Below are 70,781 nucleotides of genomic sequence, written 5' to 3' on the forward strand. Positions count from 1 at the left end.
GCAAGGCTGCAAAAAAAAAAAAAATCCTCTTTCAGAAAAAAACTGCTTCATTTCCCCTCCTAATCCTCAGCTCTCCTACAAATATCTACTGAAATACTTCTATAGAATCCTTGAAAGATAAAAGTGCAATTGGTAAGATAAGATACTTCTGCATTAATCAAAAAGTTAATCGCCTTATCCGCAGACAGAGAGCTTGATTTTTTTTTTGTAGATTTTAAGTCAGGAAGGAGCAGGAGAAAGAGGAGGATGTGGCGGAGGAGATGGCCAGCTGTCATCCATACAGAATCCATCCCTGGGAGTTTCTGACCTCAGGTCAGTGTTACAGAGCTGGTCTAGTCCTCAATGCAGATGACATCACTAGGTTTGCCTGACTTGAGGTCAGGCGTAGCCACATCTCTCAGGGAGTCGAGTGACTTCTTGTCCAGATGGCTTGTAGGGAGTGGGGGGCCATTAGAAGACACTAAAGGGGGAGGAAACCAAACAAATACCCAAGTCATACTTTTCTTTTTCTGTAATTATTGCAAATAAAAACGATGAAAATAATACACCCGAATTATCTTTTATTTCATCGTTCTTTACATCAATTTAATTTAGTAACCATCCAAAGCGAGCATGGATGGGCAGACACTGAAATGCATGTCAATTCAAATTTGGCAACTGCGTGCAATTAATGGAAAATGTCTTTTTAATAGTACAAAAAATATCTAATGTCTGGTCGGTCAAAACGATTGCTGGCAGCAAAAAAAAAACCCAATGTGGCTGCTAATGAAATATCTTTAGATCATCGCTTGTGAAATACCAAAATGATGTCCTCCACAGTAAATTTGATTTATGTCTGTCTGTCAGCCGGCTACACTTCAGTTAGGAAGTAGTATATTTCAAGTTTTATGTCCCCTATGATCCGGCATCCTACAGTAAATGTCGATCCTTACCGCTGACGTAGGGTCCCAGAGGCATCTGACTGTAGTTGACCATGGGCTGTCCACCTGGTCCTCTGAATCCTCCACCGAAGCTGCCGCTGTACAGCTGAGAGCAGCCAAACCCGCCCTGGCTAAAAGGCTGCTGACACACAAACACAGGAGATCAGTTTTCCTGCTGCATGCTACAAATTTACACGACTCACTTACAGGATCATTACTGTGACACAGCAGGTATTAACACTTCTAGACAGCATTTAGCGCTCATGTCTATAGAGTGTTTGGGTTTTTTTTGTCTGGAGTGAGCTGGGATGAAACTCGCTGAAAAAACAAACGCTGCGTGTGGGTTTTGTTTCTAAGTCACCAGATCACCGCTCTGACCACCGCCGTTGTGTGATAGACCAGCATCGCCCCTCTGATCTTTAGGAACTATTTCTTTCTGTTTGTTGGATATCGTTTTGTCACTACGAGCACCAACCAGAGGATGCTTGCCCTCATACTTTGTACGGATGAGCTCAATGCCCCCGCTGTCACCGCTCAGTCCGACAGCCATGGAGCGAGGAGGAGGATGTGGGTGCGTGACACGAGGCGTCAGAGACAACAATGCGGCGAACATCAGTGGATATCCCTCAGATGGGCTTTTCTGTCTCTGTTGTGGCATATCATAATTAAAGCTTCAGAACAAGCTTCTCGTCCGTTTTTCATGGTTACCAGGGTGACGATTGCCTTCATCTAAACATATGATTGGATGCCCTTTCTGAAAAGTTCAGAGATTTTGAACTGCAAGCGCTCGGAGCAGCCACACAAAAAAGGCAAAAGCGCAGGCAGACTCACGGTGCCACATACACTCCCTCCTTATTGGCAACGGCTGGAGAAAAAAAAGGAGGAAAAAAAACGCTACATGGACACGGCCCTTAGCAAGTTTGAGTAGCTCTGTCAGAAGAGTTTCCTCCTAGGGATGGAAAGTCAACAAATAAAAAAAACAAAGAAGAGCGAGTAGCTGGCACAGCAATCAAAAAAGCACAGTCAGAGGGCACGGCTAATCACACAGTTTGGCTGAAATGATCTCTTGTATAACAGAATAAAACACACACATTCAACTCTGGTGAACAGATGCAGGAGAGATGAAAGCAACGAGACAATAAAGCCTTTGTTAAACCCTTTGGGACTGAAATGTGGAGCTCAGTGGTGAAAGTAAACAACTTAGGGGATTTTTTTTTTTTTTTTTTTTCATTACACCTGGGGAAACTTCCATGGGGGATAGAGAGCCTCCACAGGCTTTTGAAGGAATAATGCGGTTGCTGAGTCGTGACTACAGAATACTTTCAAAGTTTTTGGGCCATAGCCTTTTATTCTTTAAATTTACTCAGCCCTGCTGCACATTTTAGTGTGCTTTATGTTTTTGGCCCTCACGAGCCACCAGCCTCCACAGCCACATAAAAATAACCAGCCAAGTCCAAACCATTAAGGAAAGAGACTAATAATTCTTAGCAAGACAACAGAGAAAAACATTTTCCATCTTATAGTGCTGGAATTAGATAAACACATGAGTGCCTATAACTTTATTTATTAGTATTTCATTAAGGACATCAAACAGAAGATTGCCTTGTATTGGACTTGATTTTCCTACAAAAACGACTCTTTGAGAGAGTTTTCTGGAGCCTTGACGGAAATTCTGGCTCCTTTTAGTGAGCCAGATCAGAGTCGGCTCTTTGTGCTCCCAAACAGCTCTTTATTTCGTACCACTTCTGGTTTTTACATTTTTAGCCAAATTTAGCCAAATTATTCAGTGCAATTACACTAAACCTTACATTTCCAGAATACTATAATCTTATTATTATCTTTATTATCTTATTATTGGTGTAAAAATCTTAAATAATGTAAAAACATCAAATGCCATCACACGTGTATTGAATGTTTCATCTGTATTAAACTAGGTTTAGTGTGTTGGCAACCGGTGCAGCATGTCTCATCATGCTCGGGTCTTAATGCTAGTACCTTACCCACATGTGTTATATGATCATCCTGTTAATCTCTCTTTTATTTATCTATCAAAAAAAAGGGAAAGGAAGGCAGCTCTCAGACGGGAGCCGGTTCCCACCGTCCACCCCATGAGGCCGATGCCGATGACCCATCTCTATTCTGAAGCCACGCGGCCATCGTCCCATCTCACCTGCTGAGGCGGAGGCTCGCTCCCTCGGCTGGTGAGGCGGCTCAGGATGCTCCTCTCTGACATCTGCAGACGGGCCGACACCGGCGGGATCCTGGACAGCATGTTGGGCAGTCGTGTCACGTCTGCTTTCATGTCACTCAGAAGTTCCTCCAGCTGGTTCAGCACTGTAAGAGCACGAGAACACACACACACACACACACACACAAATGTTTCTCTGACAAATACATCAAAAAAGGTCATTTTAAAACGCTAATATTCTCACATCCCATACAGTCTTTGGTCTTGGCCTCTTCCCAAACTTTCATCCTCCTAATCACTGTAAGCATGTTTTGACTGTGAATCACATTAACACAAAATGAAGCCACTGTGTCAAACAGGATCTTTACTGGCTGCCTGTTAGATGCTCCACACATGGCGGTGCTGTGGAAACATCTGTAGGTGCAACCTTTTGCGCTCGGCTTACTGTCTGGATAGAACGATAAACCGGTCGCCATTTGATATGCGTCAAGGAATTTCTACAAATATTTGTCTGTGTTTTGAAACGAGAAAGAGTGAAGCAGGTTAACTTATTCAGGATGAAACAAAGGTTTAGAAAACACTTTAAACAAGTTAGTTTGCAGTAGAAATGATTTGAAATAGTCTTATTATTCTAGCAGATGTTTCACTTATTTTAATAAAGACTTAAATGATTCAGTAACAAAAAGACTCGATAAGAAGGACATTTTTTGCAGTGTAGCTATAGCAATTACAGTATTGCACCGATTACTTGGTGAAAATCTTATTCCAACAGAGCAGAATATAAAAGGACTGTTCAAGAAAAACTATGGCCAAGTATTTAATAGAATATGTTCTCTGAATACGAGAATAGTGAAATTTTGATAACTCTAGGGGGATTTTAAGGGATTTAAAGTTAAAATTTCTATTGGTAATTATTCCCTGTAAAAGCCATTTGCGCAGGATTATTCTACTTCACCAGCTTTTGGCAGGTGCAGCAGAAATTATGACAATTCACGACAACTACGCGGCTATTTGTGAAACCGGACCACGGACCTTTGTGCAGCACGGCGTTGGCAGGCTTGTTCCCGGCCAGAGACTCTTTGGACAGGTGCTGGTGGGACTCCGCCAGACATTCCACCTCAGTGAAGCGAGTGTTGAGAGCCATGGCCGGGTGACTGGGGTCCTGGGTCATATTCAGGTAAGCTGCCCGCCTCAGCTGCTCCTCGATCACCAGAGCCTGCTCCAACAACTACAGGGAGAGAGGGAGGGGGAGCGCATGAAAAACTGACGTGACAGGCAGAGGGAGATAGAATTTGAGAGACAGTTTGTTTCATTTTGGACTTTGACATAACAAAGCCTTTAATCCTTGAATTATTTCAGCCTTGAGTGGTTATTTTTAATATAAAGACTTGGATTGCCTTAAAGCGGCGAGCCAGGAACTTGTTTTTCATCTCTAGGTAGTTGCCCTTATGCATCTCAGTCTTGAAGGGCTCATTCAGAATAGCGTAACGTGGGTCATTCTGAATGTCTTGCCAGCGCGCATAGCCATGTCTGAAATACATTCCTAGTCAAGGAAAAACAAATGGGAGCATAGACCCTTGTAAAATTCTTCCAACAAAAAAGGACGATAGGTTGCAGAAAGCGGAGTTTCATATCGCTGCTCACAGTTCGTAAATATCAGCCCTTCGACTGCGGCTCACCCTGGTCATAAGTAATTATATTACTTTTCCAGATGCTGAGCTGCTGGGTCCTACATCTGGGAAAGGATACGTTACGATGCCAGCCAACAGCCAGTAGTCATGGCGACGGTGCCAGATGTCATGCATCTTTCCAGAAGACAGCGCCGCTCGCTCTTCGGTTTGCCAGAGGGTGTGCAACTCTGTCAGCGAAAGTATGAAGACAGACACTAAGATGTCAGAGATATTTTCCGGCATACAAAAAAAGAAGTAAGAGCACATTAACAGCACAAACAAGTTTTCTGACAAAACAAAGCAATTTCAATGCGGCAATGAGACACTGGAGCACAAAGTTGAAATGCATTAAAGAAGGAGAGGTGGTAAATGCCGCCACACAGCATGCACACAACTTCTCTATTTCAATACATTTGACTGCAAGTATGGCATTATAACTGAGACTTTTTTGTACTACATTACGCTCAACTTCTCACTTTGAAACCAGTTTTAAATGACACATACTGTAGCCGTCTAGTGTCTGTTTACTGGGTTCATCATTATATGATGTGCATTCAGAATTGGGCTGCACATTAAAGCTATGAAACTTCCCCGCTCTCCTATGAGGGACTTAAAATGTTGCTTTTGAGTTCAGATTACACAGCTATGTGTCATTCTCCCCTCACACATACAGTATGTTGACTGGTTCATTTAGGATAAAAAAAAAAAAGTCTAATTAAAAGTCAGATTCATTCTTACCTGTAAAACCTCCATCAGCGATATTAAACATAAACTTGGCTTTGAATCCATTTTTGTCCTCCTTCCTGCTCTCATCCATCTCATCTAAAGTGTCTTTGTCTCCGTTCAATCGACCCTCTAATGCATCGTCACTCTTCACGTCATCTGCAACCGCAGCATACATGTTTCTTTAGAGCAACACCAATATAACTGACATCCACTTCAGGTTTCTTTGCTTTCCAAAAAAAAACCAGTTAGCACCTGTTGGATGAATCATAGTGTTCGTACCTGGCTTGTTTTCCTTGTCTTCGGTTTTCGCCAGAGGAGAATCACTATCTCCTTTTTCTGAGGACTTCTCTGTGTCTTTGCAGGGCTCCACTGTGGATAACAAATAAATAAATAATTTAAATTACAGCCTTTTAAGTACAACCTCGCAGAGAGGTAACATTTCATGCACCACTCACTTTTTGGTGAGGTTTGACTGGATGACAGCTCTGTCTGTTTCAAAGCGGACTCTTTTGGGTTGGCAGATGGCTCCGTCTTTGTGGAGGGCGACTCGGTTCGGTCCCTCTCGTCTCCTGTTTTCTCCTCTGAGCTGGCCTTGCTCTCTCCGCTGTCAGCTGCCTTCTCAGGTGCAGATGCTGGGTCTGCACTGGAAGTCTGCCGAGGGAAAAACAGACAGGGCAACGGGGGGAGAAAGACAAAAGTTGGTAGAGGGCGGAGAGACGAGTTAAAAGGTGTCTAAGTTTGACAGAAGCGTCTTCTGCAGATGATGAGTGAGGTTAAAGTGTGATGATGCAGATGGACAACGCAGTAAAGGAGAAGAGAATGAAAGTGATGGATAGTAGAAGGAAAATAAGACTCACTTCCTGCTCTGACAGTCTCTTGCCATCTTGCTCTGTTGCCTCCTTGTCCTCAGCGGTACCCATGAGAGATTCACTCTTCTCTGCAATCCAGAAAACAACAACTTCTCAGGCTTTTTTTTTTTTTGTATCGAAAACTTTTTCTCAGCATGAACTTTACCTTACAGTTGGAGAAAAATAAAACAAGATCAGCTCAGAAACTTTGTGCCAACCTGGTGGGACGGGAGTGCCGGGCTGCGTAGCGATGGGACTGGCTGGCACAGGGGTGTTGGGATCAGAAGATAAACTCTCAGTCAGTTTCTTCAGCTCCATGCCGATGGGAATCAGATCTGGAGAGCTCAGCTTTCCATTCACATGCTCAAACTCTTGCACCTAACAAAGGAGAGATCCACTTAACTGTAACAAAATGGAAATCCTGGCTGCTTTTACTTAAATAAGGGATTAGGAGGAGCTCCATTCATTGTAAAGGACATGTGGCACACTGAACCAGTAGTTTAATTTGTCCGTATCTGGTTGCAGCAACTCTTCTTCAGTTCAAACTAACTTTGGTTAGGTTGGCATAATCGAATATACACTCCTCGTTGTAAATAAATACCATAAAGCCATTTCACATAAAGCCAAGTCGTGCACACATTTACAAATGATTGGTTGCTTTTGACTGGACAGAGCTTCAGATATGTCCTAGCAGTACATTTTCACATTAGTCTTTGCCTGCTAAGATATTTCCGTTGAAGTTTTAATGGTGCAAACAGATTTATTGAATCACTTGTTTGTTAAGTTAACGCAAATTTAAGACTTTACGCACAAACTGTAGAAAGCTCAAACTCCAGAAACCTCTTAGTTGGTCTTTGTTCTTCACCCAGGTGTGTATATATGGCAAAGAAAGTTAACAAAACATCTAAATGTGTGCTTTGTGTATTTTGTGTGAAATAGGAAGGTACCCAAAGGGTGCTTTTTTTTCCCTCTTGCTTGCCTCAATAGTTTGACCTACTTTTTCTAATCTCACGCTGCTCCGACAGAGGACTCTGTATTCTGTGTTAAAGATGTCCTCAGTTGAATAGCTAGTACCTTTTTCCTGACAAGCGACATGACTCCGATCCTAGTAAGAACATGCTGACGGGACAGACCCTCGCGAGGGACTCCGTCAGCAAACGTCTCCGCTCCGTCTGCCCCCGGCTCACATAGATGCCTCATGAACAGGGACACATAGGCCCTGAGGAGAAAAAGCACTTTACAGTATCTGTGACAAGTGCATAGAGGTAACCAGCGCTAACACAACCTTTCAACACCATATTCTAAATGGCATTACTACTAGAGAAGCAAGGGTTGTTTTTTTTGTTTTAAATATATATAATGTTTTAACTGATGTTTTCTGTCTGTTGATTTGGTGCATGTGTTACAGGGAGACTTCTTGTTGCATTATATTTTTGATGCTTGTTATATGATGGTGTCTCGTAGTCCCCATGTTACCAAGTGTTACAATGAAAGCAAACCAGTAGCACATGCAGTAATAAGAGCAGTACCAGTAGTATCAGTAGCAGTAATAGTAGCAGATGTCATTGCAGTAGGGATGGCATGAGAGGTGCTAAGTAATATGTAAAAATAAGTATTTAGTATGCAGTTGAGAGCTATAAATCCAGTTAGTAGTAGAAATGGCAGCAGCAGCAGTGGTAATTCCTTTTGTAATATTAGTCGTTAACAGGAGTAATAGAAGCAGCGATAGTAGTAATGGAGTGCAGGTGCTTTTCTTTACTTAGAAATAACAAACACGGCTCAGGGCTACTTGCTCTCTGAATATCTGTTTATGTGATGTTTGGCTCTGGTGCATTCAAAAGTGAAGTAACCCTGAAATTGGCGAGACCAACCTTTGCAAACTTGATACGAGCATTTGGGAGCTTCGCCCTGGGCTAACCAATTAAATGTGAGGAGTAAAAGAGAATAGTCCAGAGCTACCTCTTAACTTGATAGCACGAAGCCCTTGGCTAAACATTTCACTGTGTGAACTGTGAATTATAGATCAATCAGGTAACACCACTTATCACATTTTAGGTTAAAAAAAAAAACAATATTAGGGCTTTACCTGAACTCACGCTCGCTCTTCCCTCTCAGGTCTCTAACGAGCCAGTGGGAGTTGAAAGCATCCTGGGGAGGCATGCCCCAACGCATGATCGCATTGAGGAAAGCTTTCCTCTGGCGGGCGTTGAACCCCAGCACCTTGTAATAACCGGACAGAGAGACAGAAAATGGTGTAAACAGAGCTGAAAGAGAAGATGTCGGGCCAGAAAGTCAGAACTGAGAAACAGAAAAACAGCACAAACCAAGCAGCTTGACAAAAACACCACCACATTCTGGTGGTGTTCTTGCTTCCCTTATTCCACCGAGTTGTGAGTCAGGGCATAGGTTCATCATTTATGCTTGCTGATATATTGGGCTTAAAGATACACTCTCTGAGTTTGTTGTGGTGTCCAATAGTGGCCCCTGACCCCAAAGTGTCTCGTATTGACTACAGTTTTTTTTTTTTTTTTTTTTACAGAATGAGGAGTCATCCGCTTGCTATCTAAGTCATGCTTCCAAACATGTTACTACTTGCTCAGAACAGAGAATATATCTTCACTTTAAGGTGCACAGGATATTCTGAGCAGGACCAAGAAGCTGTGATTCATACCTCAATGCTGCCCCCAACTCGTGCCAGTAAGGGAGGCAGAGGCTTGTCTTTCTCGTTCTTCATCTGCCGACGAGAATGTCTGCGTCCGCCTATGTAAAATACAACCAAAATGCGCATTGTGAGGACTTTCCATGGACACAGCTAGTGTGCTGTAGTGTCATACCTAGACAGCATGATAACAGTTGTATGAGGGTAATGGCTGCCTACCCTCAGGCCTCTCCTCGAAATCTTCATCCTCGTCCTCGGACCCCACAGAGTACTCCGACTGATTGTCTGAAAGATCATCCTGCCACTCTGAGCCACACATCAAAGAGAAACAGTACATTGCATTCGCTTCTGTTGGTGGCCACCTGGGGGCGCCATGGCACTGCAGATTACTACAGACCACTACAGCTGGGCATGCACATACTGTACCACTTCTGTCCTCTGGAAGTGAGGTGAGAGGTGACTACTCTGCCAGACAGACACTTTAAACTCAGAGTGTACTCTAAGCCGCGACGGGCTTTGAAATCTTTACACTTTCATAGTCAACTGCTGTTGAACTGTGACAATCAGGACCTTGAAGCCCACTCTTAAAAGTACAACTACAGGATTTACTGTATTTCACTGCAATAGATACAGAAACTGGTTAACTATTAAACAGAAGTGCTTTAAAACCCGCTGGGAAGACCTTATAAATGTGCGACAAGAGAGCTCTGGGCCAGTAAAATACACACTGTGGCAAATTTAATGGAGGTCAACGGCTCTTGTTGAGACTTACAGCATAAGAGGATTTAATGCATTATTATGAATCTTGCCTGAACTGATACGCCCAAATTATTCTGCGTTGAGATAAGTTCACCTTGTTTCACTCATTAATGAAGTCAAGCATGTGAAGCTAAACCAGGCAACAGCTTCAGTAGCGCCGTCCTGTTATTGAATTAGCCGACTGGCTCGTTAGCCAGACATCGAAGTCGATCACAGTGTTTATGTTACAAGAGCTGCTGACCTGCGCTAAAGCCAGCAGAGGGTCTGACTCTGGCCTGTGTGATATCACCGCAAAGCAAATACAGGAAACGTATCTGCCACCAGTTTTCTCGTAATCATGAACCATGATCACATCAACAAAGTGGCCTGTTCATTACATATTTAGAAACACTGCGGTTTGGACACAGTGCAGTAAACACGCCCTCTCTATGGCAACGGCAGATTGATGCCACAGATATGAGTGACGTCTTCAAAGCCTCAATACAAACGTCTCACTTTAAAACCCTTGAATAAACTTCTATCGGGGAGCAATGACTAAAAATATGCCCAGAACTTTCATGCGTAGCTCAGAGAAATGTCTTAAGCAGAAGTGTTAATCTTTAAGATGATCTGTTGAGGCAAAACACACCGTTTAGCGTTGACTGTTGCAAATTGCTGGAAATCATTTGGAGAATGCAATTCAGTAAACCCCAAACGGGGCTCCCCTGAGTGGCTGATTTACAAAAATAATGTCTCTTCATTCTTAGAAATGTGCATTTGGCTCGCCTGCCACCTGTCCGCACGCCAGCTGGTAATCTGATGGCTAACAAGCCAAAAAAGCTCATCTCTCCTGCGTTCTGCAGCTCGCCTGCTTTTGTGTATTGCTGATTATACTTAGATATGGGGATGCCAAATCCTGGCACCAGCATGTAAACTTGAAACTGACAATGACAGAACATGGCTGTTGCCTCAGAGATCCAGCCAAGAAGCATTCATTTTACATGAGGATATTAAAGGTTAACACTTCGGGAAATGAGTACTGCTTAAGGCATCAGACCCAGGCATGTGAGTCCTGCCAGACAAGCCTACCTTGGTCCTCCTGGGTTGTGTCGTTGTAGTTGACCTGCTTTCGGATGCGTTTGCCTTTGCCAAGGTTGCGGGCGAGATCCTCCTGCTGCTGCTCGTAGTGGTGGCGAAGGAGTTTTTCCCAGTAGTCTGGATCCACGTTCTCCTCCTGCTTGATGATCTCCCGCTCCACCTCCTCCTGCACATGGGAGCACACACAAAAGCAAAAATTGTAAAAGACAGTACAAGGTAAACCACTGGGCCTCACACTACACTCCCTACATTTCATAAAAGCCTAAAAGTTATGGTCTTGGAAATCAAGTATTTTACACTGAGAATGTATCAAACAATTTATTGGTCAATTTAATTTGTAACACCAAGTAGCAATGCATGAAGTTACAAGGCTGAGGTTCCTGGAGGACCAATTGCGAATTAAAAGTACCCTGTGAGGTTTTTTTTATTATACACCAACACAGTTATTTCATCTTCAAATTCATAAACAATTTGTAAAACTTCAAGGCCAGATAAACATTTCCATTTTCTACATTTTTTTAGTGTAGAAATCCTCTTTTTAAACTTATTCTTAAGCCCTGTAAAGTCACCAAAAATGTGCCTCCTTGCGGTCTACATGTGCGTCCTAACGCACGTGTTGGGCGAAACAATCACCAAACTGCCACACCCTCCCCTCTTTAAAGCCTCACCTCTCCGTCCTCTTCTTTCACCACATACTGAGCCACCTTGAAGGAGCTCAAATACTCGTTCATGTTCTGAATCTCTGTGTCTTCGGTGGCATCCTGGCTGCGGTCCAGCAGCTTGGAGATCGCATCGTCATCATAGTGGATGACGTTGCCCTCCTCGCCATCTTTGTTGTCACCTGTTGGTGAGAAGATCTTAGTTGATGACTAATAGGGGCTGTTTTCAAGCAGACAAAATAGATTTTTGCCTGAAGCTCTGACTTGTAAAAAAAATAATGGATTTGACCTTTGGAATAACTAGACAACCCACAATTAGATATTCAAAACCAATGAGGAACAGACTTTCTGGATTTGAAAGTGAGAGGGAAAGTTGAGAAACACAAGAAATAATAAAACCTCCATCTGTCTCGACCAAATTCTCATTTGTTTAAAATCAAACAAACAGTGATGTTTAATAATGTTGAACCTTTACAAGACTGAGTGTGGAGTTATAAAAGCAGAAACATTAAGGGGTGCACCGTACCCATGGCTCGTGCTGCCTCCATTTCATCTTTGAAAAGCTCCTCAGTGCCAAACTTGAGGATGTCGTCCAGCTCTTGTTTGGACATGGAGCCAGTTTTGGAGCCCAGGCCGGGCCGCACCACCAGATGGGTCAGCATCATCTTCCTCTTCGCCACCTGAGTGATTCGCTCCTCCACTGAGCCCCGCGTCACGAAGCGATAGATCATCACCTTCCTGTTTTGGCCAATACGGTGGGCTCTGCTGAAAGCCTGGGTGAAAGGGAAGACGGGGCGGGGTGAGGAGGTTATCAAAGCGAGACAGACAACATCCGAGATCTGCTGGTTAAAAGCGTGCAAGTGCCCATGTGGGAGTCTTCGAAAAAAAATCAGTACTTGGATGTCATTGTGAGGATTCCAGTCAGAGTCGTAGATGATGACAGTGTCTGCGCTCGCAAGGTTGATGCCAAGACCTCCAGCTCGGGTTGAAAGCAAGAAGCAGAACTGCTGAGCGCCTGGTGCTGTGGCACAAACCAAAGCAGACGGTCAGTCGGCTTGTGCGTGAGAGCGAGCGGAAGCTGTGTGTAAGAAACATGCGTGCGCGCAAACTTACGCAGATAGATTCTGGATCGACAAAACTCACCATTGAAGCGGTCAATAGCCTCCTGCCTCAGGCCTCCGGTAATCCCTCCATCAATACGTTCATATTTATAACCCTCGAACTCCAGAAAGTCCTCAAGCAGATCCAACATCTTTGTCATCTGTAAAAAAATAAAACAACAAAAAAAAAACATGGTGAGTTTATCTAGCTGGGCTCAAGCTAAATGGACGCAGTAAAACTAAGAAAAGTTGGCACTTTCACTTAAAATTATCTCTGATTGGACGCCTGGAATATCAAATGACGAACCACCTACAACTGGTACTGGAATGGCCATAATGTGGATGGCTGGATTTCCAGTGTTTCCTGGCCACTGATCAATAAAAGCTATATGGCTCCCAGCCCAAACGCAGCCGCATTTATTCAGCTATTACCTGAGAGAAAATGAGAACTCTGTGTCCTTCATCTTTGAGCTTCTTCAGCATTTTCTGAAGCAGCGTCAGTTTTCCTGAGGATTTCACCAGTAGGTTGCCATCATACGAACCATTGGGTAAAACAGGAGCCTCCTGTAAGACAAACATCAAATCCAGGCATCAAATATAAGAATAAAGTAGTGGAATCTAAGCCACTGCACTTCTGAATTTCCAATCAGCAGACAAGAGCTACAATTTTTTGGCACGCAGGTCGGTATCTTGTGTTGAACAGCCGTGGTTTTATCTCTCCCTCTGTGCCATCAGTCTTCAGTTTCATCGTTTGAAGATTTTGTTGTGTTGAAATGAAACAATCATCTATTGCTTGCAACTGCTGCCTTACCACAGCAGCCACGGGGAACAGGTAGGGATGGTTGCAGCACTTCTTCAGGTCCATCATAATGTTGAGCAGGGACACCTGGTTCCCTCCGCCTTTGGAGTTCAGGGCCTCAAAATTCCGCGTCAAAATAAACTTGTAATACTTCCTGCGGGTCAGAAAAACAGATCGATTCAGGAGACGAGATGAGAGAGAATATCGCAACCGATTGCTTCCGCTCTTTAAAAAATAATAGCCCGGTCTTTGTGATTTAAAGCGCGCTGTAATTACTTCACACCATCAGTTATCATATCAGTACATGCAATCGACAAGTTGTTGCAAGCAACATCCCCTGTAAAATCTACTAATATGAGTTTGTCATGAGATGGCCTATATTAAGGTAATTTTTCCAGGGAAACATTCACAGGTAAATCTACAACCAGCAATATGTTTTATAATGCTATTTATTATTGAGCACTTTGCTCTGCAGTGTTAAGAAAGTTACATGATAGTTTGGGCCCGTTTTTATCTCCACTGCATGATTTTCAAAATCTACTGTACGAGGGAGTAAATGAGTAAACAGTCTTTATTTTTCACTATCTCATGTTTAATCAGATAGAACAGACAGCTAGTCTAAGATTACTGCTTCTTCCTTTTATCCCAGTGCTTACTTCTGCATGGGGCTGAGCTCCACTCTGACAATCAACTCCGTCTTTGCAGGCATGTTCTTGAAGACGTCAGCCTTCAGCCTTCTGAGCATATGAGGGCCGAGCAGGTCGTGGAGCTTCTTGATCTGGTCCTCCTTGGAGATATCAGCAAATTCCTCCAGGAAGCCTTCCAGGTTGCTGCACAGATCACAGGTCATATTAGGAAGTAATGGAACAATGGAATCGAGCTGCGGCAAAGACAAGGCGCTCTAAGGATGGGGCTTCTTGATGCACCGGCTATTGGATGCTGGGAAGGTGGAGACGGACAGAAAGATGGGTAAAGTTAAACAGAAGAAAGAGACGGGCTTACTTGAAGCGCTCTGGGGTGAGGAAGTTAAGCAGGTGGAACAGCTCTTCCAGGTTGTTCTGGAGAGGAGTCCCAGTGAGCAGCAGCTTGTAGTAAATCTTATACCCGTTGAGAATTCTGAAAAACTGGACAGGACACATCGCAGGAGATGTGACACACATGAGTCCAAAAATAATGCAATGACGCATGTGAAACTTCCTGAATGAAAAACTCCAGTCAGACCAAGCCTTTTATTACATGGATACGTTTCCCTCTCGTATCTCTCTGTGTTCCTGCTCCTTTTCCTGTTTTTCCATGATAATATCCACGCTGTTTAAAGGCTGCTATCAGGGCCAGAAATGCTGTTTTACCTTTGATTGGTTGTTCTTCAGTCTGTGGGCCTCGTCTACCACCAGGCAGGCCCACGTGATGGAGCCCAGAATGGCTTGATCTATGGTGATCAGCTCATAGGATGTCAGCAGCACGTGGAACTTGATAGGAGTGTCTTTCTGCAACGGGGCAAAGGGAGAAAAATGGAAATATTATAACTAAGGCAGATTTAGATTTGGGATCTGCTACAATATTCCTTCAAATCATTATATAATTTGTACTCATTTAAAGCTGCACGAGGTGGTAAAGAGTCAAATGCTTTGGCATGTGTATGGAGTACCTTCATGCGAAACACCTTGCGTCCTGACTTTACTGCGTTGTCTTCAAAGGTGAACTCGTTCTCCCTGATGATTGCCCGGCTGTCTTTGTCCCCAGTGTAAGTCACCACGTAGAAATCCGGAGCCCACATCTCAAACTCCCTCTCCCAGTTGATGATAGTGGAGAGGGGCGCGCTCACCAAGAAGGGCCCCTTAGAGTGACCCTAAGAAAGAGAGAGGAAAGAAACGATTAAGCAGCTCTCACCTCACAGGAACCATTACCATTATGATTATAAGAATTGGTGTTAACAGTGAATACCTTATATATTGCATTCAGAGAACTAAATACATGCATAATATACCTCCTTATAGAGCGAGTAGAGGAACACTATTGTCTGTACTGTCTTTCCGAGGCCCATCTCATCAGCCAGGATGGTGTCTGTGCCCTGTGCCCAGGAGAACCTCAACCAGTTCAGGCCTTCCAGCTGGTACGGGTGCAGTGTTCCCCCAGTGGCGTTTATATACCACGGCTGGTGCTCAAACTTGATGGTTGGCTGGTGACATGAGAAATACATTATTCACCTGCTTTTATTGCAATAAATCATAATAATTGCAGCGGGCAGCAACACAGCTTTTTATTTCCTAGAACAAAAACGGACCAAAGTGCATCTAAATTGCCAAACTTACATCTATGATGGGAGCATCAGGAGGGACCTCCCTCTTTGGGTGGTCCTCTTTGAGTTTCTTTCCTTTCCTCACCACCAGGGGGCGTTGGTCCTCCCCTAGTATTTGCTCCCTGGCAAATAATTGCAGCAACATGATGAGCCAAACAGCTCGAACGGGGGCATCACAGATAGAGGGCAGGGCAGAGGGGAAACAGCAGCATATGCCTTGTTTATTTGTGAGTGCCGGGGACTCTTTTCTAGTCATCCTCACCCTCAGCACCCCATGCTATTAAACACTGGTACATGCTGTTTACCAACCTGTGGTCCCAGTAAAAAGCTTTATGGCTGTCATAGTCTGGGATGTCAAAATCATCCACCTCCCAGGTGCACTGGTCGTAGGGCAGGTCTCTCCACTTGATCAGGTAATGCACATCGCCGTCCTTATCATAACTGCAGGGAATAATATATTAAACAGAGGTCTCGGGGCATTTAAAGGGATTGTCAGGCCATTAATAACTCAACTCTTTCTAAAGACATATTCAAAATGAATCTGCTGGCATTTGTTAATGGGATATGGTACATATCACATGCTGGTCTCTTATTATCCTGCAATTGTTGCTGCAAAGAGATGGGGGGGGGGGCTGAAACTTAAGAGCAACTTTTTAAATATATGATTCAATTCTCATAAAGTAAAACTTACAATGGGGAATGATCTACTGGACACAAACCTTCTGTTGTGCCTTACTATGACTTTTCTTTTTCGCCCAGCATCTCCCTTACATGATATACAAAACGAAATATGCTGTGCTGAGAAGAATAATCTCCCTGCATGAAGGGATGTTACACAGCAGGTAAAATCAAGATGACAGCAACCAATCTGAGCACCAGCTCAAGAATCTTAAGTCTGTAGAACGTCTGCTAAACTGTGCCTGAGTCCTGATGTATGATCTAAGAATTTGTGTAACTTTGAGCAGCCACCTGTGGTTGAGTATCCGGTGGATAATCATCCACTCTGGTTTAATGCCATAGCGGTAGAAGCGCTCCTCCATCACAGCATACTGGGGGTCTTTGCTCTTCCTCTTCTCACTGTTGAGCTCCTCCTCTCCGGAGCCGTAGTCATACGGTGGAGGTTCGTCCATGTCGTTCTTGCGCTGGTAGTTCCGATACATGACCGTGTGATACAGCTCCAACTGTGCGAGCAAAGACGAAGCCGAACAATCAATTCTGCAGAGTTTCGTGCGGCACCACCTCTGGCTTTTCTTACAAGACTGCGACGTATAATCCATCCACGGGATTGAGACTAATTTGATGAACTACTTCAATATCCAGAATAGATTTAATGAAGGGAAGACGGATACAAAATAAATCAAGCAAGCAGTTGTTCAGACATCACTAAATTAAATGTCAGCTAGGTTTGAGTGCTCTGAACTTCTTACTAATTGTGATTGCAATTTGGATGGTTTGACTCACTAAACAATGTGCACTCATGTACACGTACGTCCTAAAGACTGAAATCGACACGGCTAAAGGCACATGCATTACCATTTCCTATTAAACTATAAAAGACGGTCCAGTGAAAACTCTCTGGGCGCGTTGCCTGCGTTCCACTTTTAGCAAAGAGGACACATCCTGTGGCCAAAGAGAGCAGAAATGTTAATTTGAGATTGGACCTACTTCTGGTATCTCACCTGCAGCTCGCTGACCCAGGAACAGTGCCAGTACGAAAGGCCAGCCCACTTTACGAAGAATTCCCTCTCTGGGTGGCCCTTGAGTGGAGGCTTGGTCAGTGGATCAGTTGGCTTGCCATCAGGGCCTGCAGGCAGCTCAGCTGGCAGCGGGGGCTCTCCCCATGTCCAGTGTAGAATCTTTTGGACCTTGCCTTTGAGGGGAGGGCACTAAGAGAAAAAAAAAAAAAAGGAGAGGTGCTATGATAAATGCAGTTATATATAACGCTCGTCAAAGCGGCAATGCAATTAGGAGGGTTTCAGAACAGGTAAAGTACATAAATAGGGTTGTAGAAGCCTCCATGCCCTAAACATTCATCACTTCACAAACCAGCTAACAATCATATTTTACTTCAGCTATTTAGCAGGGACAACACACATAAATTAGCATCAATATGATTTGATTTCTCTCCCTCATTTAGCCAAAAGGCTAACTTTCATCTGCAATCAAACAAGAAACAAACAAGACACACAAAAAGCAGTCATCAAGGCACAAAGAGTATCATTACCTACGTGTGTCACCATAGGTACCAATTTAAAACACATACTGTACTCTAACTATTGTCTCTGTTTACAATTTCATCTTTACATGGAGTTTTTAGCCATCAGGAGCTGAACCACATGTATAACTGCTGATATGAGATAGTTCACGACTCCTCAGTAACCGTGAATCTTTGAGGAGAGCTCCTCTTAATCAGGGTCGGAGTTAATAATCTGAGCTTTGTGGAGTCTCTGAAATGGCTAACACTGGGGAGGAGGTAAATAAATAATCAACAGATGTGCTTTCCACGAGTGAGAGAGAGAGAGAGAGAGAGAGAGAGAGAGTGAGACGTCAGTGGTCATTAACACTTTCACGCCCATGCCCCAGCTGCCCACTACTTGCAATAGTTGTACGATCGGCGGTGAAGTGCAGCGACAGTGTGATTCACCGCAGAATACGGTGCACAGTTCTTTTGGAAGACATCTTTCTTTCAGCCCATTTATCTTGTTTACATAAATGATATGTTGGAAAAATGCATTATCTGTGTTTAAAATAGTGGTTCATGGTAATTTACTGACAACACAACAGCTGCATGATTTTACTCATTTCATGGGAGCTCAGGCGCTTCCTTATGGGGGCTCAGCTCCCGCCCGGCTCCCATGTGACTTGAATCTTGCTGTTGATGTGCTGCGCATGGAGTTCAGTTGAAATATTAAAACAGTAACGCGTGTCAAATAAATCCATATTTTCCGCTGGAGTGCGCCTAAGTTTACTCTAAATGTTAGAAAAGCATTACTTGGGAGGAAGTGCGGGTGACTCCGGCGAATGAAGCTAAACTTTCATCCATTTGGACTGAAAGGTGAGCTCACCATGCAGCGTGGACACAACCACTCCCCGTTGGGTATCTCTGGGAGAGGCGGGTTGAGGCAGTGGATGTGGTAGGACGACGGGCAGGTGTCGCAGCACAGCAGCTCTCCACCGTCTTTACACACTCTGCAAAACTCCATGTGGTCGTCCTCTTCCTCGCCTGCTGGCTCTTCCTCCTCCTCGTCCTCGTCTTTGGCCTCCCACTGGATGCCCTCTTTCTCCTGGGGTTGTAGCAGAGGGTTAAATGCCGTGCAATCATATTCACCCACCTTGTTGTTTGTGAAATAAAGCACCGTTACCGCAGGGACACACGCGAGTAAAAGGCGGCGTGATCAAAGCCTTTGCCGTGCGCTGCCCTGACTTATCAACTTTGCAGAATGTATTTGCTAAAAGTTATTACATTTCATTCTTCAGGAATGTTTTCGCCTTTAATCTTCAAAGTAAAATTGCTCTCTCACAACTAGTGGGTGCATGCATCCTGTCGTGTGGTTGTACGCAGACGACGCTTCATTTTAAGAGGCTACGAGCCAAAAAGGTTGAGAGCCACTGTTGACATGGGACCCACAGATATCCCAGAACAAAATACTCAGAGTATTATCAGGAAATTCAAACATAGACAGATCAGAAGAAAATGACGTACGGCATTAAATCATTTGACGTGTTATAAACCTTAAATCAGGGCCGGTTCACACACAGATTCTGTCCGCTTTGTTTACCCGAAGCATTTAGCCTACACAAATATATAAACCTTAATAAATACATTCATTCGTCAAACTAATCTACTCACACAGTGTGGACAGCTCCATTTGCCCTCGGGGGCCTTCTCCAGCTCCGGGTCCAGGCAGACCAGGTGGTACGCCCTGGGACAGGTGTCACACAGGATGATCTCTCCGCCCTGCTGGCAAACCTCACAGTAGTCCTGGTGGTCCGTCTCATAGCCATCGCCATCTTCCTCTGGAGAAGGTAAAGCAAAAGGCAAACACGGCTAATTCCCACGTACATAAACTGACCTGACCGCAGCTGTTATCAACAATATAAGATACGAACTATTTACACATTACTATGAGCAGCTCGAAATGTGAATGAGACTCGTGAGCATCTGCCTCCGGAACACATTCCCAAAACAAATAAAGCTTTAAAAAAAAAAAAAAAATTAATTTCCTCGTTACCCATAATCAAACATTCTGGTTCTGTGGGATTTCAACGGGATTTTGGAGGGAGAAAACACACCGCAGAGCGTGGCGAGCGAACACAGTAAACATACTTTTCCTTTTTTTCCGCCCACGTCGGGCCTTTTTCTTGGTGGCGGCCCCCGAGGTATCAGAAAGCACAGAGGCACTGTGGATGCTGATGTCATCAAAGTCTGACTCCTCCAGGAAGTCCTCCTCACTCTGGAAAAGCACACACACACACACACACACACACGCTAAAGAGCTCAGAGCCACACATAGAATTAAAACAAACCAACTTTCAAAGTAAGCGCAGTAAACAGTCTGGTCACTTTGATGCCACTGAAAATATAGAGTAGTGGAGAAGCTCAGGGGATGAATGAGCTGAAGAAAATGGTTCTGGAAAAACACAAGACACACCGAGGACGCTTTCTTCTTCTTCCCACTTTGGCCCGACTTTGATTTGGTCTTCTTCGGCTTGGGTTTCTTCTTCACCTCCTTCACACTCTTGCTTCTCTTTCTAACTCCTGGTCCTGAGACACACGGACACGGAGGCGTCACACATTTGAACTGATTCTCGCTATTATTTCTAAAAATACGTGTCCTGCCACGGTTCACCGGGCCTTACCCTTTCCCTCTTTGGTTTTGGCTTTTTTGATTGGCCCCAGCTGAGAGCCCGGCTGGCTGCTGCTGACAGACGTCGGCTGTGCCACGGTTACGGTTTCCACGGCGGCAGCCACGGCGGCGGCCACGGCGGTGGCAGATGCGCCTTTGAACGGGTTGTTGGCGCTGAACTCTCGCCACTTGGCCCCCAACACTGTCATCATCTTCGACATGGGAATCTTCGGGTTCTTCTTGGCGATGAGAGGCCTGAGTGAAACCGGGGGGGGGAGAGGAGACAACAGCGGCAGCTTTATTATGTCACACTTCATTCCTGTTGATGTAATTTCTACTTCCCTCAGCACTGGAGGGAACTGAGTCTTGATTTGCTGACACCCCAGTGCCCCTTAAGTTTTGTTCTCCCTGCTTTGCTGTGTGTATGTCATGTTTGTGATTTGTCAGGCAACAGCTTGGGGTTTGGCATGCTGGCCTGTGAAAGATAGTGGGTCAAAGCACCGAGTCCCAGAGCCTCCCGGCTGTCACAGGCATCCAGTAAGCAGCTGACTACTCACAGGGGGCACTGCAGGAGCTCATGCTCCACTTTGTCAGAGCAGAGGCTTAGCCGAGCCAGACAGCCCCAGGTGAGACAGACTCTTTATACCAACAGCCGAGCTTTCTACCTCAAACAAAAAAAAGCAGTGTTTGCTCGTCACACCACATTCTGGTCTCACTGTGGAGTTTCTGTTGAAGTGTCAGTGAGGGTCTCCGACAGTCCACAGAAACAGATACAGAAACGCAGCAGTTAACATTAGGAAGATAATCCACACACACAGAAAATGAGACGCTTGCCTGAGGAACTGGCTGAAAGCCTTGTAGTTAGTGATGGTTTTGTAGTCGTCCTCTGTGAAGCCGTACTGAACGTCTTCGAGACCCCACTCCTGCATCAACTGGCTGGATGATTTAGGTTCCTTGGGAAATACAGACACATGTGTTAAATACTGTTTGATGAATAAAAATGAATGTCAGTTGTTTGCATCTTCCACCTTAAATACTAAAATGAATTGGATCATTGCAAATTAATTTGGACGTAAAGTTTTCAAGGATTTATTACATTTTTGGACTGAAAGTCTGCATAAAAAGGTAAAAGGTACAGGGACCCCCTCCATTCAAAAACCTGTTTTTAGAGTTTGAGTTTGACTCCGGGAGGCTGTTTTCACATTTGTTAACTGAAGAGGAAAAGTTCCTTTGTTCTCACCTTAAAGCTCAGTTTTACATGTGGGTGTGACATCGTACAAAGGTTGGTATTACTGACACGGGCCTTGTGGATAAATGTAACACCTTAAATGATGTTGCAGCAAGGAACTGAATGGGGACCACACTGCAGACTGAAAAGACTGTGACCGCAGCCGTTGAAAATGGGGTTTTTAAATGAAGTAAGAGGAATCTTGAGTGGATAAACCTTCAAAATGTTCAAAGATTCTGGATTTTTCAATGAGGCAGAAGGAGCAGATGTCAACTTAACAAACAAATTACGGGACACTTTCCAACCAGGAAACCATCCACCCTCTTATTCTTTTTCTATGCTTGACGTGCTTCTGTTAAACGTCCCTGCGGTCTGTGAAACGCACTTCAAGTCCAACATTTCATTATCACATCACAAGATTATACATTTAACTCTAAAATGGAGATATTATGGCGCTGTACTAAAAAGGCCCTCTATCGAAATCAGCCTCATTTAAAGGGCAGAATCCAGTAAAATGCAAAGTGTGATCTCTGTCAGCCTCATGGACCTCATCTACCTTCATCTATGGATTATTTTCTCGTCGATCAGTCGATCAGTATTTCCTAAAGCCCGAGATGACCTGATCCTCAAATATCTTGTTTTGTCCACAACCCAAACATATTCAATCAGAGAACTTTGAACATTTTTCCTCAAAAACCAGTAAAAAAAAGACAAAATAAATTGATTAATTACAAAAAATGTCATTATTGACAGCTCATGGACTGATCGATTAATCGCAGCAGCTCTACTAGACATACTTTCATGTTCCCATCATCGTCGTCATCGTCGTCGTCTTCATCATCTCTCTTCTTCTTCCTGGGCTTCTTCTCTTTCTTCTCTTTCGGTTTCTTCTTCTTCTTTTTGGTCGGGCCGTACGTGCTGCTCTCGCTCTCGGAGCCTATTTCCGGGCGCTCCCGCTCCTCCTCCACCTCTGAGGCCTCCTCCAGGTCGCTGTCGACCCTCGTCTGGATGCCCCCCTGAGCCGGTGGACAAGGACACACGAGCGCCACGTGGAAACGAAAGCACAATAAAGGTTATTTGGTGGTCAGTAGCAGGACGTGAGCATGTGTCACTCTCCAGCTGATGAAGATGTGTATAACTTCCATCTTCACAACACTAGAGCTATATTTGCGCTGAGTGAAATTTCAGCCAAGCCTTCCTCACACTTCTTCGATATAGTCAAGAGCTCCTGCCAAACAAGCTATTTTTACAAATGTAAATAAACAGGTAGATTCTGCTCTGAATCTGGCGTTAGCTGTGACTGTATCTGACTAAAGCTAGCATCAAAGCCACATTCCTGGGTCACAGCTGAACTCGAGGTCTGAATTTTGCCATCGAAACCGCAAAGGAAATCTGTCCCCAGTTCAGAGTTATCTCCTGAGACAGAATTTCAAATCTAGTGATAAAAAAAAGGGGGGGAAATAATTAAAATATGAAAGTCAATGAATGATGGGGCAAATAAGCATGGCATTCATTTTGCCAGGGTTAGGGATTAGAGCTCCCACGGAGGCCACCCACGCGATAGAAAATGTGCTGTCAGTGTACTATAAAGCACTCCGGATAAAAGCTTCTTCTTGAAGGTATTTGCATAAATTAAATTACATCATTCCGAAGTGTCACTACTCTGCTAATATCATAATTCTTCTGCCTGTGATGAAATTTATAAATGATCGCATTACAAGTCAACAGTTAGCGGTGAGCTGATGAGGAGTCACGCCGGGAGCAAATTCACCTGCTAAAAAGGCTTCAACAACAAACTAAACCAAGTAACAGCAGCCAATCACTGCTCTGAGCCCAATCCTGCCTGTTTAATATGAGACATCTGGAAGGCTATGTGGATTTAACAGTTAACAGGTGTTGTTTGTGTGATCAAGAGTGTTGCATATGAACAAATTCACTGGTGCATGCTCGTGATATGTTTGTGTACGTGTGTGCTTGTGTGTGTGTGTGTGTGTGTGTGCGGGAGGAAGAAAGAGGGAAAGAGAAAAGTATGTGGTATTTCTCTCAGTATGCACCTCTCACCCAATCATTTGTGCGCTTGTATGAGTGTAGTGTGTGTGTGTGTGTGTGTGTGTGTGCGCGCACATACAGTATATTTCTGTCCCTCATTCTTTGAGGTACAGAGTCATCTTTCTATGGGGGGGGGGGGGTTGAATGCATGTGTGGATTTCTCTTTGTGTTTGGTATCTTGTTTAATTTCTCCTTTTCATTCGTGTTTCTTTCACTTTAGTCCAAGGACACTTGCGCGTGCACTCTTTTGTGTGTGTACATGTACGGTACGTAGGCTTGTGTGTGTGCAAACACGCGTGTGCACATGCTACGGAGTGAATTAGTGCACAGCAGCTTTGTGCTCTCCTCGCTGCCTGTTGCTCAGCAGGCCTGTGTGGATCCATGGAGAGACTTACAGGCGTTTTGCTCTGTAGCGCAGTGGAAAGGCTCACGTTGCCGCAGCGCCCGCCAACCCTACCAGCAGCCTGGCTGTGTTGCCATGGTGACCAAATTTGAGCAGTGTCTGGCTCTAGCTCTCTCTAGCTCTCTTTCTCCTCCTAGTTTTCTCTCTCTCTCTCTCGCGCGCTCTCTCTCTCTTTCATAGCTCACCCCCCCGCACGCCTCCCTTTTCTCTCACTTTCTCTCTTTCACATCTCGAAGCCCCCCACATTATTTTCTCTCTCTCTCTCTCTCTCAACATCTCCCCCTTTCTTTTTCTCTCTCACTCTTTCTTTCTATCCTGGCCCCCCCAAACCCCCCCAAATGCACACACACACACACACACACACACAAACACACAGACACACAAACACACACACACACTCTATCAAAGTGGCAGCCAATGGAACAGCGCCATCCAATCAGACACGTTTGCATAACGAGCTTGTTATGCAGAGGCCTGTGGTTGCAGAGCTGGTGCTCCAGCACCCGTCTAGACAAATCTCATTTATGCATAAGAAGAAGGAGAGAGAGAGAGAGAGAGAGAGAGAGAGAAAAAGAGGGGGAGTAAATTGAAGATTGTGGATGGGGGATGGGAGTGGGGGTGGAGATGGAGGGGGGGGGGGGGGAAGCAAAGAAGCAGAGCCACTGTTGAGAGCAACTGCAAAGACAAGGTGGAAGTGTGCAACAACCTCACCATGGCCCAGAGTTCAATGTCACACACACATCACAGGACCAAAGAGGACAGTGGCAGCAACAAAGAGGGTGTCTCTACTTTCAGAGGGAAGAAAATCAGATAAGTGCTGATAGCGTAATCAAATTAAATGCTTCCCCATAATGGCTCTGCCTTAGGGAGATTGCAGAGTATGCCACAGAAAATATCAAATGAGGGAAGACGTGGATATTCAATACAATCCAGTTCAACAAGAAAGAATACTGCTGCAAAAACACTTTATGGTTCCAAAACAACAGCCTCTTATTTTTCCCAGATATCAGCAACAGCTCTCTGTTGACTCACTATCCCTGTGAGGATACCGAACTTATAAAAACAAGACGGAGGCTCATCTCAAACCGAGTGTATTTCAGCAAAAAATTTTAAAGCTACAAGCAGCCCTCGCCTGCCTTTGTGGAGGTTTTATTGTGGCCAAAACTGCAGCCTCTTCTCTTTCCAGTAAAATTAACTGCCTTCTATAAACTCACATTCCCTTGATTTAGTAGATTTGTTTTTAGTAAAAGTCAAACAGAACATCTCTTCGCGTCTGCACGGCTCCTTTGTTTCACTGCAGACGAGAGAAGACAGAAAGCAGGAGCGTCTCTCCCTGGCTACCATTTCTCCCGCCAGTGGCTCTGACCTGACACTGGGATGTGCCACTGACAGTGTCTGACCCCAATTGACTTTTGGCCCCCGTCTGACACCAACCTTTGGGGAGTGATTGGAAGTGAATTACAGCAGCAGCGATTCCTCAGTAGGAGGGCAAGAGAGAAATAAAAGGAAAGAAAGAAAGATTGCAGTATGACAAAAGCAGAGGCCTCACGATCAAGGCAAAGTGAGGTGATGCGTGAGAGACGAAAGGAGAGGGAAGAAAGAGGAGAATACAGAGCAGAGCCTGTGTGTGAGAGAGAGAGAGAGAGAGAGAGAGGAGAGTGTCAGAGGGAGTCCCCCCCTCATTAGCTCAGTGAGACCCAGAGCTCAGTGTTTACCACAAGCAGCCAAAGGGCCGGGTGGCAGCCTGGCCAGCCAAGCTCCTCACAGCACTGCTGGCATCTCCATGCAGCAGTGGGGAACATCCTGGCTATGTCACTGACACTGTTAAATCCATCGCCAACACAGGCGGGAAACGCACTGGGAATACAGTGAATTCCTGTAATCATTAAATAAATATTATAATTCTTATAGTGTCTAAGTTTGACCGAATTGTCTGTGTGGTGCTGCTTATAGTGATAAACCCACTGACAATTATACCAAATTCTGTATCTCCTCTAATTCTGTGACCTGATTAGGAAGTCAGTTTCGCCTTGGGGTTGGAGCTTAAAGGTCCCATATTCTGCTCATTTTAAAGTTCCTGCTTGTATTCGGAGGTCCGACTAGGACATGTTTACGTGGTTTAATGCTCAAAAAACACATTATCTTCCTCATGGCAGACGTGGCTGCTGCCGTTGTTTTCGGCTTCTGTCTGAATGCTACATTTTTGCCTCCGACAGCTTCGTGCTGCTAGTAGCTGATTGAAAAAACAATGGCGGACAGTGAGGTGGATTCAGGAGGTTTTCGGTGGGCGGGGACCGTCGGCCTGCTGAAGAGCAGGAGAAGCTCACATGATTAACGAAATCCCCTTATGACATCATAAGGGGAGCCAAATCTAAACAACTTGTTTTCACACACATTTACTGAAAGATCGAGCAGGAGAAAAAGAGAGGGGACGGTCTTTTCTCAGAGTTTGGCGGTCTGTAGACACACTTTTCAACATAAATATGTGTCCCATATTTATGTTGAAAAGACATTGAAAAGTGCGTTTTACATAATATGGGACCTTTAAGTTAGGTTATGGTTAGGGGGTTGCATCGGTGATTGGTTGAGTAGGACTAATGTAACAAGTCACAGAATATGGTGTAACACCGTCCTACCACAAACTTCAATTACAGCTGTAGCAGGGAGGTGAGACCTGACGTCTCCCTCTGTTGAACTCAAGCTCAACTTCTAGAAGTGGGAGGAGACCAAAACAGTGCTAAAAGAAATACTGGACTTGTCAGGTAGCCAGAAGCTCCAAATGACTTCTAATGATGCTTTGTGTCTTGTGATTTTTGATTTGCTAACACATTTGCCATAGCAGATGAATGCAGTTTTAAACCAAGACTATGTAACACTTGAATTATCACACGTATTCCTCTTACTTACTTCCTGTTCCTCTTACAAAATGATGAATACATTAGCAAAACAACACGCACTTGCTCAATTCAATCAATCAGGGTTTTTTTCAGGGGACGGTGGCCTACTGCTAACTCATTTTAGCTGTTTGTGCTGTATAAAGGACATTGTTGTCATGCTACAGTTTAGCACTTACCCTATAATTATCACTTTTGCCACCCAGTGGCCACTGTTTAGCAAAGGCTGCATAGGTTAGCTTTAAAAACATAGTGATCTCACCATAACAAACCTAGTTAAAGGAAGTCACTTGTATAAATGCTGCGAGCAGCTCAAACCTCTGACCTGCTGTCTACATGTTGGAGATGAAAAGGTTAGAGATACTCGACTGTCAAAACTGCTCTGTCACAGCTCCGACTCCCACTGCTAACTTGGCACAAAAGCTGCGCTTCTGACCCACAGTCCCTGCCATCGGCACCAGCACCACAGGCACAAATCTACACTCTAAACTGGCCCTTAGTGCCCACAGCTTACACTGGCAATGTCGGTGACACTGCTGCCAACCTCCCCTAAGCCTGAGACAGTCCACTGCCTCTCATTTAGATTACAGAGGCAGCCCAGCAGCCAAAACACACCTTTGATCCAATTGCAGACACATCAAAAGAGCGACGGTTTGAGAAATAGAGAATGCAGGGTACAGCTAGAGCCAAAATGCCTGCCAAGCTGTTGTGTCCGAGGTCATGGCAGGTGGTGTTGAGTGTGAATTACATCTTACCTCCTTTTTCCTCTTCTTCACTTTAGGCATTTTCCCCTCTTTCATCTTTTTGGGCTTCTTCTTTTGCTGTTTAAGGGAGTCAGTGTCAGAGAAGAAGCTGTCGAGGGGTGTGAGGGGAACAGTGTTGCGCTCAGCTTCGTCATCCTCATCTGGGCACACAGAAACAAAAACGTGATCTATTATTATGTAGCGTACTGTACATACAGTACTTCGGCTGACAAATTTGGCTGTTGCTGCAAAGCTAATCCAGCCAGTAATGAGCCTGAATCTTTATGTTGACAAACGCAGCGTGGCCTTTTCACCGTGGTGCCGATCAGTTGATTAATTGATGTCTCAATCTACAGTAGATAAATCCACAACAATTTTGATAAGTGGTTAAGCATTCAAAGTAATTTATCTAAGAGACAGGTAAAAAAGTGATGGTTACTTTTCACAATTTTCTGACATTTAATAGGCAACACAATTAATCAAAAAGATAGGAGCGAATCAATGGTGAAAGTCATCATCGTTTGCACGCCCGGTATAATGCGAAAATACAGACGAGCGAAGAGTCACTTTGCCCGTTTTTGAAAATGGAAAATGATGAATGAATCAAGGTGTCAAGGTCGTATATTTGTCATTCTGCAACACGGAATTGCACAGCAAAAATGCAAGGTGTAGTCCTCTCATGCTCCACAACATTTAAACAAATAATTAGATTCGGAATAGGATAAGATAAAATGAAATAAACAACATAAAAATACATGCTATCATTCATACACACATATATATACACACATATACACGTATGCCATCTGAAAAACAGAAACACAAACACACCAACAGCAGCACTCGGCAAAATAACCCTCATAATCACACATCATTGAGTGTGGATCATCTTTACCGGTCAAAGCACAAATAGATGGAGTGTCTGCCCTGCTGGTAAATGGGAACTCCCCCGAGGACCACTGAGGTATACTGAGCATATCTTCTGCCTCTAATGCTTGCTGGGACTAAAGCAACCTGCTGTTGGTTGTCAGCTGTACTGTCTCAAAGCTGCTGTGTACAAACGTGCTGACTGCTGAGCGCAGCAGACTTCAATGATGCCATAGTGGGTCACAGAGGAGTAAGTAAAGAGGAGAGACAGTCCCAAACAGTACGCCACTATAAAGAGGCACACGGAGAAACACACACAGGACGCAACCTCCCCGCAAAGGTCGACCTGATCTCATTCTCTGTCTCCCTCTGTGTCTCCGGCTGTCTCTCTGTCTCTTTCATTCAACGTATCCGCGTGTCTCCCTCGCTCTGTGCGTCTCATGCAGACAGACTGGAGGGCATGAAATATGCAGCACATGTATCAGAGTCAATCAGCCAACACTAGCCCCGCAGTCTACCACTCCCCTGGGTAGCTGGAGTGAGAGATTGGGGAGGAGGGATTCCTGTGTAGTAGACACACAAACCTCACCAACCACTTATCCTCTGTTTAGCAAAGCTAGCGGGAGGTACCCCTCACACACACACACACACACACACACACACAGTACACAAACACCAGTGATTTTAAAGCTTTAATCAGTGGTAATGTCAGGCTCATTGTGTTTCCTGTGACCACCAGATTACATGTGTCACCCCTGCTTTAGTGCTAATTGGGGGGTAACGGGTGATTTATGTTTTTGTAGCAAAGCTGCTGACTGACACCATTTTTCTTACTGGTAATTATTGTCTTAAAATCTAACAATTTTCATGCAAAAACGCAAAAGTAGTACATTTTGTGTTTTAAACTTGCGATAGAAAGCATCTGAAACAGACTTTACAGCACCAAAACTGCACAGATGTCTGCCCATTTCATCTCCTCTATTTCCATATTTCCTTTCTATATAAAGCCTTGAGTTCATGCATCTCAAATCTTTAATGTCTCAGATGTGCGTTAACTGCACTGCCAGGCGAGTCATGATGGCGACACAGTAAGCCGTACATCTCAAACACTCGCAGATGATGACACGGCTCAGATGCAGATGGAAATGGCCCCTGGCTCTCACAGAGAGCACGCAGTCCATCACCGTGCGCCTCGTTCTTTCTATGAGTGAACTATGACTGACAGGTTGAACACAGATCACTGATTCCATCCACCAGGTGATGCCGGGTTGTGTGTCCCTCGCTCTGCTTCCTGCACAGTAAAATTGCTCACACTTGACAGTGGCTGAGTGTTGTTATTGATGTAGGTTTTAAAAGTTTGATCATATACATCTAATTCACTCGCCAGGCTAGTGGCGAGACTCTAGGGATGGTACAGTCGGTGCGTTGGCCACCCCAGCACGCTGGTCCTGACTGAAATATGTCAAAATCTACTGGATGGATGGATATGACATTTTATACAAACACTCATAGTTCCCAGAGGATGAATCCTAAAGACTTAGCTGAGCCTCTGACTTTTCCTCTGGCACCACCATGAGGTTGACATTTGTGGTTGTGAGTAAATTGTCTCCACTCCTATTGGATGATGATCCCCATAATGCTCCTCCGAGTGCTTCTCATAATTAGGTCAACTTTTTTAAACCGTCCAAAACTTTGCGTTTATGGCCGACTTCCTGTGAACCTTTTCCCTCCGTCATCGGCTCTACTTTGTGTTTAACGCTAATTGGCAAATGTTAGCATGCTAAACAAAGATGGCGAACAGATGCTAAACATCAGCATGCTGATGTTAACATTTAAATCAAAGCACCCACGAGCCTTAAGTATATCCTGACAGCTGCGATAGACTTGTTAAAAACCAAACAAAAATATTGAACACATAAACAAATGTCCTCTCAGTTACAAGCAGAAGGTGTGACGGCAATGCAATAGATTGAAAAACAAACCAAAAAAACAAAAGAAAGATGTCTGTGTTTAACATCTGCTTTGCTTTATAGTCTGAACCCTGCCTACAGTACACGACCTGTGAGGTGCCTGAAGGAAAATCCATCAGGGGAACAATAATCTCTCTGCTTGGTGAGTGGACCAGGCGGTGCCAGGTGCCGGAGCGGGGAAGGTCGCTCAGTCATGTGGCACAGGGAGGTCTGGCACCAGGTCCTGCTAGAAAGAGGACCAAAGCTCCACTTGGCACGCAAACCTTCTGTAACATGTGGACGGATGGCACAGACACAGAGCTGACCTTCCTGCAAGGGCTTGGCCACCGGACTGACCCATTAGAGGGGAGATTCATGAGCAACTCCCAAGTGAGGGAGCTAGAGTTTACCGGAAAGCACATTAGCCCTTTCTCTGTTGGCCCCCGTGTGGAAATGCCCACTTAATGTTGCCCAGCATTGCTCACCACGATGGAGGAAAAGCAGAGCCATAGGTTTTCTTCCCCTTATTGATTAAGTGCTTATAGCTGAGGTTTCCAGCCTCAGACAAAGACATCCTATTATTAGAAAATGTAATCATCAAAGTGAAGGAAGGAGGAACGCCCGAGTAGCACAATTAAAATCATATCTATTGCAGACAATGCGTGCACAAGATCATGATGAGCAGAATATGCAGTGGAGCAGATATACAGCAGGCTGAAATGCTGCACCGCTCATCTGCAAATACACATTAAAAAAGCATCTTTCGTGCGCGGGCTCGGTGCACGCGCAGCAGGAAAAAATGGTGTCAACTTGCACAGCGAGGGATCCAAAAATAGACCCCTTTCCAATTGGGGATAACATTTGTAGGCACACAAAAGCCCATGATAATCTTTCAATTTTAGGGAAGAACAAAACAATTAAAACAGAAAACACAACGGAACAATCTGTGACAGTGTAAGCACCCGGAGAGAAACAAAGGGAATTAGGACACTTTCTGTGCCACAACAAATAAAGGCTGGGATAGGATAGCATTTAGGGGTCTGAAGTCCCCCCAGGACAGGCTTCTACATTGTTGCGTTTTAATTGCACGGATGAATGTTGATGCCGGGCGAAATCAGACCAGGATTCCTGACCTTGTCTGTTACTTTGATGTCTGTTGATGGAGGTCGCAAACTGTCTGAGCGCCGCTTCCCGCATCAGCAGCATAACAATGGATTTGCAACACTTTCATCGTGGTCGGTAAAAAAAAAAATGATAACATTTTTGAAAAAGAAGACAAGTCGTGAACCGCTGTTGCTGAAAAACGTGACAGGGTGAATTTTCTTTCTCAACAAGACTATTCGTGAAGACGCAATGAAAACAAATGATGTCTTATGTTAGCCATATCTAGACGTCGCATCAAACGTGCTCCACAAGTCGGTCTTTGATGTGTTCATTTCCAACAACAGGAAAATGCAAAATTATATCAAGACAGACGTAAAGTACTTTTGACTGACACGTGAAAATGTCTTGATTTTCCTGACTACCCCCGCGTATCTTCACTCGCCTGCCATAATCAATTGCACCTTTCTGTCTCATGCGCATTTAACCAACTACCGGGTTATTGGGGACACGCATCAGCGCTTGCGTTCTCCCTCAGGCTATGGCTGGCAGCCATAGATGATGCCTCCACTGATCAACACTCCTCTCTCTTTGCCTCTCTCTTTGCCTGTCTCTTTCTCTGCCTACTGCAACCCCTTCCTGTGCAAACCTGCTGGTTTTAATCTGCTTGATCAAAAATATTGTCTGTATAGAGCTCATAAGCGGGGCATCATGATGAATGATGCTGATTCCACAGCGCTCGGTCCAGGCTAAGGCCGTTTCTAAGACCTGTCTTTTGATCATCAAATCATATCCATGTTTTAGAAACAGTAAATAGTGATATAAAAGTATACTGTAGTTAATGTGTCTGATCTGATGTAACAGTGGCACAAAATATACCAGATTTGTTCAAGATCTTTGAAACAAGCATTAAAAATGAACGAGAAACGCACCATGGCAACCGTGATACGTGAAAATGATTCATTAAAATTGTCTCTAAACGTCTCTTGTATATTTTCAAAGGATGGCCTCTGCATGATACCTTTTTTGGAAGCACCTTTTGATCGCAAACTTGGATCAACTCCTGTTTTGTACATCACTCAGCAGCAGTTAATGAGGGGCAGGCTCATGTCTGGAGACCACGTCACGTTTTTACACTCTCAACTTTCCTTTCACACTCAATCTATTGTCCTAACTACGACGGCTCTCCACGCTGTGACGTGAGGGGAAAGAGGAGTGAAAAGCGACGTCTTTTACGTCTCGCCATTGACATCAAACCATCAAAACATGTGATGCTCAGAGGACAAAAAAAACTGACTGGCCAAACAGACAATGTGGCATAAAGACGTCTGCCCAGTAGAATGCAATAGTGGGGCAATTCATCGCCCCAGCCGCTGACACTGTGGACCAGGGGACGGATCCTGCTTCCGGTGATTCAGATGTGGATTTTGATGAAGCCGGCTCCTGGCTGCACATGACAGACAATCCCAGCTAGCAGTTAGACTACATGTCATAGGCACGATACTCTGCAGCCAACACCACTGCTGGTTTACCTAATCGGAACAGAGGTCATGAAGCAAAATTCAAATCTTACTCTATTTCGTGAGAAAACATCATTTTAGTCAACTTGACACCATGGCTGGGGTTTCCTTAACTAATCAGGAGCTGTAGCCACGAGCTTTAGCACAGAGGAGGACTGGTTTGCGTGGACACCTGCCACAAAGACTGACAAACAGCAGAAAGGCAACAAAAAGAGCATCATTTGACATTTCTACACACATCATCATTTAGGGATTTAACATCCCCTGCGCCTTGACTAGTTCTGACCTTTTTTTTTTTTTTTTAGAAGTAAAAATACAATATATACTATGGTTGGTTCACTGCCAGAGTGGTTGACAGGTTAATTTTACAACCACAAGAATCATTGCACACATTTTGGCTTGTGTGGAGCGTCCATGAGGCGCGTCACGCGAATGTGGGTTACTCTTAATTTCAGTGAGTGCACGACCCAGAGCCGAGGGGGTGTTGGTGACCTAAACCACGGCCATCAACAAGAGCTACGGGACCGAAGGCGCAAGGCACCGGAGGCGCACCGGATAAGCGCTGTTTACTGTAGCCTACACGTGGCTTTCACACCTCTGCGGCCATGCAGGGCTGGAGATACAAAAAAAATAAATAAAAAAAAAACATTAAAGTTGGAGCAGCCTCCCCGATCACAAGTGGAGACAGCAGCGCATCTTCTAGAACCAAACCAACACGGATGTTGTCGCTGAAGCCCTTTTCTACTGGAAAGCGCGCACACACACACACACATAAACAGAAACACCAGATCACACACTGACACAGCAGCAAATACATTGCGATGGGGTGTTTTTTTTTTTTTTCTTTATGAACAGCTCTCTGATTAAAACTTGTGTTTTAGGACTTAAAGGTGAAGCCATTCACTCGCACACACGCATGCAGCCTCAGACAGAAAAACACACAGCCTACAGAAACCAGGCAGCGGGGCTCTTCATCGTGCCCCCACACCGGGCTGCATGTGAGGACAGCCGGGGGCAAATCCAAAAGAAAACCCCTTCCCACCTTTAAGACACTAGGTCGTGCAAAAAAAAAAAATAATAATAATAATAGCATGACTCTGCTTATTGCACCCCCCCCCCCCTCTCCTCCTCCTCCTCCTCTCTGGTCTCAGGAACGCAGGACAAGCCCTTTTCCCCGCATTCAAGGCGTAGCGGCGCAAAATAATCTGAAGGACACCCCGCCTCCCCCCTTTCCCTCACCTGGCATATCGTCTTCAAAATCCATGTCGTCTTGTCCCTCGTCTTCATTACTCAGCGACCCCGGCATCTTTATCTCATAGCCCCCAAACCCCTTTTAGGCTGAGAATACTGAAAGTTAACCCTCCAGACGCCGCAGCCCAGTCTCTTTCTTCACCCAAAAGAGAAATGTGTTCGTCGCTCAGTTAAATTTTTTTTTTTTTAATTTTATTTTTTGCAGTGGATCTGGGGCTTTTCTCTCCAGGAGTGAAAAATAGAAAACATTTATATATATTTTTTTTTTCCCACTGATCTCTATCCAGGTCCTCCAGTCTGAAAAATAAGAAAGACAAAAATGGAACACACATGCCCAGATTGTGACGTCTGGTCTGTTGCCATGACGATGCATCCCATAATTTCACAACTAGTTAGTCATGCTCTCCTAGTTACCACTTCAACTAGTAGTGTGCGAAAAAAAAAAAAAGAGCAGAAGAAGAAGAAACGCACACCGCGCGGCAGAGCCGTGTGCCGCTAATAGGCGGATGCGCTCCCGCGCCTGTCGCCTGCCCATTTCCTTTTGGAAGTCCGGAGAAAGGAGAGAGAAACTTCTGCTGCCTGCTCACACAGCTGCTGCTCACAACCTTTACTCCACATATGAAGCCAGGCAGCAGAGGGGGGGGGGACACACACACACACACACACACACACACAATTATTTCCTCTCAGGGAAAACTGTTTAGGTCTTTTGGGGGGTTTTATTTTATGGTGAAATTGGCGCAAGGGGACAGAAGTTAAGAGCTTAAAGCGGCTTTACTTCATTTTGCAAACTTCCACTTTTCCCAGACCAAAAAAAAAATAAATAAATAAATAAATAAATAAAGTCAGACAAGTGGAGCATGCTGAGAGGAGTCCTGAGTGCCAGTGGTCTGACTGTTGTCAAGGTTACCGGGGCTGAAGCACAGGATGGCCCACAGAGAGACAGACAGACAGACAGACAGACAGACAGACAGACAGACAGACAGACAGACAGACAGACAGACAGGCAGAGAGAGAGAGAGAGAGAGAGAGACAGACAGAGCAAGCAGCAGCTCCAGCTTCACCTCAGGAGCCCAAACTGGTCACAAGAGCTGAAGCGTCCTGACTGCACACACTGCAATGGAGGGTTTTTTTTTTTTTCCCCCCCCCAAGGATCATTTCAAAATAGTTTTAAACTTTGACTTTTTTTTAAATGTATTCACATAATGTTTTTATTCTCTTTTAAATTCTGCCCATGTAATTAGCTCTGCTGGCTCTGGCTTCTGTTTACGAGGCACAAGATTGGACGAACCAGTAAAAGATGTTAAGATATTCTCAAACTAGTTGGTTTAAGTGTTCCAGCAGATGAACTCTTGTTTGGACCGTTTTAAATTTGCATCTAAATAATAAGGATTTGTTTTTTTTAAACTAACAAAGCACCGTACAATGTTATATTCATGAGCCTGGTTGTGTGCAAAGGCGATCGTGCTGTTGTTGAGGCCCAGACAACAAAATTAAAGCAACTTTTTTGTTTTTGTTTTACAAAGACAACACAGATTTTCATCCCTCTTATGAGATTTTATTAAAAGCAGTTTAATCTTCATCCTCCTCTTCCTCCTCGTCCTGGTTGATCTGGAAGTAGCGCAGCTCGTAGCTCTCCTTGGTGTTGGCCACGACCCTCAGCCAGTCCCTGAGGTTGTTCTTTTTCAGATACTTCTTGGTGAGATACTTCAAGTACCTGAAAGAGAAGACGAGGGAGGGGAAGCGGGTCATATAGGTCATGTGAGGAGGAGATATTTAAAGCTTTCTGCTATTCACTTTGCAGCTGCGCCACAGAGTTTAGAGGTCTGTGGTCCTGGTGGTGTGGTGTGGAGTAAATACTGTAAAAAACAGTTGAGACAAGTCTGGTGTAAAAGTGGGTAGAGACAGGGCATTGTAGCTGCATTTCTATTTTGGATTATGTCCAAACATACAGAATGTTTTTAATTCTAAATCTCACGTGAGTCACCAACTTCTCGTACACACACAGATTAAGAAGTGTGGTGCGTCACTTGCAGAAATGCAGGTCTCTCCTCTGCGGACGTCACAAGTGATTCCACTAGAACAACATTTCCCAGAGGCCTTCTCCAGCGATCATGTCCAAGTGCTCCACTGAGGAATCTAAGTGGTAGAGTCACCCTCTGGTGGCGGTGTTAATACCTCTGACTGAGCTAGTTGGAGGCGTTCGCACAGTATTTGTGGTCCGCTCCGGTGCTCCATCGGCACAGTAGAAAAACAAACATGGCGTCAGTGGAGGAATGTGCGCTGCTGTATCGACTGCACAGACGGAAGAAGAAGAAGAAAAAATGGGATGATGGGATGTTTGACCGCTGAGTCACTCAAGGAGGAAGGACGCAGAAGGAAGGACAACCTGTCAGAGACCATTTCCAAGAGCATCGTCACTCTGGGGCTGGGACGCTGCCATGTCAGGAGGGGGCTGTTAAGCGAGGAGCTCTGGTCACGTTCAGTATTAGATTATTCATCGACCTTAAATATTACGCCGAATCAGCACCGTGTCCTGTACCTTGTGCATCCGATAGTGTGATTCTTACAGGCTGTGCATGTATAAGCACTTTTAGTTGACATTTAAATTGCTTCATGCACTCATTTTAGAAGTAATAAAGAAGGTGCTCCGTGAGGCAACGGATTCTCTAAATTTCACTTTTTTTGGGCTTTGCAAGGTTGTTTCATATTCAGGAATTCTGTAAATGTAGAAACGAAATGTAAGCAAATCTCTATCAGTTTAAAGCCTTTCAGGAGCAACATTCAAATAAAGCGCTTAACACCAACAGGATAAAGTGCGAAACAGCCAAACAAAAGTAAAGAACTGAAATTTCACTTGTGCAAAAATGGCAAAGATGCATCTGCACGTGTCCACTGATCGGGGGATCTCTCATCAGACGCTTTCCTTCTGAGGAAGTGATGAAAGTATTTAGTGAAAGCGGAAAAGACGGTGTGCAGCTGCTTCTGTAATCTCTCTCAGCCTGTTCAAGATGGCAACTTCAGCGGGATCCCGCTTTCTCTTCCCTGAAGGGTGCTCAACAGCAGGACGAGGAGGTGCAGGAAGACGACGGCTGTGTCTGGGGTTATTGTTTGGGTTTGGGGGCTGAAAAAGAGGGAGTGGAGGCCGTTGGGCTAGGATGGGTAAGTGCCCCAACTCCCTTCCTGATCCGTCTCCCGCAGAGAGGTAGCAAGTGGAAGCACTTGTTAGCACTTTATATTCAAGCTAAAATGTTGTTCAAATAAGTTCCATGAGTAGCGTTATGTATTTGAACAGTGTGTGTTTGTATTTTCACTGGTGGAGTGAGAGAGAGAGAGACCTACCATGAAGCTTAATGTAACAACACTATTAAAGCCTGGACTTGGCGACGGGGTGCTTTACAGATTCAGAGAGCCACAATGGCTTAAACTACTTCTGCTTCTTCCTTACCCGGAGGAATCTGTCAGCGAAGTGTTTCCACTGTCTTTATTTGTGGCGAGAGCAGTAGAAATTTCATTCCAAGCGTTTTCACCTGCGTTTCTGTCTGTATGCTTCCGCATACTTGCAAGGACCATGTGGACAAACAAGAGTTCCACTTCCATTGTTGTTGGGCAGGTGGCACAAGAGTCTGCAGTGGATCTCAAATAACTTAACTCAAATAAAACCAACACCGACTGCCACTATAAAAAAGTTCTGTGAGTGCGGAAAATTGTCTTGTGATTTGGTTCAACTGACTGTACAACTGTCCTTTCTGACGGGACTGAGAGACAAAGACAAAAAAAGCTTTCAGGTGCTCATTAAAGGGGGAGAAGTGATAAAAACTCTTAAAACAAATCAGATTACAACACTAACATAGTAGATCTATATTGTTGACCACATTGGGCCATTAACATTCTGTCCTGTGATGCGTAAACCACACAGTCAAAACCACATGTTTTTTTCAATGCTGAATCTCTGTATTGTTCCGAATAGTCGCTTCCTGTATTAATAGAAGAAGCTTTGAGCCGTTTGAGCTGATCATGTTCCGGTGCTACCGTGTTTATCTGATTTACCATGAGGCAAAGCTGAAGTACATTCACATGTAGAAGTCAAGTCACTTTGTGAACATTTTAGGCTCAGTGATGGAGGGGTTGGACATCGGAAAGCAACGCTAGGTCTTGGTGCCCATTTAACTGAGTTGTTCCATCTCTCTCACATCTCCAGATAGTTTGAATTCCATTAAATAGTAACTTAGTAAAATGACAACTGTCAGCATGCGCAGTGCGTTCTCTCTTCGTATGTGCGACCCACACTACAGGACGACGTGCTTTCACCAGGACGTGATTATATCACTGGTGTGAATACATTTTAGATATATTTCTGTGATATTTCACCTAACAAACAGTACACAGTTTATAACTTAACACCTCCCGATAGCTTCCTGTTACCAAGTATACTGTAGGCTCACTGAGCATGTTAATTCAGGAGATAATCTATTTCCATTCATTCTTTATTGCTAAACACGTCTTTTATTAATTAGTTGTTACCTTAAAAACCTGAGTTGACACACAGCCCACACGGTCGGCTCGAATTTTCAAGGTACTTTTCCTCATTTCGCGTTGTAAATATTTTACAATTAATGATTTTTTTTTCTCTGCAACAAACAGTTCGTGAACAAAGAACTTTGTCTTCAGAGAGTTCATCACACTGCTTGGCTATTTATTTGCAGACGGTATTGCAGAAGTGCTTTTTACTAGCTTTGGTTTTTGGAGAGGGGGGGGGCGTCATGGGGATTTTCTGTTGTTGCTGCTTAATGAAGGTTCACTACAATATTAAACGAGTCAACTAAGCGAATTAAAGTTCGACTAAACTAAGTTGTTGGTTACAGCTCTGTTCGAAGGCTTTGCAGTGTCTGCTTATGACGCGGTAAAAGGTTTATTTCTATCTGCATGTGAAGCAGTAAATACAGCCAGAGCACATAACCTCCATGTTTTCCATTTTACTCCCAGTATTTCCTATTGAAAGTCTCCTCCTTGCATTTTCTTCGCCAATTGCAATTTTGCAACCCTACTCCGTTCTCAACTTCTCACACACACACAGTGGTGCATCTGGGGGGAGAAAATAACTAGACAGCTTCACATTTGAAGTCTGCGAGGGTGAGTACAGAAGGAGTATCTGTCTGACTAATATCATGACAATAAGAACTACTACACGTGGTGGTGATTCTAACCCCTAAGGACATACCTCATCAAATTAGAAATGCCTGTTTTTGTCCCATTGCATCTTCGGTAGACACGTGACCGAGCGATTGCTGAGAATCACTTGTTATATTAGAACACGGCTGTAATGTGCAAAAACACAACTTTCAGTCTCCTGACGACGCCGGACTGAAAACAGGTGTATTGTGCTCTGTACCTCTTTGAGAAGGGAACTTCAGAGTTCACTGCGATTTTACTCTTGCTCCTTTCGATGGACACCACGCCGCCACCCAGGTTTCCAGCCTTGCCGTTCACCTTGATGCGCTCCTGGAGGAACTGCTCCTGGAAGTGCAAAGCACAGGGTGGGGGGGGGGGGGAAAGGGTCACACATTACACTGAACAGAACTGAGAGAAAATGTGGAGAGTCTCTGACGAGTACGGACAGGTGACATGCCGTGGCTGACATCTTGTTAGTTCTCGTGGAAACCACACTGGATTTACGATGGTCTGTCTTTATTCTGAGCTGACTGTCATGATCATATCCGATGACTTGGGATTGATCCCGGTGATGTGACAGCAGTGTTTGACATTCAGGGGTGGTGTCGGACAGCTGCTGCACCCTGTTTAGCAGACAAGATGTCACGCGTGTCTGAGCTGGTCTACTCACAAAGTTGGCGGCGTCCATGATGCCATCCTCTACGGGGTGAGTGCAGTCCAGGGTGAACTTCAGGATCTGCTTCTTCCTCTTCCCACCCTGCTTCTTCACCACCTGCTTTTTCTAGCAGAGAGATTGAGAGGGTCACTCGAGTGCTGACACATGCACCACATGCTGGGAAACAGCTTAAGAACGCAGTAAGATAATTATATTAAAAGAATAACTGTGTTTATCATCATCCTAAGCGATTAGTCGTCGTGTTTCAGAGGCTGTATATGAAGTTAAAACCTCCAGGTGTTGTGTAACGTAAACCCATAAACCGCTCATGTTTCACGTTAGCTGCTGCTAGCTAGCGTTAGCATTCTCGTTGAGGTATTTTCCAACGTGTTGTTAGCCGACACAGTAAACAAAGCTGATAAAAGAGGCTGAAACATCAGCCACTCCGAGCATTCTGAACACAGACTACAAAGACTCGCGTGAGAGCAAAAAGACGGGCTCAATATATCGTTTGTGTGCTGTTTATTTGGTCATTTTCCTACTCACGATCGGAGCCATGGCCGACACTTTCAGCAAAAGGGAAGAAGCGAAGGCTACGCAGGACGTAAAATACCCCGCCGCGCGATCGATCGCATCGATGTATCTGGGATCGATTCAGCGGTCAGAGTTTATTCTGTGGTAAATATATAAACCAGCCAGCTACAGTGCCTGGAGTGATATCATACATAACATATGACACAATAAACACTGTCAATACCTCCTTCAGGATGAAGCAGACGTGAATTTATTTACAGGCCAAATCTGTAATGTGTTTATTAGAAGTGACTGAAATGATCCAAACGTTAGATTGTTGTTTTAACAGTGATTGTTGGCTTAGATGTGTGGTTCCTTAAGTGACTGAAAGCCCACAAAAAGCTGAGTAAGTAGACCTTGAGTCAAGATGTTAACACTGTATTTTCATGAATGTAATAAAAAAAAACCTTTGATACATCCATATGTGTGAGTATATATGTATATGTTTCTTTTTCTGAGAAGGGTAAAACATATATAAAGGTGTGTGTGTGTGTGTGTGTGTGTGTGTGTATTCATACAACGTTTCTTATGAAGGACCTCTGGTGTGGACATAATCATTACCTTATTATGAGGAAAACAGGAAGTGTGCCACAAATAAGAAATAAAAATAAATAAAGTTTCCCCTAATACATGAATAACTATTGAATATTTACCTGGGTTTGTACTGCCCAGTTCTTTCAGAGCTATATCTATCTTTCCTTATAACTGATACCAAGTTATATTATTCCTTTAATAAGTTTTCAAGATAATTACTCCATTTACTAATTAGATAATTTATAATCTAATCATTTAGATTATAAATGACAGACTGTTATTTTATCTATTGTAACAGCTTCATTCAATACAGTTACACTACATTAAACACTTCCACATGTCTCTGTTGTGACATATTGACAGTGATGTTATTGCTTTTAGGAGGCTTAAGAATATCAAGCCTCACTCCTCTATTTCTCTTCAACCGTTGCAGCAGATTCACTGATTTGCAGTGCAGTAATTTCCAACCTGTTTCCATCCATTCATCCTGATTTGGAGTAAGCCTGACATTAGAGATAGGACAACTGTATTTTTAATGCGACGGCAATACTAAGTGTCCCTTTTGCACTTTGGCAACACTTGGGGGCTGGCATGAGGTGTGTGTGCTGTCAGCTGCCTGGCGACAGGACCCCATCGGCCTACTATTGAAGAGTTTCTGCATTGCTGTCATTCCTGCTGGGGGTAGCTGATAGCACCACTGAAAGGTAAGACAGTGGCTCTCTGTGCTTCCTGCAGACCAGCCTTCTGCGTTTACAGTCGGATTTGCTCGCCGAGTTGGTGCTGACAAGGTCTTTCATGCTATTTATTTGCCATATTTGGATCGTGTGTCGTCACTGAAGCCCTGGGCACTCATTAGACATCTGACAAGGTAGGAGAAAAATAATAAAAAGCTCCTGTTGTTTATTTGTATTAATATCTGCCTCTCTTGATTAAACTGCTGCACATCACACTCGGCTTAGCCTCTCTTATAACAACTGGAATATTTGGACCATAACACACGCTAAAGCTGTTTTGCTTACTGATGTGATCATGTGATCACATTCTGTTTGCAGATGGCAGGAGGAATCTTCACCAATCTGGATAACCTGTGCAATGTGGACTGTAGTAACGTCCACCCCTTGGTGTGTCACCTGTGCCACGAGCAGTACCAGTCCCCATGTTTGTTGGACTGCTACCACATCTTCTGCGCCCGCTGCCTTCGAGGCCGGACCAATGACAGCCGCCTCAGCTGCCCCCTCTGTGGGTAAGAGACTGCCCTGTGACCAGGACCAGTTTAGGCTCCTTATACAGTAGATTATCACTCTTGAAAGCAATGAAAAACCAAAACTTGATCTTTTTCTCCACACAGTGATTGCATTACGTTGCTTTCCACTATTTTAACTTTCCAGGGAACTATATTTCCTTATGTATTCGCAATAATGGGAGAAAAATCCAAAGTTTCTGAATTAGAAATGGATGTCGGACACATTGTTTTAGTGTCTGTGTACGATAGCTGAGCCTGGATATCACACCTGTGGTATTAAGCCACAAATTCACAGACAAACTGAAAATATGGAGGCCAAAGGTCAAGAGCTGAGTGCTCTCCTGGCTTATAGACACACTCAGTTTGGATTACAACCTCACACAGCTTGTATCATGATACAAACTGGTGATGCTGTGTAATGACCAAGTAATCCCAAACTGCTCCGCCATGATTAAGATGTCTAAATTCCTAGAGTAAAATATAATTTTGCTACTTGGGGTCAAACGCTTTGTGTGAAAAGCCACATTTTTCCCACAGGCCCCCCAGTTTTGGGCAGCAGTGCTCAAAGGGATTTGTTCCACATAAGTTGATTAGTAGATTGGTTTGGTTTGTGCAGGACATTTGAGGAGAATCCCATTGGTTTCACAGAGCATCAGGTCTCTCTGTTTTGGCGTGAGGGTGCTGCTTAGTGACCCGCCGCCGCCCTGAGTGGCCGGAGCAGCTGCGTGGTCATCCCGGTCGCTGATTTAGTCCTTCCAACGCTCAGCGGGGCCAGCAAGTTCCCCTAAGACCGGTCACACAGCAAACAAAAGCATAGTGGTATTCGGTGCCGGAGCCAGCAGCTTAGTGCAATCAAAAGCAGTCACATGATACCAATCCATTTCATCCCCTAGTAAGGAATGACACGTGGTTGCCAGTCACCTTCAGGTCTGCAGTATCAACTGTCCCCCATCAAAGCATGCCCTGATATATAGAAAAGGACTTCTGCTGCATGGGGATTATACCAGGAGTCTGTTCTACTGCGCCAGATTCAGCTTGACCCAGATTTTTTTTTTTTTTTTTTTGTCCGATTTCTCTTGTGTGTGGACGAACAGAACCAAACACTGATGATGAGTTTCAATGTCACTGCATTATTCTCAACTGCTCACGTCCCTTAAATACAGTTTCGCCGACTGATTAACTTGTGTGAGACAAATCCACGATAAAAAAAAACCCTACACGCTTCAAAAACAAATCCGTGGACAATCAGCGGCATGGCAGACGGCCACAGTAAACAGTGCACAATGGTACACAGCTCCACCATTCACTGCTTATTGAGGTACAAAGACTGGATATGAAAATCTAATGTTAGTCACACTTGACAACTGCTATCCTCTATTCACCTCGTCTTAAAATAGTGTTTCTGCGGAGGCTACGTGTTTGATGTCACAATCACCCAGATTCTTTCCACGTGCCAACACCTTATTATGTGTTCATTGTCCTGAATTAAACATGATAATACATTTACCCAGACAAACCGGCTGAACCTCAGGCAACCTCCACATTTATCTGCCTTCTAGCTATTTGATATTAACCTGTGTAGAGGTGGATAATGTGTACTAGTCAGCTGAATAAGTCAAAGTAATACCAACAGCAGTACTTTTATTCACAGCACAAGACACTAAGGAAGATGAGGGGTAGTGGGGTGGGGGGGGGAGACCCAGGCAGATGTTGGTTTTCTGTGGAATAACCCCGTGGGCACCGTGCTCCACTGTCTGGGCTCAGGATTCAGGGGGCCCACCGCCTGGCGGCTCTTGTTTCCAGCAGCAGGCTGCTAACAGCTGCTCATTCAAGAACCGTGTAATCTTGGAATTCACTACTCTGCTATTAGTGGAGCACAATGGATCTCCGTTGCTATGAAAACTAGATAAAACATGCAAGCAGACGAGGCAACGCTGGAGCTGAAACAAAGCGAGGCAAACAGCGTGGTGCTAAAATCAAACAGGTCTGTGCAAATGTGGTTAATGTGACAGAAACTGGCCACTGCAGCTATCAAGAGTCCTTTCCTACCTGAGATGAAAAGGTTATTCTGCATGTTTTTGCTCGAGAACAATTGGCTCTCCATTATCAGGACTAGTTCAGCTTTTGATTATTAAGTGATTTATAGATTGAGAGGGAAAAGAATCGGCAACTACTAATTTCAGTCAGTTTTTCCAAGCAGAAACATTTTTTGGTTTGAGCCTCTTAAACATCTCCTGCTTTTGTGAAATAATATCATACTAAATATCTGAGTTTTGTATTGATGGCTGGATAAAAGAAGGATGATGCCACTGTGGGCTCAGGGAAATTGAATTTATTTTTCACTATTTCCTGACAGCAAAATGATGAATTGATAAATTGTGATACATGTGAGGTGTGGCCCTGATCTACAATTACACTAAGATGATCCTGCGGAAATGCTCATGAAAATCTGCACTCAGTAATCAGAAGAATCAAGCCTTTGTTCAGAGTACAGTATGAATTCTGGCTCTTCTACGGTCTAATGTTGCAGCTTAGTGGAGAAAATGAGTATTTGAGCCTAAAATACAACAGAAAACGTTGCACTCTGCCTTTCAACACCTGCCAATTCATTGAACAGAGCTAACTATCAATTTAGATAATATTTGATTTAGATGTCATGCTCACAGGTGTATAAAAAGATCAATTTGTCGCACAGCGTGTGGTCCTCTAAGAGGAAGAAAAAAGGAGTATCATTTCAATCAGAGATAAGAGCGCCATCGTGTGGATGTCACAGGAACGCAATAAACAATGAGTTAAAGGATTTCTCTTTAATAAACAGCACAATCCATGTGTTTTATGTTCAGTCTGGTTTCAGTGCACATTTAGATAACTTAGAATCACTCACTGACTAATCTCCTGATGAAAACACCCAGGTTTTAACTTAAAATGTATGAAAATGAGAGAAAATATGGAGCAGTTTAATTACACTGGGTTTTTTTTTTATCATATATGATCACTTATTAACTCATTTAGTCCTTTCAGTCGCTGCTGGCAGATTAATTTTCCACCTCGTAACCCTCAGTCTTCATGTCGTTCAGGCCGAGGTCCTCGTTCTGCTCAAAGGAGCGGGTGTACTTCTCCACAGTCAACTCAGGATCAGGGTCCGGGGCGTACACATTCTGCAGATAGCTGTTCCCTGCCGGGTCGTCCAGGATGACGTGGACTTTCATTTCTCCTGCTATTACCTTGTCCATCTTCTCCCCAAACTCATTCAGCTTCTGCACCCGATCTGTGGTGCCACTGTCGCCGCAGATGAAGGGGTTTTTGGAGACGGTCAGGTCTTTGATGTCTTTCAGCAGCCCCTCCAGGGTGGTGAACTTCCCGCCCAGAGCGGCCATCCCCAGCTCAAACTGCAGCTCCGGGATGATGACGGAGCACGTCTCAGACTTGAGCAGGTCTCGGGTCATGTCCGAAGGGTCCGTGATCTGCAGGGTGATCCTGGTGCCCTGCTCCTCTGTGGCTCCACCTGATTTCACCTCATTGGTCCGGTGGCCGCAGCCGTCGCAGTTAGTGGCCATGATGACGACCTCCTTGAAGTGAGGGATCTGGACGAGCTTCATGTTGGTCGAGGCTGGCGCGTTGCATTCTGGGCAGTTGGTGTCGAACACCAAAACCTCATTCCTCATGGTCTCCAGGTCGTTGCCGTCCGGTTCCTCCTCCAGGTCATCGTCGGCCCTGATTCCCAGCTGTATGTCCTGCTGGACCGTCCGCTTGAACCGGGACACAGTGAGAGCCTCATCTTTTTGAGGGGCCACTGGATTTTCCACAAAGCTGTTGCCGGATGGATCCTCAATCACCAGAGTGAAGTCATTCTCCACCTCTTTTAACTTCCTCAGCCTCTGGATGAATTCCTCTATTTTCTCAGCCACCTCTGGGTCAGTGGCTCTTCTGGCCGGCTGGTCCTGCTCCAACCCTGCAACTGCTCGGTCTAAAAGGCCCTCAACGGTGGAAAGCGCTCCTTTCTGGGTGAAAGCAGGGATCTCAAAATCCAGCTCAGGGATCCTGGTGGTCGCACTGTCTGCTTTCACCACCTCCCGGTTCAAGTCCTGTTTTGATTTGACTGTCAGTGTGTAACAAATGCCTTGATCCTGGATCCGGCCCGCAGACTGGATTTCTGTGTTTGACCAGCTGCAGTGCGGGCAGCTGAACGAGCTGACGATTATTTCCTTAAAGAAAGGTATTTTGGTGAGGAGTAACCGTGTCGTACCGTTTTGGTGACAGTTCATACACAGGCTCTCGATCGCGGTGGGCTCCCACTCTTCGTCTGCGCCAATATCCTTGAAAACACTCTCCCCTCGCACGTTCTCCTCGGAAATAACAGACATCTTCAGAGCCCAAAAATGTTTCCCAAAATGGATAAAAGTGCCCTGGTCTCTCGTTCAGGGGTGTCACTGTAGTGGAAGTTTCTAGATAGCACACACCTCTCTGCCTTGCCTCTCACACACACGTTTGTTTCATCGTGTCTCACAGTCACTTCCGCATCTTCTTCTTCTACGACTCCGCGACTCACGCGTCCTGGACGTCACTGCTGCCCCCTCAGGTTTCCTGCAGTACTGCAACCACTATTCGCACCCTGCACTGTGCTGTGACCTTTATTTTCCTTATGTACCCTGTAACCATACCGAGTGTCTTTGTGTCTTTATATTATTGCCTTGTGCTTCTTTTGCAGATTGCAAAATTGTTTTTGGCAGATGTTAAACAAATAAACTTGCATTTCCTTTAAAAAAAAAAAAAAAGCAGCATGTATTTTTTATGAGTCCTTCTAGATTTGTTTGTTTGTCTTTCTTACTGTTGTTCTTATTTTATTCTTTTTTTCTCTTCTCTTATTTTTCAAAACTTTGCTTAGAAGGGATCTCAACATTGCTGTATCACTCAGGAACTACGTGGAAAAATATGAGCTTATTTGTTTCTCAATCTTGAGATCTGTGGTTGCGTTGTGGTACTGTTGTTTGAGCAATGTGGATTGGAATTGGAAATTTTTTTTTGGGATGAAATATGATCTATGCATAGAATGCTGGACTCTTTATTAGATTGTTTGTTCGCTTACACTTGTTTATTTCAGTGAACTTTGTAAAGCACTATGAGGCACCTCTAGACATGTTTTAACACAGATACAAATACTCTGATTTTTACATTAAAAAGTTCAGTTACCTTATTAATTATTGCTAAAAAATACATATACATATTACTCTAAATCTGCAGATATGGTTTCACGAGGTCAACTTGAGGTTTGACGTTTCCACAACACGCTTTTGTTCTATAAATTAGATACTGAACCACGATTGGCCTCCAAACTAGTCGTTATGTCACAAAATCCTGCATGTCTGCACACGCCTTCAAGTCAGATTAAAGCCAGCACAGAGAAACATTCTCCTTTCAGCACATGAATGTGAAAAATGCATATTTGTGTCAATTTCCTGCCCCTGTGTCCTTCTGCCCAGGGAAGCTCAAACATCTAAGGAGGAAAACACACCTCTGAGCGGAGGACCAAACTATTTTAATTACTCCTGGCACTCAAGTAACACAGACACCCAACCAGTATAACACATTAGGTGATAATTATGATGATTTTCTGTGAACACAGCACAACAGGTTGTCTGAATGTCCGTCTTTGCCACAGGTATCCATCCGTGCTGAAAGGGAACAGCACCCTCCCACCAGAGGACCGTCTGTTGAGGTTCCTGGTCGACAACAATTCGGACACCGAGGAGACGGTGAAGTGTGCCAACTGTGACCAGGAAAGTAACAAAAAGGTACAAACTGACAGATACTGACACACGTGAGTCCTGTTAAGTTAAAAGGTTAAACGGGAAAATCAGTGGACAGAAAGCTTCCATGTTACTGTAGGAGACGGTTTGTGTTTTTTCACTCACTGTGAGGCGGCAAAGTGTTTGCAGCTGACACCAGAAGACACTTTTGTCATATAAGATGTGAAAGCCACAATGTGCAGAATTAGTTTCATGTCATTATAACATGAATGAAAATGACTGCACAAGTTTTTTTAGTTTGTGAAGAAATGAGATCACAGTGGTCATAGTGTTATTTATAATCCAATTATACACACAGTAGCTTTAAGACAGGTGTATGTCTTCATCAAATATCGCCTTGTGTAGCTTTTAAGCAACATGAAATTACATAAGCGTCTCTGCGCTGTGTCTTCCAATTCATTTCATTCTTTTTTTCCATCCAGGACACGGGGGTGATGTACTACTGTAACACTTGTAGCCAGCCACTGTGCGGCACCTGCAGGGAGTTGACTCACAAGGCCAGAATGTTTTCCCACCATGAGATCGTATCCCTGGCCAAACGCACCAAAGCCAAACACAGGAAGTGCAGTGAGTGCCACCTGTAATTCACTCCAGAACAATAAAGTAGTGGTGTTAAAGTGTGCATGCATTCTGAAACATCGTGTGTTTGTTGTTCACAAACCCGCTCAGTGGAAAAGCAAAATACTTTAACTGGAGTGTAAACTCCTGTGGGCTGAAGTTGTTAAAAGGCCTTTCTGTTGTTAAAAGGCGTCTCTGTCCCCGTAGCTCTCCACGAGGAGCCCTACATCCTGTTCTCCACAGAGAACAAGTCCATGCTTTGCATCAAGTGCTTCAGAGACATGAAAGTGTGAGTGAATCCACCACACAACGTTTATCTGACTGTCACCGGTGATCGCTCTCTTCTCTTCTCTGCTCTTCTTCCACATCAAGTAAGCCGTTGTTTGTTTATCACAGGGAGAGTCGGACTCACTGCATTGATATTGAAACAGCTTACATGCAGGGGTGTGAGATGTTGGACCAGGCTGTGCTGGTGAGAGAGCGGCGTCTGTTCATCTGCATGGCATTGTGAATAATTCAGCCACTGAGCAGTGCCGATTGGAATATATAAACATATAAATGAGAATTATTTCTTAACACTATTTGGAGCACTGCTTAAATAACAAGGGTCAAATACATCTGATTTTCACTAGAATGTTAGTTTTTTACCATTGCAGTATGGTTACTTATATGATATGAGACCAAAGTTTTTACAAAAGTTGAATAATTCAATAGGCTGTATTTAAAAAAAATGGAATACTTTTTGTAGTGAGCTTTAATTGGTATATTTGTGCAGAAAAAAAAAATCATCTGTGCATTCATGTTTAAGCCTTGAGTTCTGATAAAGGCTCTGACGACAAGTGTGTGGTAGTGTAGAAGCCTACATGGCCTTTCAACGCCAGTGAACCTCCTCCTCCTCCTCCTCCTCCTCCTCCATCTGTAGGTGGTGAAGGAGCTGCAGACTTCAGCCCGAGAGGCGATCGTTCTGCTGAGAGCGATGATTGGAGAAGTGTGTCTGAATGTGGAGGAAGAAGAGAATGCAATCTGTACTCTGTTCAACAGCTTGCAGGTTACATAATAATCCTGATGTGATGTGTTTGGCCATCTGTTGAGTTTTTCCCCCCTGAACACTCAATGAAAAGGCAAACACCTTCACGCTGACCTGACTCCACAAATTTCTGATTTCTGACAATGTTTTGATCCCAGTTGGGAAAAATAAGTCTGCACAAACACGCAGATACACACACACAGACACACACACTTTATATGTATGTATACCAGTGGACAGTATGGTGACAGATGTGGTTAACCATCCAATCAGCTCAGGGTGACAAACATCTCAAAACAATTCAAGTTATATGCTGTACAATAAAAGACATTAACCTCAAAGAGCTGAACTAAAGAGACAACACATCAAATATGTATATATTTATATATACATATACATATTGTGTGTGTTTGATACATAAGTATATCAAAAACATCCCAAATTATTGTTAGTTACATTGCACATGACAAAAGGCATTAAAAAACACATTTTACTTGAAAATATGCATCGAATAGATATAAATTCTCTATCTAATCTAATTCAGACCTCTTGGTATCAGAGTTTGAAGTCTAAAAGCGGACAAACTCCCCCGTCCTCTCCTCTTCTTGGGGTTCTGACACGCTCGATACCGACATTTTGACCTGATGTGAATGGGATCAAAACGTTACGTCAGTATAAACTGATCTGTGTAGTTTGGAGTCAGCGTGAGGGCATTGCTTCTAAACACGATTCAAAGATTCAAGATTCAAAGCGTTTATTGTCAAGTGTACAGTGCAGAAACGGGTTTCCCTGTACAATGAAAATCTTACTTTGCCATCCACACTGAATGCCAAAGAGTAAAAAAAGAAGAGGATAGAATAAAATATAAAAACATATAAATATAAACTACTATTGCTAATGCTAAATAAAACACCTCCTCTAATGTTAACTTTAACCATTACAAGAACATCATCATTAACATCATGATTTCAAACAGCCATTGGTGTAGCATTTACAAATGCAAAGAAAAAGTACGACTAAACTGTCAAATACACCTTTCCTGAAGCACATCCAGTCCACTGCACAGTAATTCTGACACCATTTGCACTGCTTGGCCACTGGATGTCTCTGTTAACCTAATTGTGAGAGAAGAGTGTGCTGTCTTTGCATTTTGTCTCTTGCATTGAGGAGCAGACACCACACTACGGAATTTACACCCATATTTCCACTATCTTGAAAAATCATTAGGTATTAGAAAGCTTAAGGCCATTTTCACAGCAGTGTAAGGAATAAAAGGGTCTGTTTCCTCTGTTCTCATCTGACAGGAGAAACTAGCAGAGAGGAAGAAGATTCTACTGAAAGCAGCTCAGAGGTAAAATAAAATATGTACAGATTTACAGTTCTTATACGAAAATGCTCCTTTGTTGCCACTAAGCTTGTGTCACAATATTTACCAAATTGAATTCTATTGTGCTGCTGTCACCGGGTCACTCCACAGTTTTTCCATTTTATCACGCTGCGTTGTACTCTGGGTGATGAATAGCAGCACTCTGTTTGCTCTAGAATAATCTCTCTCCTCACCAAACACATTTTCTTGGCTGATTTTCATTTCAACAAAGCGTGGTGCTGAATTAAAAGCACTTCAGCAGGATTACAGATTTCAAGCCAGTGTGCCTGCATCCAATCAATGAAGCCAACTAAAAAGTAGTGGTGTACAAATGTGGAGTACGTAAATGATAGACTTTCTCAAATCCGCATTATCAACAACTGCAAGTGCTGCAGGAAAACCTGAATTCCCTCCACTTTAAATAAAACCTGAGCACCTTTAGAACCTTTAGCACCTGCTGTCGGGCCTGTTGAAACACTTGTATCCATTGCATCACCCATTAACCTGGTACGGAGCCTTTTTCAGCACAGTATACTGTCCTGAGAGTAAGATTTTTCCATTTGTGGCAGCCTGCCACAGTGTTACTGCCTCTGTAGCTTCTTGCTTGTGCAGAAATGAAACTGTAAAGTGATAAAAAAAAAAAAAAATTAAGAAATTGCTTTGCAAAAATAGGATAGTGACAGCCTCCCAAACCATTAGTTTAGCATGAACTTCCAAGTACCCAGCCACTAAAATAATTAAAATGAAAATTTAGCATCCCCACAGCAATCATTAAAGTTTGATTTAATGTCATCCAAGGTTTGCAACTAATTAGTCTCTAAGATCAAATTCACGCTCACGATGAATGACTAATCATTGAAATGGATGGTAACTGAACATAAACAGACCTACAATTTGTGTTTCATTTCTGTCTCTCTCTTTTTTTTTTTCCCATTTCCAAACAGCAAGAATCCCAAATGAGAAAATCTGAATGAGAAACCATTTCTGAGCACTTCTCTCTTTCAGCGTGCGCTCACTGTGGACGTATGCATGATGGAATGAGAACCATTTTTCTGTGTGTGAGTGAGTGAGTGAGTGTATCAGGTTGCAGTCTGTGGGGATCTTTAATGAGATTTTTTGTGCCCAGTGTCCTCCATCTCTCTCTCTCTCTCTCTCTCTCTCTCTCTCTCTCCATTGCCTGGAAGCCGTCCAGTGGCTGGGTTCCCGGAACGGTGTTAAAGGCTATTTATGCCGGGCTTTGTGTGTCCGGCCCTGCGTCTGTGCCTGTGTGTTTGTTACGGACAGAGAAGACAGATAGATTAGCTTCTGGAAATATGGAGTATGTTGTTTGTGGTTGCACCTCCCGAGCTGAGTCCTCTGAGTATTTCGGCAGGCGTGGATGTGAAAGTGTAGAGTTACATGTTTGTGTGTTTGTGTGTGTGTGTGTGTTTGCAGTCAACACGAGGAGAAGGAGAAAGCACTAAAGGAGCAGCTCTCACACCTTACCGCCCTCCTCCCAACTCTCCAGGTAGAGTTCAATAAAGTCCTGACCGTAGATACAATAATAATCAGTAACAAGACCACACATTTCTGGTCACAAGTCATCACAACACTTTCAAAGAAGCACTCAAATCCTTCACTTAAGCAAAGAGTAGAAGTACTCGTTCTGCAGTAAAATGTCCCCTTTAACTTATATATTTGCTATGCATGACATTATTAGACTGATGCACCATAATGTACGCAGCATTTTACAGTTGAAGATGGTTTTCACTATTTCATATGTAGTTTGGTCATTTATTCCTGTAACCTAAGGGTCACAAGACGAATGTGATGAGTTGTTAGATGATTACTGGGGCAGGAAGAAGTTTTCACATGCAAACTTGTGTTCACTTTTCTTTTCTTTACTTAAATCTTTCCTTTTTTGTGAAATATTACATTATTTAACCTTTTGGGGTCTTGAATAGTTATTTAAATGAAGCCTTTGGAGACATATATATATATAAATCAAACTGCTAAGAACTCATAGACATCTGAGACATGCCCAGGAGCTGCATCCATGCAGCTTGGTTGAAACCTTACCTTTCACCTCTGATTTTTTTAGGTTCACCTCGTCACGTGTTCGGCCTTCCTCAGCTCGGCCAACAAGTTTGAGTTTTTGGACATGGGTTATGTGAGTACAGCAACATAAATCACTGAACTGTTTTACTATGTTTTTTTCTATTCTTATTTCTATGTTTTTATTAAGAAGAGGGGAGGAGGGAGGGGAAAGCGAAAGAGCCAAAGACACAGCCAAAGAGTAAAAAAGTAGTGAATATAGCTAATGAAAAGATAAAATAAAGATAAAAGGTGATGCATTACCACGGACAACACATTAACAGCGATTCTAAAACCCCCGTCTTCTCTATTCAAACATCACAAAGAAGTCGGTTTATTCTAAGGAAGTTTTCTTGGCAGGAGAAAAGTTACTGATGCAGTATTAGCTGGCGCGTTAATGTAGGTTGTCCATAATGTCTCAGCGAGGTGAAACAGGTCACTGAATCACAACTGGATGTTCTTGCTTACACAGCAACTCATGGAGAGGCTGAAGAGGATTGTAAAGCTCCCTCATCGACTGAGACCGGTGCAGAGCAGCAAAGTGAGTAGGAGCAGCCTTCATGCAGAGCTGGAAAAGGTTACATTCAGAGTGGAGTCCACTGCAGTGTACTGATTAGTTGTTTCACTTGTTCCCAATGCAGTTTCACCGGTTTTCCCTCTGTGACTCCAAAGCCCAGAACCAATTTTTCTTTTAAGAAAGTTGAGCTCAGTGTCTTATTCTTTTATATATTTTATAAATCAGGGACAACACAGGTTAGTTAGCATCAATATGATGTAAATGTGTCCTGGAGCAGGTTACTGTTAGACATTAAAAGACACAAACAATACATACAAACAGCAGACACAACATCAGGAAAGCACATATCACCATATCACCATCTAGTAAAACCCAGTAAAGAACGCACACACACAAGCAAATATGACAAGAAAAAACAGGACTAAACACTACAAAACAAAACACTACAGAACTATAATCTTCCAAGCAAAAAAACGCAGCTGTTTGTGAAATCCATAGCCAGCAAAACCTCATCAAAAATGATATAATGATTAAACCTTAAAAATAACCTGAGGAAGATGTTATTGCGTGTCGAAACATTTCTAGCCTAGAGAAGGTTAAATCAGTGTGTCCACCGGGCAATAAAAACAGCAGTAAAGCACAAACATACAGATGGTTGACAAACTGAAGTGAAACAGTTAGTTAGAAAGATGTTAGGCCTTGACAAGCCTCCAGAAAAGCTTCAGTGCATCGACTGCCAGTGTCAAGGTAAAACTGGTAAAAAAAAAAAAAAAAAAAGCGTATAAAAGCTTACAAATGACTTGATGTACACTGGAAACAAATGCGTAGTAACGGTGGAGCATTAATAACACATCACATTTATGGTTACATTTATGATTTGTATATTCATGTGTAATATTGTGAGAATGAATATGTTTTTTCTTGGATTTTTTATCTTGTTTCTTTTTCTTTTAAATACGGATAATGAGGCTAATGTGATAATGGGATAATGATTGGCTGTTGGGTTGATTATTTTTTATTAATACAGTGTAGGCTTGATTATGGGCCTGAATATGACAATTATCTTTCTTTCTTTCTCTCTCTCTCTCTATTTTGGCCTTGTTAGAGGTGCTTTTTTTCCCTGTTTCTCATAAAAGAATAATACAGCTTAAAAACACACACGTTTTTGAAACCCTTACTTTAATGAATACAGCAAGTGATTAAGTATCTCCTCCATTAGATCAACACAGACTACAGGAGTGAGTTTGCCCGCTGTCTGGAGCCCTTACTGCTGCTGGGTCAGCGCTGCCTTCCTTCTGTTTGCGGATCTATGAGTGTTGCGACAAGGTGAGGTCATTTACCTGCTGCCAAATATCATTTGAATGTGATCACCCAATGCTCCCTCACTCGGAGGTGTTGTTTCACAATGTGCTTTTCAATGCCGGAGCATTACCGGGGCGTCTTTTGGATCCTTCCAAGAAATCAGAAAGTCTGGGCAGAAAATTTCACACTTGTGAACGATCCAAACTCAAAACCCCCAAATGGTTTTCAAGTACAGATGGTAGACAGCGATGACTGCAGTGAGAGGAAAGGAGGCGCCATGCTGAGTCCCACTATGGCAGCTATTCTGTCTGTCTGTAAGCTCTGCGCACCGACATGTTTACATAACTCACCTTGGAACATGAGGGCTGACAAGGAGGCAGAGGATCCTCTTTTAGAAAAGCTCTTTGACAAAGCCTTCATCGATCCCTTTGAGGATTCTATCAAATCACCAGTGAATACAATCCCTTTTTAAACACCCGTCACTGCTGTTCAGAACAAAAAGTTTTCTGCCTCTTTCTGTGCTTCGAGTCCCCCTCTCCACACACACACACACACACACACACTCCCCTGACCGTTTTTGTTCCACATCAGTGTCTCCCAACTGTTCACAGGTCCATAAGCCCACTCACTAATGCCAACATACTGACAACTCCCTTTTCCAACTTGCTTAGCACCCTGCCAGTGCAAGACGCGAAGTGGGCAGGGATTGGTGGCCGGCCGGCTGGCACTATTTTTATCGTAATTTCACAGAACTCTCCAGGATTCATCTGGAAGTTGGCATGCAGGAGCGGTCGGGCCGCTTTGTTCCAGGCTGCTGATGTCACAACTTTAGCACGGGTACAGTCTTTAATTGGCGTCAGTGATGGGAGGACGGAGGCTGGGTGTGCAGAGGATGACATGTGTGTGGCAGAGAGAGAGGGATACATGTTTTAGACAGGTCCTCTGTTGTATCGGCACAGGGCAAGAAGGCGAGGGTGAGAGCGTACCAGACCCCAGGTAAATGTTTATGTATTTCATTATCTTAAAGTCCTTGCAGTTCATTCTCTTGTACAGAGATGAAGTGCCGTGTGACATTTGCCTTAACTTGCACCTCTAATAAATGTGGCTTTTGTAGTTGGATGTCTTGAATATTTATGGTGAATGTAGTAAAGGTTTTACAGACAGAAGTGGCAGTGCGGGATCAGAGGCAGAGCTGTGCCCCGGCTTTCTACTCCCTTCAGTGAACTTCTGTCGGTGCCATTGACACTATAAGACAACAGTCGTTACACGAGGTGCTTCGCTCCACAATTTATCGCGTTCATTCTATAATTCAGTTCACAGACGGGGGAGGAAATGGGTTTTTCCTCAGCGTATGGTACTTCGGAGTGACACCCACATGGTGTAGCCTGTTACTCAGTGCGACTGAATGTGTTGTTGTGTCTGATACATCCTTAACTGCTGTGAAAGCTCCTTCCCCCACTTGTCAATTGCTTAAGAATGATGCAAACCGGGCAGTGGACGGCCAGCTGGCCGGCCCTATTTTTATCATAATTTCACAGAACAGAACTGAAGTTCTGCAGACATGTTCGCTCATGCAACAGATGCAGCTGTTTTAGTACAGGCAATGCCTTTAATTGGCTGCGCTGGGACACAGCCTGGATGATCTGGGGACAACATTTCACCATGAGAGGGACGAACTCACACCTGGGTTATTATAGAATGGCTTCGGGGCAGTTACGCAGAGCCATGAAACCAGGACTAGAACCCAGAAAAATGTATGCATGTCTATGTGCTGTATGTTGCATTCTCTGTGAAGGTGACGGTGAAAAGATGTGAGTGTTTTGAGAGTGTTGTGATTTACCTCAGCTGCATGAAGCATATCTTCAACTTTTATTTTATAATGAAGATCTCTTTTGAAAGAGGGACCTAGGTAAAGAAATAGAAGTCATCAGATCATCAGAGTTTACAGCTATTTTGTATTTATAGAAAAAATAAGAATTTTGAAAGCAAAGTCAAGATGTTCAAAGGTAATAAGTGAACTGTTCATTTTCATACCCTCTCCTGAACGAAGAGATGGAAATTCCCATTGATATGTGCTTGAGTGAAGTACTTGAGTGCTCCACTGTAGCCGCTCTCAGGCGAGCAGTACAAGTGGCTGTACTGAGAAATTTAATGTGAGACATTAATGTGTGTACCATACGGGAGTCAGTTTCATTGTCTGAGGAAGTTACTATATAACACAAAACAGCAGAAACTATGTAGTGAGTAGGTATAGATATTGATAAGTGGGTTTGATAATCAAAAGCAATAGGATGTTATGGATGTGTCAATTATAGAATTCAAAATATTGAGCCGTTATTTTTTCCCCCTTACATCAGGCACCAGTCCCCTCTCTCCGTGCCCTGCCGCTCCCCATCTCTCAGTGAGATGCCCCTGGGCTCTGTGTTTGGGCGAAGGCCCACCTGTCACCGCAACATCTGCACCAAGGTTCTCCTGGCTGAGGGGAGGGAGACGCCCTTCACCGAACACTGCCGCAACTATGAGAACACCTACAGGGTGAGCGGCGCGTGTGACCGGTGGTGTAGTAGATTTACTGTTGCATTTCTGACATTTACCTGATGCGCCTGAGGCTCATGGGACTGTTGTTAGTTTTGCACGAATTTGGCCCCCAATCAAAGTATTGGACAAATGATCTTTTTGAATTGTTAACAGCAGTGGATGAAATGTTTTAGAGACCACAAAAGTCAGTAGAATTCCTCCCATGGGGATCATGAATGTGAGCACCAAATTTCATGTCAGTTCCTGACATTTGTAAGTCAGTGTAGAAAGTTAATGACACAGGAATAAAGAACCATTGTGGGGGGTTCAAAGGTCAAGACAAGAGTACTGCATTTTACTAGATTATTAGATTTATTAGATTACTATTAAATTACTTTGTTAGTTCTATGTCCATAGTTTTAAATCTCCTGTATGTGGATCATTGGATAAATCAGCTGCACAACCTTTCATGAAGAACTACCTCTGATCCTCAAAGTGAAATGAAAAGACAGCAGCATGACTTCCTCTGGAAACACATCCTCAACAACGAGGTTTTTCACCTTCAGAATACGCTTCACCTGGCATCTCTGCACCCGTCACATCTCTGCTGTCTTAAAGACACCGACACACCTCTTCGGCATCATGTCTCATGTGCTGTGCATGTGCATGTGTGTGTTTATAGACTTTCCAGACAGAGATTCAGAGTTTGAAGGACCAGGTGCAGGAGCTGCACCGAGATCTGACCAAGCACCACTCCATCATCAACACGGAGAAGATGGGAGAGATCCTGGACAGATCGCTGCACATTGACAGCCAGATAGCTGCCCAGTACTCCACTGTGGAAACTATGAGAGTCTTGTTTGAAGAGGTGCGTAAGGTACCTCGATGTTTTGACCTTTAGCGTCTACCTGCCTCTCCCAGGCAGGTCTGACAAAAGAAAGTTCTACGTTTGTCCTCGGTCAGGATCTGTTATTGCAAACGAACAAGCTAGTTTTTAACAATTGTTAGAAGTGTAGACTGCGAGCAATGCAAACAGAAGGAAAAGAAAAGCAGCAAATGTCAAGATATCCCATGAGTGGACTGACTGCAATCCATGTAATATTTTATTTCATGAGAATCACACAGCACCACATTTCCCTCACAGGTCTGGGATGAGACTTTTCAGAGGGTCACTAATGAGCAGGAGATCTATGAAGGTTTGTTTACAACAAAAACGTATATGTGTTGCTCAAACACGTGTTTCTGTCACATCTCGTATGTTGATGTTCTCATTCTTTTAATTCTATTGTTCTTTCTTCACTGATTCTAGCCCAGCTTCATGACCTGATGCAGCTGAAGCAGGAGAACACCTACCTAACCACCATCACCAGACAGATCAGCCCCTACATCCTCTCCATCGCCAAAGTCAAAGAGAGGCTTGAGCCCAGGTGTTGTATTCAGGGGACGTGTTCCTCCCACGCCCGCTGCCACATTGTTTGACTGATGGTAGCGATGAGAAAGAAATGGAAGCTCTTGTTGTCTCCAAAGTAGCTTTGATATGAGGTACACTTGCTTCACAACATGGGGTTGTGAAGCAATCAGAATCAGAATTACTTTAATAATCCCCAGGGGGAAATTGCTTAAAGCGTAGCGTATAGCATTGGGTTGGATAAAGAAAATGACAACAACAAAAATGTTGTATGTCTTGTAAACGAAATTTGAATCGTGGTTTATTCTGCTGGAATAGTTATTTAAATTATTCGAATTTTTTTGTTTTTGTTTTGCAAATGCCATTCATCACTAAACCAAGTCAGTGCAGCCTTTTCACACAGCTGCTTTGTTGCCCAATATTGACCTCATCCAACTAAATCGGTGTAGAATAAGAACAAGACTTATTAAATTTAATGTTTTTATTGTTAACAAGTCCCAAGAAAAGACGTAAACCAACAGTGAATTATTTATTTGTCCTTCTGTAGCTTATTCCTCTGTGCCGTAGAGCCTTGTCTTTGTCCAAAAAATATTAAAAGCACACCAGTGAGCCCAACTATTGCACTGGGTGACATGTTCCTTCATTACCATGAACATGGAGACTGCAGTTTATCATAACTAAGTTCCACAAACACTGTTCTGCTGCAGTAAATACTCAATGGAGCAGCAAATTTGTATTAAATGCAGACAACACGCAGATATAATAGCTTTATAAACAGAAACCGTGGCCCAATGGACTCACTAAAGAAGAACATTGAAGAACTTAATATGTGTGATTTCCTGCAACTAAATAAAGCTAAAACAGAAATATTTATTTTTGGTGTCAAAGAAGAGAGACGTAAAATCAGTGCTCACCTCGAATCCCTGTTTTTATATAATATGAATTCTGACCTAACCCCCAAAAGACACATTAAGGCAAGTACAAAATCTGCCCACTACCACCTTAAAAGAGGGATTCATGTCCGAGCAGGACCTTGAAAAACTTGACTACAGTAACATTGCCTTTGCAGGCCTGTATAAAAAAGCTATTAGACACCAGCAGAGTGCTGCTGCCAGGGCTCTAACCAGGACCATGAAAATGGACCAGATCACACCAGTGCTGAAAGCTGCACTGGCTTCATTTTAAAGCACTTAATGGTCCAGAACCAAAAAACATTTCCACTCTCCTTCAGTCTCACCCTCCAGACCTCTCAGGTCTTCAGGTATTGTTGCCACAGTCAGAGCGAAGCAGCTTTTTGCTTTTATTCTCCTCAGTCTGCCTCCACGTCACAATCCTTTAAATCAGGGCTTAAAACGTTTTTGTTTGCCAGGGCTTTTTAGAAAAATCTATTTAGACACTATTCTGCACTGTAATACTTTTAATTCAATTGTATTAATGTCTTTTCCATATTTTTTAGTCTTTGAATTACCGCAAAAATGTTGCCTTGCCTTAATCTTTGGCTGAAAATAGTTCCAAATAAATGCACTATTTGACACGCTTTTTCAAGATTAACAAAAAAAAGACGAAAAGCAAAAACTTTGTGTTTGGGACCTGTTTGTGAAGTTTAACCTCTTCACTTAGAACAAATGGTGCTGAGTACCACGGACAGAGTCGGCGGTTGGATGGTATTGAGAGCTGAACAGAGATAATCCATTGCTGGTTTTGTTGAATGGAAGATAAATACAGAAAAGCACCAGCTTTGTCCTTTAACAGCACTGACAACTAAAGACTTTTCTATATGTTTTTTCTAGGTTCCAGGAGCCCAAAGAGCACCATGACGACCGCACAGAAACGATGCTGAAAATCTATGAAGACACCACGTTCGCTAAAGACAGTCAAGACAGGTATCGACATATCCTGTGCACCGTGTAGTTTTACTTTTCTAGCCGTAGAAACAAGTGCGTTTAAGAGCCACTACACAGCATAAAAGATTTTGTTGGTTTTGTGGTTTGGGTAATCTACAATGACATATACTAATATAAAATAATTACATGTAGTTGGACTTGACATGGTGATTTAAGGGCTGCGTTTCTCAGTCTCTAGTCTCAGCATATTTTCCTCTGGCTGGACCTTGAAAAAAGGGCTTGTTGTGTTTTACAGAGGGATCCACTTTTCACGGATTTTATGTGTAGAGCTAAGGGAGAGAAAACAGATCATTTAGTATTTTATGTGGTTTAGTGACAGGTCTTGCGTCACCGCTGTCTCATAAGACATGATCGGCTTTATTAATGCCACACCAGGGAAATTAACTGGTTTCAGCACCTCAAGACTTAAAAATAGAGCAAAGAGTAATTGAGTGATGAATAAAAATGATGACCGTGATGATAGCATATGATGTAATTGCGCACATAATTGTAATATAGTCCAGACATGGTTTGAGGAATGAAGAATATGAATATGTAAAAAAATGTAAAAAATTAAAAAATTTGATGGTGTAAGTGGTTGTTGATGGTGACAGATATCATGTATATGGTATTTTAGAAGAAGTAGAATATAACCAGCGTCTTTGCCACCAAAATAGTAACAGTGATGTGTTCATGCGTTGGAGTGTTTTTGAGTGAGGCACCTTATTTATTTTGTCTCGACAGTGACAACCAGACCCGTGTCACAGACCAAGACAGAGACAAGAATAACCGCCCACTGACGCTCGATTCGGGGGAAAGCTCTGTCAAGACCAGTCGTTCGGGCAGGCAGAGGGTTCCCTCAGAGACGTCCGGCCACAGTGAGATGCCTTCATAAAGGCCGTGCCGTTTGATTTGTGTCCCATCCATCTCCCCTCCCCGCTCCTGTGCACCGGCGTGCCTTGATTCAACCATAACAAGCCCGCGATGATATGTGACCTCCTCTGCTGTCCAGATACTGTACATAACATTTTCTCAGCGGTGGGGAAGCTGTCAAGAGCTCCAAGGTGAGCCCTGGGATAGACACTAACTGGACGTATAAACATGGAGGTCAAAGACTCTCTGCTGTCAGAGTCAGACACGGACGGCCGCCTTATTCCACATGGACAAAGATGACAACATTATAAAGAAATGCTTCGGCGCCATGGACTGATTTAATGAGAAAACAGAGAGAATAAGATTTACTTTCCTGGATTGTCTTTTTGCTGCTTTGTCTGTGCTTTGGCTGTTAAAATGATAAGTATGCTGAGAGTGTGAATTATCGCTTTGTCTTTTTTTTTTTTTTTTTTCTACTGTGTGTGTGAAATTTCTTCACACAGTATCCATTCTTTACATAAAACATGTTTTTTTTTGGACACTGGAGGCTGATGATGGATGACTGCCCGGGTGCGATTCCCCAGAAGACTGTTGAACCGGTGTGACAGCACAGATGGAACATAGCAAATGCAATGATGTGTGTGTCATTCTGGTTGACAGCGTAGGTCACATGTTGATGTGTGTCATGTGTGGCATCTCATGCGTCAGTCTCCTCCAAAATGAGGAAGTCTTTTCCAGAATGGTGTCTGCAGTGCAGGGTTCTCTCCCCCCCCCACCCCCTGTGCAGTTTTCACATCTACATGCAAAAAGTGGAGAAGCTAAATTACAGAGGTGTGTGAATACAACTGTCCTTGCCTTAACCCTGATCTCCTGCTAGTTTCTTAGACTCTACACTCATTCCCAATATCCCAGCCAGCCGAGGTACTGTGTGCTGCTGGAGTAAATATATTCCTCTTGGTTTGTCTCTTGACTTCATCGCACACAAGTGTCAGCAGCATGCTTTCAGGCGTTTGCCCTGCAGGAAATCAGCAGGTAACTTTGCTTCTCACTTACTTCCCGTCTCCTCCTTTTCACCCTTTCTATCTTTCATAATTAATCACATTGGTATTTTCAAAGGATGCCACGATAAAATCGACATGAGTTGGAACATAACCGCTGCAAAATGCAGGGGAATCTAAAGGAGGTGACATACACCACCAAGAACATTTGAATTTGAAATGATTTCAGGTTGCCGTCTCTAAAGGCTTTTTTTATTTATTTATTTTTTCTTGAAGGACTTTTTGCCAAGGAAAACAGCATTAGCGAGCACCACGGAGCTTAGTGCACAGAAGTGATTCAAGGTGAAACCTCCCCACCTGCTACCAGCGCAGAGACAGGAGCGGCCCCATTCTCGGCACAGGTAAGGATGATAATGAGGAGTGAGACTGATGGCTTCGGCACTCAGAAGGAGAAGGTTATTTACATTGCACAACTAGAGCTAAAGTGGGTTTGTTCAGAACCACCGCTTCAGAGGAAATATTGGGGTCACTCTGGCCTTAAGGAACAGTCCTGCTCTGCAGAGGAGTCAGAGGTGCAGATTCATTAAAAATACATTTGTGACAGCAGAGTAACAAATGGCTGTGCCTCTGCTCTGGTCCTGTACTCCCTCCCCATGGTCATTCATCATCTGTACTCATTGAACTACCAGGCCTGTGTTCACTGTTCATTATTCTCTCTCTCTCTCTCTCTCTGGGAGCTGGGCTCCCTCACCTGCTGCTTAAGGGGTTGGGGGGAGGGGATGGGGGGTGAGGCCCAGAGGTTATTTCACTCCAAGAAAAAAAAACTTTTACAGACGCGTTCACAGCACATTTGCAGGTAAAGTTCACGGAGAGATGGTTCTCGTTTGTTAAACAATTAAGACAGGACACACCTTTGCTCCGTCATCTTTTACAGTAGGTGAGGCTGTGGACACCTACAGAGGATACGCAGAAGGAAGAAGAGTGCCTCTAAGGCTTCATCATACAATTGGAAAAAAAAAAACATTAAAGATAGGATAAAAATGAAAGTTTAATGATCTCCATGGAAAATGTGGGTCACTGAAGAAATAAGAGTATGACAATAACAAGAATACAGTTAGAGCAAATAGTGCCGATTGGAGATAAAACCACACATGGCTGTATAATGAGGGTGAAAATACAGCTAAGTCTTAATTATGCTGCATACGAAACTTCACTTGGCTCCAAAGATTTTACCGACTAAAGACATTTGCAGGTTAATATGTTTTAATAGATTATTATATTTGGCTTATGGATTGTGGCTTTTAAATAAGATGAGAGCACAGAGGAGCGTTACAGAAAGGGGGGATTAACAAGTAATGTGGAACTGAGCGTTCTGTAGAAAAGCCTCCAGTTCCAGAAATCATATCTACCAGAACATCGCTGGTTAATCTGTACAGCAGCTGATGCTCTGAAATGAATATGTGGCATGTAACCCCTGGTCCCAGGACAGCTTTAAAGGAATACCACTCTTGTGTCTGAACAGTAAATATTAAGATACAGCCGGCTAGCTTAGCTCAGCATAAAGACAAATCCACCTATCGGCACCTCTAAAGCTCAAGAATTAACATGTTTGTTTGTTTGTGTTGGTGCTTTTGACTTGACAATCTGTTCTTTACATCGTATTTGTTTTACACTTGCTGCTCTGTGAAGTCAAAAGGTTCCTCAGGTCTCCATCTTCTTCACTGTGATTTGTTTTAATGTGTGTTTGCCGCATGATCTGTGGTTTAAAATCATGTACATGCACATTCCTTCATTTTTAAGACAGTCCAATGAGTTCCTGAATAGTTTTTTGTGAAACACCTTAAACTGTTAAGGTTACCTTGAATGCTTAGATTGTTTTATTTCATTTCTAACATATAAAACCAGTCCCTCCCTTGCCTAATGGCGAGGGAGTTGTCGACCCCCTTCCCTGCTGACTGCTGTGTACTGGAGGATAATTGGAATCAATTTTGATGCCGTTATCGGCGATGACAGATGCACGAGGCCGCGGTGTGAAAAGGTCAAGGGTTGAGGGAGCCCTCCGGAGGGACTCGAGGTGCTGGAGGCATAAAAATGTCGTTCCTGAATCAATTTCACATGCGAATGCTGGTTTAGTCTCTTAGGGGGTTCGTGAGCGTGGCTGTTTCCTGTAGTTTTCTTACTGTTGGGCACTGAGCTGCTCCAGGCAGCAGGTGGAGGGTTAAGTAAGATGCTTAAGATGAATAGACTGTTACACCATCACTGTCTTTACTGAGATCTTCCTGTTTAGGCCAGGGATTATTTCTCCTGTGCACCTAAACCCAATTAGAGACATGTAAGTCAAAGCATGTCAATATTCTTTATCACTCACTGCCCCTGTGCTGTATAATTAACCCAGGAGTCATAGCCAGGGGTTTTCATTTGACCTCAGCAGCTCTCAGGGTCATATTTATTGGCCTACATCTAGGAGTGTGCCAAGGAGAAAATCTTTTTCTTTCTATTTATTTATTCAAAAATATTGTATGTAAGTGTGCATCGATGTTCTCTGATTGTGGGCCTGACAGTCTAGTTTTGAATTGACCAAGAGGCAAAATATTAGAGGAAAACAGCAAGCGTGCAAAATCTCAATGTTATTTGGATCATTGTTTACCGCAGGCACCGCAGCCAGTTGACATATGTGCAGCGGCGTCCTTATATTACAATCAAAGAGGCGTAACGGCTGTTATTTTCAGCGTCGGAGATTTTCTCAGGAATAAACAACAGAGGTTCCTTTAAAATAATCTATTGGCCAATTTGATTTCAGAGATATTGGCCATTTCAAGATGCTGTAAATAATACGTTTCTTATTGTGTTTGAAGTCTGCAGTCCTGAAGGCCGCAGATTCATTCTTTCAAAACCTCTCCAGGGATTGTCACTAATGCAATAACAGAGCTGACAAATTGAGTTCCTTTTATTGCATCGACCGACAATGGCGGCGAGCGAGCGTGTCCTTGACTCGGAGGAATCACAGGTGTGAGCCTGTGAACGTGTCAAACCTGCATGCATGCAAGACTCAGGAGAGGCAGCCCAGCAGCTCCTTATTAATCAACAGCTTGTTGGGCTGCGGGCCATACCTCCCCCCTCCATCTTCTCCTCCTCCCTCTCACCCTCCTTTCTTCTCCGCCTTCACCCCCTCCATCTTTTTGTTTTTGTTTAAACGAGGAGCTCAGTAGAAATTAACCATTAGCATAGGTTACTCATTAACTAAGACCTCGCCCTGATGCTTTCACAAAAGAAACAGGGAGAGAGAAAGAAAGAACGAACTAACAAACAGTATGGAATCATAAGAAAACACACTAACAGCTGTGAATATCTATAACACTTTACTCTTTCACCCAGACAAGACTAAAACATCTTGCCTGGAGTAGAATAATCAAATTCCTTTAAATTTCAATTCTGAAATTTGGTTTAAATTCCTGGCAAATTATGGCAGCAGATAAACTCCTCTGTAATCTGATCTGCAATCAATGTCTGATTCTTTCAGTTTTATGGACGGCTGACGGCTGACGGCCCTACTGGCTGACCTACAATATGGCAAATAACCAACAGACTGAAGGTGTGAATCTGTACGAAGTGGCTCTGGAGCCTCTGGATGCTTCCTGGTTTGGTTGGGAGTTTGGCTGCATTAACTCAACAGAAACTCATGAGAAAGGTGGTATAACTTTGCTTTTGCTTTCCTTTTTTTTTTAGGATGAGAGTCCAACTATATTCATGTTGTTTGTTTACTAAGAAACACTTTGGTGCTTATACTACTTAAGGAAAAATGCCTAATTAACATTTATTTACAGTGACTGACTAAGGCTGCACATCCACATAGATTCCAAATCAGTTTCTTTCATATGTTATGTAATATAGGATTAATTATAGGGGAAATAGTAGTAGTAAAGAAAACCCAAGAACATTTTTATTGATATTATTAATCTATTATTGGAAACATTATTCTCTATATACATTGTTAGTCCACATTGTCCTCATGCACAGCTGATCCGTTATTCCTGACAATTAACTGGACATAATGAATTAGAAGTTTAACGATGTCTCTGTTTCAAGAATCTAAAAAGGAAATTGTTGTGAATTTTTACTTTTATTTTATTAATCATTAGTACAATTCAGTTTTTGATATCCCCCCCCCTTCCTTGAGAACGAGCACACTTGTTGCTATCACAAAAATTTGGATGTGTAACTTTTTATGAGGCTATTTTTAGCGGTAACACTGTTTCTGTGTGTCAGTGCAACGAGGCAGCTTTATAGCGTTTCTGATCCAGATGGACTTCGCATCAAACGGTGGGCTTAACTGCTCGTATTTCCAAAGTAAAAATGACTGGGCTGACTCTGAGGTGCTGCCCACGAAGCTGTTGTGTTACAGGGGGACGTCAGTATGTGCTTAGTGGTATAGATGTGTACAAAATTGCTGCAGCAGTAATAGAGTATCCATTCATGCCTGCCATGTAGTACTATATACAGACAAATTACAAGGCTCTTACCTCAAGGGCTCACAGATCCACAGCCTACACACTCGAGGACAATAGACCATTCATGCTAAGCAGAGTTACTGCCTCGCAATAATGAAAGCCATCAGGGACAAAAACCTTGACTGCAAGTTCATATCCTGCGCGCACTACTTCAGTACTTATGTAATTTATTGAGGAACACTTCTTTTCACCTGGGGTATGGCTGAAATATGAAAATCAGGTATTTTTACATTCCAGGTGCATCCAGGTTTATCATTCTAATTAGTCTTGTTTTATTTGTGGTGTAAGAGGCGGCAGACTGAAACTAAATCTTTCACTTTTATGATGCTTTTTCATCATTTTAACATTTCTGTGTCATTTTAAGTCAAGTGCTGTTGTGCAGGAGTTTTGGCAGGTTTTGGCACTCATTGAAAAGACAGAATGTGGTACGGCTCTGGGAACAGAGGAGGGCAAAAAAAAAAGGTGCGAGTACGGGGGAAAAAAAAGCAGGAAGATAAATGTGTTGTCTGGTTGGATAAATAAAAGCAGAGCAATAAAGAGGTCTGTGAGAGGGGCAGGGTAAACAGAGGTGTGTGACAGACTAAATACGAGAGAAGAATGAAGAGAGAAAAATCTGAAAGCTTCCACAGACAGGGGTGAGAAGTCGGCCTCAAGAAGCTTCATATTACCGCGCACACAGTTGCAAATGTCTTGTAAATCCTCTGTGCATGTGGTTTATCTGTATTATAAAACCTTGTTTCACAAATGTTCTACATCATTGTTCTTTATTTCTATGAAAAACAACTTGCCACATAACATTTCAGAGACAACCTTGAAAAGAAAAAGCCCAACAGCACACAGTCCAAAGTCGGAAAATCCAAATAAAAGGTGACAAATATGACCAGTCGTAAAAAGAACATTTGGAAAAATCAGGACCAACATCAAAGCAGAGCTGCAGTATTTTCATGAACAAATCCAGCACATATTTTTTCTTATAATCTACATTTAGTGAAAACTAGATTTCACTACCAGTCTTTGTATCTCTTAAAGCAATCTAGCCTTGTGCCTGTAAAAATCCATTCTCTCACAGAGCGGGAGTCATTTCGCAACTACAGCTGCCTCTTTCCAGGACGTGTCCACCTTTTCAGGAGGACCCTTGAAGCAAATCAAACAGCACGACGAACCCCCCCCCCCCCCAAAAAGAACACCACGTTAGATGTTAGATATTTAAGAAAAAATAACATTTAATACCGGTAAGAAACTCCAAACACAATGCTGTTGCCTTTCTTCACATCTTTCTCAATCCACAATCGTCTGCGAGCTATAGGTGGACATCATGTGCTACGGCGGTGATTTAGTAAAGTGTTCTCTTAGGCTCACGTGGGAGTGGGACTGGCAATGTTACGGTTTGATCATAAAAACAGTGTGGGGTATTCAGTCAGTGCATTATCCGAATTAGGTATATTGTGAAGGTATGTGAGCAAATAAGGAGCCTCTTGTGATCTGTGTGACTAAAGAGCAGAGTGCTAGTGTGACCAACATAGTTACCACATCTCCGTTCTGTCACGCAGGTCATTGTAATTTCAAAACAGGAACTCAAAACACTTTCTAAAGAGAACAAACTGTGAGAAAAAAAAAACTAAATGATGCAATCCCTCTGTAAAATCAAGCCTGCAGCCGTAGTGTCCTCTTTCCTTTTGTTCCAACCGCTGTCACCATAATGTAATTTGCTCAAAATAAAAACGAAGAGTGCGCACTTTGTTCGGTGTTCAGTGAAGACAGTGCTGCAGCAAGTATTAAGTGGATACATTTCAAGGTTTACAACCTTTCATTTAACATTTCTGTTATGTGTTTGCATGTCATATCTCACATCTATTGCCCCTTGTACAGCAGGAACATGCTATGCAACAGCTATTAGAGGCTAAACAGTCATTATTGAAACAGGTTTAAATTACAAAAGCACATCTATGGCAGCCTAGAGGCCCTTCGCTTACATGACATTAACCATAAGAATGATCATGTTAAAATGGTTTGAAGTGAGAAAACCGCAGATGTTTATGCACAGTGAACAGATTAGTGCTTGATCGGTACAAAATTAAAAAAAAAAAAACAACTCTTTACCGTGAAAAATATTTATGTTTTAGTGTGTTTTCCACAGCTGCAGTGCTTGATATGACCGTGTTCTTAATACTTTGCATAGATCAACATCACAATGGATGGACAAGTGCCCGTGTGTGTGTGTGTGCTGCACTGCCCATTCACTTGCTCACTTATGAGAAGAAAAGCCTGTGACTTCAATTTGGTCACCACATCCATTTCACAGCTCGTATTAGTTGAAAAAGTACAAAAGGCACAAAGTAGCTTCTAAGGCATGATACTCAACATTCATTTCAGTTCTCTTTTTTAAAAAAAAAAACAAAAAAAAAAAAAAACTGTCCACTGCTTTGAGCATTGCTGTACAGTTAAGCAGAGACTGACTGGAAAATAATAATAATTACACACTGCATACGAGGAGAGTGTGATCATTTACAGATCAAGAAACAGACAATGCTCTTAACTCACTTGCAATAAAGTAAACTGACAAAACGTTGCTGATATATCTGTTCAGTTCAACACCTCTCTACTAAAAATAGCAGGTGAAAAACAAAACTAACACAGCACAGAAGTGGTAGAGCAGCGTTTCCTCTCTGTTCATTCAGCAGTGATGTGCCAGCTCAGCGAAAAAAACATTACCACCTTTGAAGAAAATAATTAAATGGGTTTATTCAAACCATATTTCATTCTAAAACCCAAACAGTGCTAATGATTTACCATAACATAAGTATTCAATTTGCTTCCAGTGCTGCAAGCTGCAGCTGACTGACTGAAAGAAACACGGGGGCTGATGTGGAATCGATTGTAAAAATTGCCCCTGAGCACTTGTAGGCCTACTGCTGCATAAAAAGTCAGAGGAAAACACTGCAATGTTCACCGCTCGGTTCTGTCAGTACGTGCGGACTCCTGGTTTGCTGTCCTGGGCCTGGTTGAAGGGGTTCGCCGGGGCGGTCGACTCATCCTGCTGGTCAATGGACTGGTAGGCATCTCTGTTTCGTGTTACTGAGGGGAAACCTGCAGAGACAGGCCAGAAAGTCTTCAACACACACTCAACCCCTGCCATGCAAATGTATTATTCATAATCATATCTGCTAAGAAACACTGCGACTAATCAAGGACGCTGCAATATTCATATTAG

General features: G+C 43.4%; 5 protein-coding genes across 5 annotated transcripts in view; 1 reads left to right on the plus strand and 4 right to left on the minus strand.

Annotated features, from left to right (window-relative positions):
- Window positions 1–332: 332 nt before the first annotated feature.
- Window positions 333–34,611, minus strand: chd5 (chromodomain helicase DNA binding protein 5). The gene is made up of 40 exons (XM_070838851.1): window positions 34,545–34,611; window positions 27,881–28,029; window positions 22,577–22,795; window positions 21,386–21,504; window positions 20,565–20,806; window positions 20,357–20,469; window positions 20,032–20,158; window positions 19,555–19,721; window positions 18,770–18,988; window positions 17,384–17,590; window positions 16,674–16,885; window positions 16,014–16,145; window positions 15,718–15,826; window positions 15,393–15,584; window positions 15,054–15,254; window positions 14,755–14,892; window positions 14,408–14,529; window positions 14,062–14,235; window positions 13,418–13,559; window positions 13,039–13,170; window positions 12,650–12,767; window positions 12,403–12,527; window positions 12,033–12,279; window positions 11,516–11,688; window positions 10,839–11,013; window positions 9,231–9,317; window positions 9,024–9,112; window positions 8,439–8,572; window positions 7,427–7,571; window positions 6,571–6,730; window positions 6,362–6,441; window positions 5,960–6,155; window positions 5,784–5,873; window positions 5,517–5,660; window positions 4,858–4,966; window positions 4,506–4,638; window positions 4,141–4,336; window positions 3,091–3,254; window positions 933–1,059; window positions 333–460 (listed from the first exon to the last, which is right to left on the minus strand). Exons 1-40 carry the CDS (start codon window positions 34,609–34,611, stop codon window positions 333–335), a joined length of 6,003 nt encoding a protein of 2,000 aa, XP_070694952.1.
- Window positions 34,612–36,092: 1,481 nt separating this feature from the next.
- Window positions 36,093–41,036, minus strand: rpl22 (ribosomal protein L22). The gene is made up of 4 exons (XM_070850271.1): window positions 40,930–41,036; window positions 40,399–40,509; window positions 39,949–40,073; window positions 36,093–36,273 (listed from the first exon to the last, which is right to left on the minus strand). The coding sequence occupies exons 1-4, from the start codon at window positions 40,939–40,941 to the stop codon at window positions 36,129–36,131; spliced, it is 393 nt and encodes a 130-aa protein (XP_070706372.1). The 5' UTR covers window positions 40,942–41,036; the 3' UTR covers window positions 36,093–36,128.
- Window positions 41,037–42,542: 1,506 nt separating this feature from the next.
- On the plus strand, window positions 42,543–62,086 carry rnf207a (ring finger protein 207a). Its single transcript, XM_070850260.1, has 18 exons — window positions 42,543–42,733; window positions 48,393–48,525; window positions 48,963–49,107; window positions 49,306–49,387; window positions 49,495–49,570; window positions 50,021–50,146; window positions 51,430–51,476; window positions 52,926–52,998; window positions 53,572–53,640; window positions 54,037–54,105; window positions 55,301–55,407; window positions 57,081–57,095; window positions 57,741–57,918; window positions 58,583–58,768; window positions 59,045–59,096; window positions 59,210–59,327; window positions 61,099–61,191; window positions 61,936–62,086. The coding sequence occupies exons 1-18, from the start codon at window positions 42,543–42,545 to the stop codon at window positions 62,084–62,086; spliced, it is 1,911 nt and encodes a 636-aa protein (XP_070706361.1).
- Window positions 45,236–47,236, minus strand: zpr1 (ZPR1 zinc finger). Its single transcript, XM_070845200.1, has one exon. The coding sequence runs from the start codon at window positions 47,095–47,097 to the stop codon at window positions 45,769–45,771; it is 1,329 nt and encodes a 442-aa protein (XP_070701301.1). The 5' UTR covers window positions 47,098–47,236; the 3' UTR covers window positions 45,236–45,768.
- An 8,200-nt stretch (window positions 62,087–70,286) lies between the features above and the next one.
- agtrap (angiotensin II receptor-associated protein) overlaps window positions 70,287–70,781 on the minus strand; it is a 7,685-nt gene continuing 7,190 nt past the window's right edge. The window contains exon 5 of the mRNA XM_070843932.1: window positions 70,287–70,657. Coding sequence (XP_070700033.1) covers window positions 70,533–70,657 — 125 coding nt within the window. The 3' untranslated portion in view covers window positions 70,287–70,532. The remainder of the gene's footprint in view (window positions 70,658–70,781) is intronic.

This window comes from Pempheris klunzingeri, chromosome 2, assembly GCF_042242105.1.
Source record: "Pempheris klunzingeri isolate RE-2024b chromosome 2, fPemKlu1.hap1, whole genome shotgun sequence".
NCBI lineage: Eukaryota > Metazoa > Chordata > Actinopteri > Acropomatiformes > Pempheridae > Pempheris > Pempheris klunzingeri.

What these genes read in the sequence shown, in the direction of transcription:
- zpr1 (XM_070845200.1), bottom strand. Translation starts at nt 47,097, where the DNA reads ATGTCTGTTATTTCCGAGGAGAACGTGCGAGGGGAGAGTGTTTTCAAG.
- chd5 (XM_070838851.1), bottom strand. Translation starts at nt 34,611, where the DNA reads ATGCCGGGGTCGCTGAGTAATGAAGACGAGGGACAAGACGACATGGAT. An exon ending in TGAAGAAGAGGAAAAAGGAG is followed by an intron (nt 22,796 to 27,880) that starts GTAAGATGTAAT and finishes CCACCGGCTCAG; the next exon opens with GGGGGCATCCAGACGAGGGT. An exon ending in CGCTGATGGAGGTTTTACAG is followed by an intron (nt 4,967 to 5,516) that starts GTAAGAATGAAT and finishes TTTCGCTGACAG; the next exon opens with AGTTGCACACCCTCTGGCAA.
- rpl22 (XM_070850271.1), bottom strand. An exon ending in TCATGGACGCCGCCAACTTT is followed by an intron (nt 40,074 to 40,398) that starts GTGAGTAGACCA and finishes TTGCACTTCCAG; the next exon opens with GAGCAGTTCCTCCAGGAGCG. An exon ending in GAAGTTCCCTTCTCAAAGAG is followed by an intron (nt 36,274 to 39,948) that starts GTACAGAGCACA and finishes CTTCTCTTTCAG; the next exon opens with GTACTTGAAGTATCTCACCA.
- rnf207a (XM_070850260.1), top strand. Translation starts at nt 42,543, where the DNA reads ATGGCAGGAGGAATCTTCACCAATCTGGATAACCTGTGCAATGTGGAC. An exon ending in GACCGGTGCAGAGCAGCAAA is followed by an intron (nt 54,106 to 55,300) that starts GTGAGTAGGAGC and finishes CTCCTCCATTAG; the next exon opens with ATCAACACAGACTACAGGAG. An exon ending in TGAGAGTCTTGTTTGAAGAG is followed by an intron (nt 58,769 to 59,044) that starts GTGCGTAAGGTA and finishes TTTCCCTCACAG; the next exon opens with GTCTGGGATGAGACTTTTCA.